This window comes from Mytilus californianus, unplaced genomic scaffold (genome assembly GCF_021869535.1).
Source record: "Mytilus californianus isolate M0D057914Y unplaced genomic scaffold, xbMytCali1.0.p SCAF_15, whole genome shotgun sequence".
Classification (NCBI taxonomy): Eukaryota; Metazoa; Mollusca; class Bivalvia; order Mytilida; family Mytilidae; genus Mytilus; species Mytilus californianus.
Window position 1 is genome coordinate 6,949,896 of NW_026262637.1, and position 68,884 is coordinate 7,018,779.

The following is a 68,884-nucleotide window of genomic DNA, read 5'->3' on the forward strand; positions in this document are numbered from 1 at the left end:
TTTTTACTTAAATAAACTGTGATTGAAACAATTCCACAAAAAATTTCTGTTTTAAGAATACACATTTCCACAAAACTAAAGAAAGTACATTGATGTTTTTTTTTTAAATAAGGTCACAACACTAGCATCAAACTTGCAGTAAAGTTTGATCATAATCCTCTTTTAGGTAAAATATCAGATTGAACCTTATGGTGGCTAAACTCAAATTCTTCTGAAGCAGAAATTCCCTTTTTACTTCCAAACTTAATTTTTATAAAAGCTGCACCAGACATTCACAAAAATTAGCATGCAAGATTTTTAGAGCCTCATACTCAATATATGAATACATTGTTCGACTGAGAGATAACAACAAACGGTGTATTTAACAAAATGTAATAAGTAAAGCACTATTATTATAACATTTATTAAACGACAATAACAATAATATAGATATCTGTCAATAAAAACAATAAATTAACAATAAAGCCCTAATAAGTAAAATTATATTTAAAAAAAATGCTGTAATAAATAAACATGAGTATGGATGGAGGGAAATATTCTCACTTTCTAATATGTTTTTGGTTTGAACGTTTTTAGTTTAGTGTCAGTAAGAATAAAAATACCAGAAGACTTATGACAGGCTGCATTTTTTTGGTCATGTAACTTGACTACTTTTCCCAATTTTCTCCAATTTTTCCATATTTTTTAATGCTATGATATTGTGTGGTTCAATTTTTAATACTTCTTCGTAATACCTTACTGCAAGTTGAAAATCTCCCTGCAAGTAGAATCAAATGAATGATCAATCGAATGCATTTAAATCTATCTTACCTCCTATACACATCTAGGAATATCATTGGTTAAAAGCGAACACGTGGGGACCATGTATATTTAATATCAGGTCAGTTGACGTGTTATTTTCATACAGTTAATTGTTTATCGTCGATGTTAGATCGTCAGACACACTTAACTTCGATATCGAATATCACAGTGACATTTTAAATGACTTTGTTTCAGTAGTTATCAAACTAGCATAATATGTAATCGATCTGATGAGTTAAGCCTTTTTCAACTGATTTTTATAGTTTGTTCATATGTTGAACTGTTTCACCACTGTCCCAGGTAAGGGGAGGGATGAGCGATCACAAAATTATTTAACCACGCCACATTCTTTATGTGCCTGTCCCAAGTCAGGAGCCTGTAGTTCAGTGGTTGTTGTTGGTTCATGTCTGTCATGTTTGTTCTTTGTAAATTGTTTTATTATAAATTAGGCCGTTAGTTTTCTCAATTGAATTGTTTCTTTATATCATGTAGAGGTCTTTTATAGTTGATGTGTTTCCCTCGGTTTTAGTTTGTTACCCGGATTTGATTTTACTTAATCGAATTATGACTATTGAACAGCGGTATACTACTGTTGCCTTTATTTATAGCCGTCAATGCGGTATGGGTTTTTCTCATTGATGAAGGCCGTACGGATACCTATAACTGCTTACACTCAATTCATTTTAACATTGTTGAATAGTTGTCTCATTGGCAACCTACCACATCGACTTATTTTTATACGGAAAATGAAAGTTTAAATTTTTTTTTATTCAATGAGTGAAAATTCTTGAGAAAATATACAATACATAATGCGAACTGGATTAACGCTTTATACAACTGTTAGATGACCTTCCTGCCATAATAAGATCATACTAGAAAAAAAGACTGAACTAAGTCATGAGTTAATCTCATTTTCAACTTGATTTGAATTTCTACTGTGACAAAACTATGACGTTAAGTGTGTTCGAAATTGAAAAAAGTTTTATAACATGGTACAATTTGAATTTTATTCACGTTTTTAAAAGGGGAGCCAATTTACCCTGTATTTTTTTCTATCACATGGTTAAAATCTAAAAGTTGTCATAGCCTGCTGGAATCAGAATATTAAAAGAGTTGATATCATATATTTGAAACATTTTTCAACAATTGTGCTTATCTCTTTAAAATCAAAATGCCACTCGATGCTACCTATTGCTGTTTCTGAAAACATTTTGATACAAATTACAAATTTTAAAATGTTCTTGTAGAATTTGACTTTGAATGAAATCTGTTTTAAAACTGAATAATTTGTATCCGAAAGAAAATACATACCTTTACTTTTAGGAGAGTTTTGAATTTGGTTCAGAAGGTCTTGCTTGGAATGTTCTATGTTGTGTTTTGTGTACTGTTGTTTGTCTTTTGGTCTTTGTTTTTTCCATGACGCTGTCAGTTTGTTTTCGACTATTGAGTTTAAATGTCTTTTTGGTATCTTTCGCCTCTCTTTTGTAAATGGTTTAAATAAATACTCAAAATTAGACAAGATCTTCAAATGGAGGTTTAGGACTGTTTTCAGACATCAGGTCAGCAAGTAAGCCATACTATTATTAGAACCGCAAGGTACGCAAATGGAGCTGTGATTTGAAGTCAAGAATGAAAGACCTTTGACCAGGTCCTGTTGTGAAATAAAATCAGGGGACATTTGCCTTTCCTTTTTACAATATGAAACTGCATTTTGCAATATACTCAATTTCTTACCTTTAAGTGAAATATAGCACCTAGATTTAAAAGAGCCTTCGTTTTATTTGGATTGAGCTTAATTGTTTTCTGGTAACTCTGAAATATAAAAATAATTAAAATATGAAATAAATATATTGATAATGCGATAAATCGGTTTAATTTTGCTCAGAAGTGACTACAAAAGGAACACTTAACATGATATTGAATTAAATTTGACGCTGTACAAGGATTTTCATAGAGCTAGTGGTATCCTTGTAGTCCAAGAGCACGGCTTTGACCAAGTAATGGTCATACACAAATAATAACATGATACCGTTTTTTATTTGATGGTAACATACGCGTTATAACAAAAACTTGAAGTTTTTAGGAACCTATCGGGCCAAGGGTTTCAAGTGGTGAATGTGAAGTCATCCCTTTGAGTTTTACGTACGCAATCTCGAGTTGGTTGACCGTACACTGTATTGAATATATGTGTCAAAGATTACTACAGATGTACTTCTATTGTCGTAACAACAAACCTGTGCTCGACTGTGACATCACCGAATGAATCTCATCACCGGATTTGTATCTGGATAAGCAACACGATGGATACCACATGTGAATCAGGAACTGCTTACCCTTCTGGATCACCTGAGTTCACCTCCGGTTTCTGTAGGTTCGTGTTGTTCAATCTGTACTTTTCTATGTAGTGTTTTTGGATTTATTTGTCTTTTTGTCTTTTTTTGCCATGACGTTGTCAGTTTTCCTTCGACTGATGAGTTTAAATGTTTCTTTGGAATCTTTCACCTCTTTTTCCATTAAAATTAACTGTTTTCTTATCTTCACAATCAAAATAAACACTAAAATGTAGAAAACGAATAGGACAATCTTGACTTTATACGACATGAAAAGAGCTGACACAGATGGACAGATAATTTTGAAAAAATATTTTACTCACAACAAGTGCTTTGTTATATTGTTTTAGATCTTTCAGATGATTGCCATGCTGAAAATACATGTTTTCCAGTTCGCCATTGTCCCCTGAATATTCTTGTAATGTAATAGCTTGTTCCAAATGTACAAGTGCCTTAAAGATACCAATAATTGTAATAGACACATCTTACATAAATACAATGAAAATTACTACATTATAATTTCATATATCATTTCAACCAATCTGAATACTCTCCTTTCTAATTGATTAATTATAGTTATAATTTACTGATATAGTTCTATGTAAAAAAGTAACTGATTCAAATGATATCAATATGTTCATACAATTTGTTTTTTCTAATAAAAAATTCAATTAAACATTCGGAGAAAAAAATATCTGTTCTTTAATTTCATTAAATATCTTTCCAACTTTTTATGTCTTTCTAGTTAAAGGGAAGATCATTACCTCTTCGTGTCGCTGCATTTGCCCAAGAATGTTAGATAGAAAGTGTAAAGCTTCTGTATGATTCGGATTGCGATGTAAAACGTCATGAAGCATATGCTCAGCCTTGTTGACGTCGCCGTTGTTTGCTACAACTTGTGCCTGTGTGACATATATATCTATACGTTAAAAGTAACATGTTAGGACATAAACAAGAGTTCGACAGTAACAGATTCGTTCATTTGATGTACATACATAACTTAAAAAATAAATGAGGAGTATGTTAAATACCTAGTTTTGTGAATCTGCAGATGAGATATGAGATTCATAGAAAACTTATCATACAAATCCATTTATCTTTTATTGCAAGCTGTATTAGAAGCAATAGCTTTGGCTTAAACCAAAAAAATCATTTTTTTCTTAACATTTTTAGTTCATAAAATTAGGTAATTTCCTTGAATTTAATGATGCAACCCCTCTGACAAAATTTACTGTAGTCGGTTATAGCTGTTCGTTTTTTGGCATTTTATAGTTTTATATTTTTCTAATATTTTTCCGGACCGTATCTAATGAATGTTCATCTAGAAACACTTGTTGTTCGCATAGACATCATAATACTTATTTCATAGATGGATAAATATAAGCATTCTCAAAATAGAAATGTTTAAATCATAAATACAGTATTGCGTTAAAATGTACACAGCAACCAACTCCTTCACGAATATACAATTACTATAGACAGAATGGACAGAACTTACAGAACTTACATAATGTGTCATTACATCTGTATTGTTTGGATTAACTCCAAGGATTTCCTCAAATACACGGACAGATTCCGAATACCTTCCCATTTGATAGTAAACGAGTCCTAACATATCAAGCGCTTCGGAACTTCTACCCAAAAGTAATGCCCTGTAAAACAACAAAAGTTTCGCTGAAAAGTTACTGTCTATAGTAAAAAAGTTGTTATTATTATTTAAGGAATGACTGTAATATTTTTTCTGTCTATGAAGAAATAACATCAAAAATGTGGTGCACACTGAATAACCCGCGTAGCGGGTTATTTTAAAGTGTGCACCACATTTTTTATGTTATTTCGAATAGACAGAAAAAATATTACAGTCATTTCTTATAATTTAATTCTTAATTCCATTTTAAACCGGAGTAAATCATGAAAAAACGTTGATGACGTCAAGGTCACATGACAAAATTATGTCTATGAGCTGATAAACAAAACAACGTCAGCCAATCGGAAGACGCGTTACATCCAAATTAAATTATTAACAGATACATGTAATGCAATAACAAATAGTATAACTTTTAACATGCACAATTGTCTATAAAATTACATATTTCTACTTGAATTTTGCGAATACAGTAATTCAACAAAGGGTATAATCGATACACTTAGATACTGGTATGTTTATAACACTATTGAAACCCTTCTAAACGTATGCAAGGAATCTAGGATTATGATGACACGAGCGTAACATCTAGTTGAAAAGTAATTTGTCTTAGGAAAACAGATACCGTTTATGCAACGCGAAGTTAATAATAGTTATTTCGGCATTCTGCTCAGTCTTTAGTTGTCTATGTTGTGTTTTGTATTCTATTGTTTGTCTTTTGGTCATTTTGTGTTTTTACCATAGCGTTGTCAGTTTGTTTTCGACTTATGAGTTTGAATGTCACTTCGTTATCTTTCGTCTCTCTTTTGAAAGAATCATGTCAAATAATATTCAGTATTTAATATTTAAATATTGAATCAAGTAATTTCTGCAGGTAATAAAGGTGCCCTAGATTATAACATTGTAAACAATGAGAGCAGTTTTTGTTTTTATCTTGATTTGTATCATCATAGGATGAAATGTCTTTTCACTTATACATTTTATTATTGTTGTTGCATTTTATTTCTGTATGTTTGACAGCATACACTTACTGATCAAGAATTGACACTGCCTCATTTAACCTTCCTATCTGACGTAAACCTCTTGCTGCATTCACCATAGAAACAGAAAGTTGAGAGTCCAGTGAATAAGCTAGTTGATAGTAATGAACTGCCTCTTCAATATCACCTACACATATATCAATTCAAATACTATATTATTCAGTGAAATATGACATCATGTTATATTTAGTATATTGTGAAAAATATAGTTTGCACTTATGTTATTTAGACGTTGTAGACTTTATCATATCTTCCTTAACCTTAAGAGGCAGACTTCATACAAAAGCTTCTCAAGAAAAAATGAAAAGAAGCATTCACCTTTAACTTCACTTTCCGCTATATAGATGATGTCTTTTTCACTGAATGATTCAAAGTTTGGTGACATTTTTGACTGCATCTATCTCAAATGAACGTAAATACAGGCGACAGTAGTATAGGTGGCACGGTAGTATTTCCTGGCCCATAAGGGATAATGATAGCCTTTTTAGAAATTTCACCACTTACTAACACTGCTAAAAATTCTACATTCACAGTTTACTGAAGTACTTTCATTATACTATTCAGAAATGAATTTGAATATGTATCATGACCGTTTACTTTTTTTGCTATCTTTAAGAACCTAAGGCCACTAGTGCTTTTAGGTCTTTTATCGTGCAGTGAATACACAATTTAAAAAAATTCTCAAAAATTCATTTTCATCTGTATGTAAAATTATTTCTGATTTTTCTACACCTGATTAATCCCTCAGTTTGGGAAAGTATGTTCAGTTGATACTGTATTTTTAGTCCAATCATAATGTTCAGATACATTGACTTAAGTAGGGTACACAAAAGAGCAACCTAAATTCTGGAATGCAAATACTACCGTGCTACCTTAACCAAGACATTTCAAACTTGAAATCAGTCATGACACCTATGATGCATAGCCTTCTTACTATGTAACATATTACAATAAAGAATACTAGTCTGCACTCATTCCTTACCAAAAAAAATGAAAGATTACACCCCTACCCCAGCTGGCAGATTTTCATTTTTTTTCATCTTACCATTTTTACTTAAGGAGTGAACAAAATCCAAATATATGATGTTTCAAATCAACACAGAAGTCAAACATGGTGATTCAGGAGGAATTATTGGATTGCCAACTCTATTTATAGTTAATCTGACTGAAAGAAACAGTTTAAGCACCAAATCATGAAAAATGATATTAAAGTCCATTCCACATTTTACAGCATGCCTTACATTACTTTAAGCATTTCCAGATTATGAAGGCAACACAACAAGATTCTTTAGATGGCAGTTAACTATCATTCTGAAATCTTTTTGACAATATATGTACTAGAATATATCTCTAAGTTGACTGTTTGTCTATTTCTCATGTATGCATTAAGTTAAATTATGTCCCCTTACATAATCATTTTACCTTTATTGTGCTTTTCATTGTCAGAAAATCAAAACAATTAATGACATTTGCATGGAAAATGAATAAACTATTTAATCTTGCTGATAAACAGTCATAATTACATTCTTTGTCAAAAAAAATGTCTTGTCAGTGTAAAGAAACCCCTATTGCTATCTCTTTTTCAGTCAAATATGAGGGCTAAATGAATAAGTAAGGACCCCTTAACCACTTGCTGGTTCCAAAAAAGCTCATACTGGTGTCATGTTACCACAAAACTACAAATTAAACCTAAAGAAAACTAGTAAAGCTGTACTTGTGTGGAAAAAAATAAGAAATTATGCAATTTATTTATTTCGGTGAAAATAATAGGATGTACAGGCAAATAAAATATGTCGCGTCTCAAATTCCAGTAGTTGCACATGTGTCAGACACTGCGAAAAGTTAAAGTGAGCATTTATAATTAAAAATGTATTGCAAGTTACATAAAAATAATGAAGTTCTACTTTCTAGGTAAATTTTTACTTTATTACCCACAGATCAGGCAAAATTTGCTGAATCAGCAATTTTCACTCCCAGGGGTGGAATTTAAGGGCTGTTTTTATCATAGTTGCCCTTAATCAACTTTTTATTGATAAACTTACAAATTGCATAGGTAAAAAAAAATCCTTCATTGATTTAGTGTAAACATGTATATCCCCCTTAAGGTGGCACGGTAGTATTTCCTGGCCCATAAGGGATAATGATAGCCTTTTTAGAATTTTCACCACTTACTAACACTGCTAAAAATTCTACATTCACAGTTTACTGAAGTACTTTCATTATACTATTCAGAAATGAATTTGAATATGTATCATGACCGTTTACTTTTTTTGCTATCTTTAAGAACCTAAGGCCACTAGTGCTTTTAGGTCTTTTATCGTGCAGTGAATACACAATTTAAAAAAATTCTCAAAAATTCATTTTCATCTGTATGTAAAATTATTTCTGATTTTTCTACACCTGATTAATCCCTCAGTTTGGGAAAGTATGTTCAGTTGATACTGTATTTTTAGTCCAATCATAATGTTCAGATACATTGACTTAAGTAGGGTACACAAAAGAGCAACCTAAATTCTGGAATGCAAATACTACCGTGCTACCTATACCGCTGTTCGAAACTCATAAATCGTAAATTTAAAACAAATCCGGGTTACAAACTAAAACTGAGGGAAACGCATCAAATATAAGAGGAGAACAACGACACAACAAAAACACAACATTAAAATGTAACACACACAGAAACGAACTATAATATAACAATGGCCATTTTCCTGACTTGGTACAGGACATTTTAAGAATGGTGGGTTGAACCAGGTTTTGTGGCATGCCAAACCTCCTGCTTTTATGGCAACGTCAAACACAACACCAAAACGACAACATCACATGACAGGACCACAATACAAATAAATGGGAGAACATATAGGACAAAGAAACACACGAATAATAGCTAACAAAAGGTACTAGGCTTAAAATTCAATACGCCAGACGTGCGTCTCGTCCACACAAGACCGTAAAATAAAGGATATCACATTTAAAATATAGTTCATATCTTGACTCGTAGCTAAAAATTGACGATGATGGTTTGTTGAGATAGTATCCTCCAAGAAGAAAATTTAATTTATTCCATTGTAAACTTTCCATTTCCTTGTAGCAGCATTCCCGCAGCGATTGTATATCGTGTACGATTCTCCCAGTTGAAAAGATATTCCAGTTATTGTGTTTTCTATAGTGATTTTCTAGATAGAGGTTAACTGCTTACTAGAAAGCTATTGTATCAAAGGTTTCAATTGATAAAACTGAGATCACCCTACAACAGTTTTACGGACGTCATCATGATTTGTTGACCGATATAAAATACATGTGTTACACACGACCTCGTAACCACATTCTAGGTATCTACCCTTCGATCGGGACATAGCCGAATGTGACTTATCACCATAGTTTTACTTGCAATGAGCATGATGAGTAAAACGAATGTCGCTACTAATGGAGTAGGACCTCCTTACCTATCCGGAGCACTAGAGTTCACCAACATTTTTTGGTTTATATTGCTCAATTTTTGGTTTCTTAGTAGTGTTTATTATTGTTGTTAGTCTTTTAGTCGTTTTTTTTTCTTTTGGTCATGGTGTTGTCTGTTTTAATTGTTCCCCTCTTGGTATCTTTTCTCTTTTTTTGACACCTAGCCTTACTCCTTCAATGTAGTATGTTTTGTTTCTATTTATTATACTTTGAATTGACAAAATAAGTAATTTGGTATTTCGGTCATAAGCTATATGAATATATTTCTGTTAATCCATCCCTTTTCTCGTGCAATTAAATTTCAAAATTTGTACCTTTCAAATGCAGATATGTTCCATAATTATGATAAACTTCAGCAAAATCTGGCTTTTCCGTCATCGCTTTGCTGTAAAGATGTTCTGCTTCTTTCCATCTGTTGAGTTCAGCCATCATACTTCCCAATGTCATTAAAGCCTCTATATTATGTGGGTCTATTTCAACAGCTTGATGTAACATACTAACACCTTCTTCTTTATTACCAAGCTTACTAGAACAATATGAAAGATATTTAAATATAATGAAATAGGAAAATGATATTGAATATTTTTGCAATTTATGCATTGAAAAAAATTATCAATTAGATACCTATATATATATATCATTTCCTATAATTAAACAAATCCAATAGTATGAGCCGAAGAATGATGTTGTGGCTAAACGAAGACACAAAGAAAACAGACAATAGATATAAGAAGATGTGGTATGAGTGCCAATGAGACAACTCTCTATCCAAGTCACAATTTGTAAAAGTAAACCATTATAGGTCAAAGTACACCTTCAACACGGAGCCTTGGCTCACACCGACCAGCAAGCTATAAAGGGCCCCAAAAAAGACTAGTGTAAAAACATTCAAGCAGGAAAACCAACGGTCTAATCTATATAAAAAATGAGAAACGAGAAACACTTATGAACCACAGCAACAAAAAAGACAAAACCATAATCAACAAAATCTTAAACAGAAAACTTAATAATGAGCAAAACTCTTTTTTTTTTCACCAAAATTATTTTAAACCCATTCTGTTGGAGTAAAAATCATATAACTCGTATAATCCTTTCTTTTGTAAGTATTTTTTTATTGTGTTAGTAGTAGTAGAAAAAAAATGAAAATATTACTATATAAATTGTATGCGTCCGCACCGCTTTTCTGGATTTGCCTTCATCGGGAACGCTCAAAGCCGAATATTTTGAAACACAAGGATATACATGAAGCGAGACAGTGGATGACCAAAAATGGACCTAACAATAATAGCAAAATCCAGCTAGGTCAACTTTACTTGAAGGAGTTATTTGGAACCTTAGTTTCTTGATAATTTTTCAATTTATAAACGGACAATTTATGAAAGTTATGCTATAAATTATGTCACTACCAAAGTACTGACTACTGAGCTGATTATAACCTCGGGGAGTGACAGTCCACCAGCAGCGGTATCGACCGAGTGCTATAAAAATGAAAATAACACTATATATATATAAATATACTCCTGTCGTGCAAATAACGAAACACGCGTCAGAATACAGATGTTCAACAAGTAAATATAGGAAGAATAAAAGGAAAACTAAGGCCACACATAAATACGTTCCAATAAATTTGACTGATCATAAAAACAAACACACCAAAGATACCAGGTTTAAAATTTATTCGCCTTACGCACGTTTCGTCTACATAAGTTTATCATCAAATCAGATGATAGGCCAAATCAAACCAAATTGAAAAGCACTGAAACCAAAAACTTTTGGGACTGGTTATACCCTCGGAAACGAAGCGTCCACCAGCATTGGTATGCACCCAGTGGTTGTTAAAATTCATAAATGACATCTGATGTTATAACAGAGGAGTATCGACCATTGGACTGGTAATACCATCGGGAACAAAACGTCCACCAACATTGGTATGGGCCCAGTGGATGTAAAAATTCATCAAATATACCTAGCGTATAATTTGGTACGCCAGATGACATTTCATCAAGTATACCTAGCGTATAATTCGGTACGCCAGATGACATTTCATCAAATATACCTAGCGTATAATTCGGTACGCTAGATGACATTTCATCAACATAAGACTCATCACTGATTTTATAAAAAACATATAATTTATAACGTTTTACAACTGGTCCGATGGGGAGCTTGAAATATTGTATTGACACCTTCCAGTCTCTTGTTGAAGAGTCCGACTGTATGTTCACCTCATACTGTATTCTGGTTATTTTTGTCATTTGTTTATTGACTCATTAACGTATACCATACATTTCCTTTCATTCATATCTAAACGTAGGACAGAATTTGTTTACTTACAATTTACGTGCTCCGAGGTTAATAAGTGCTCCCTGGTGACCTGGGATAATCTTCAATGCTTTCTCAAAATGATATGTGGCTTCAGTTGTATTGTTTAGTATTGTACCGAGATTGTTATGTGAACTGGCATGCTCTGGATATAATCTGTAAATGTATTTTTAACGTTTATTAGAGTATATCAGGGAGTTTTTTTACGGCACGTAAATGATAAAACTAAAAAATAAGTTTCTAAATTTTGTTGTTAACTATTTCTATTTTTATTTAGAAAAGTATAAGAAAATAACTAAAAAAATAATTTTCTTTAAAAAACTTATATATCATAATTTATAAATGCATGAAAAAATCAAAGCTCTTTATAAAAAAAACTCCTCAAAGATACCAGGCTTATAATTGTGTACGCAAGACGCTCGTTTCGTTTAAAGAAAAACTCATCAGTGAATCTTGAATCAAAAAAGTTCAAGACCAAATAAAGAACGAAATCGAAGAGCATAGGGAACACAAAATTCCAAAAGGTTTTGCCAACGTACACCTAAAGTAATCTAATCCTGGAGTAGAAAATTCTTAGTATTTCGAACAATTTCTAGTTTTGTAAACAGTTAATTTATAAATATAGCAAATATCAGAACCTAATTGCAGACTACTGGGTTGATGATACCTTCGGGGTATCAAACCGACTGAATTAAAAAAAATATAAATACCTAATAGCCACCTGATATTCCTGAATGGCATCTTCTATGTGTCCGTTATCTTTCAACAGATTTGCGTAATTGTAATGAACTTTGGCATTATTTGGCAGTTTTCTCACACCCGATCTACAAATAAAAAGTGTATACAGTATGTATGCATGTTGTACAAAAAGAAGATAAGATATAGCGCGCAACAATTGTACATTGAAATTCTCACAGAATAGTATTCATCTGTAGATTTTAATGAAGGGAACAAAAAAGTTAGCACACAATATTTCTCCAAAAACAAACATTTGAGCAGTTTTACCTTCAAAAGATGCTAATAGGTATAGCGCGGGTATCACTTGGTAACCTGTTGTAAATTTTGATACTAATGCATTTTCGTTGCTTTTTCATTTACGGTTGCAAAGAATATATAATATTAAAATTGTGGAGCCTTCTTTTTGTAATTTCTTTCCCCTGAGCAAAATTTCCATTTCACATACAATTTGTTGCTCTCAACCAAGTCTTAAATGTTTAACTCAACTAATTAGCAAAACGAATGCGAATGCAACGTGTTTCTTGGAAGTCTGACTTCTCATTAGAAAATCATGTTTGGGGACCAGTTAAACCTATTGAAATCGATAACAAGTGTACGTTTTATAAGAACAATTGACCCTTTTAAAAGATTTTTTAAAGCCTTTCTTCTGTTTTGATAGATTTTTAAAAATAAAAGAACGGTATGTTTTTCGGAGGTAGAGATCCTCAGGATTTTACTGGTTTTTTTTCTCTCGATATTTTGCTTAAAGTCGTGAATATTGATACCATCGTCGACTGGAATTCGGAGGCTCGGCAAGGAAGTATTTCAGTGGTCATCACCGATTTACGTCCTTTCGTTTATCATAAAATAACATAAGTATATGCGAACAATTATAAACAAGTAACAAAATATGTATTACCAAAATTTTTTCAAAAACTTACTTAAAAAGAGTTTCTCTAGAATTCCAGACTTTGTTCTGTGTCCACGTTTTGCACAATAACAATATGAGAAGAAATAAGATAACTGCTATGATGAAATGGCGATATTTAATAAATCTGTCAACTAACAAACATATCCCATGAGCTACCAGTATACAATAACCAGTACTGAAAATATACACAACTAGATATACAACAACATCAACCTAATTATGTGATTAAATAAATTTTCTTACAACATTTTCTGAAATATTTGGTTTGAAAAACGAATGTATACGCAAGAAACTAATCACAAGAATACAAAAGTGATCATTAAAGAAATTTGTCATGACGATTTATAAAACTTTGTGAACAAGAATACAAACACTCTCACGATAATCATGCAATAGAATGTTGAATTCCTTAAAGAAATAAATGAAAAGTTGTTTCATTGTATATGGTTTAGATACATAATATTAATAATAAGTCAAAACTGAGATATAATATATTAGTGTTTAGAAGGTACATAAATGATGTGTTGTTAGCTTTAAAATAAGTATAAACTTAACACAGGAAAAACAATTGTTAGTGTAAGGTTTCTACCATGAAAAGGTAACAAACTTTTCACATTTATTTTCAATTAATCAAGTGATACCTGATTCTATGTAATTTTCTACTGACAGCGTAGATAATATCATATTCAATAAGGTTACAATGTATCATTCAGATATCTAATAACTACAACATAGGAAGAAAATTACCATGTCAAATGAATACTACCTGATGGTATTAATCAATTTAGGTGTTTACAAAAGCTCAGCTATGAAATTAACAACGCCATGGGTATCCATTATCATTGACGTTTAGAAAATAATTTATTTTTATCAGAGCATACTGAAATTTCATCATTAGTAAGCAGCCGAAAATGTTTGAACAAGTGTCAGACTATACTGGAATCAATCAAACAGTATCAGCTATTTGTAGGGTTGCTAACTCAATGACGTATACCCCTACATATCATTTTATTGGTATTGGAAATTTTGGTAAATATCTGATTTCTTGCTTAACACATTATCCGGAATCGAAACTTTTCAAAAATTTCATTCATCTCATAGTCGCTGTGACCTTCAATTTTAATCTTCTGACCAAAAAATCAAAAGCATCTTGTTCTTTCCAAGGGGCATTTTCAAACAAAGTATCATGCTTGAAGTTGTAAAGATGTAAACAAATGGTTTATAGGATATCACACCGATTCAATTATGTTGCTCCAATTCCAATTTGTCTATTGCTTCTATATCCTTGGCCTAGTGACAATAACCACGGGGTTAATACTAAATCAATGTAAAAATAAGTTAATATCTTATGGCTGCTTAAAACATTGGTTTTTACTTAGCAAATATTGTCCAGAACATAAATGGTGACGTGCGAACGACCTGAAGCATTCTATTTGCAACGCCAACATAAAAATAAGACGACGTGGTATGATTGCAAATGAGACAACTCGATCACTACCAGAGAAAAAATGACGTAGAAGTTAGCAACTATAGGTCACCGTACGGCCTTCAACAATGAAGAAAACCATACCGCATAGCAAGCTAAAAATGCCGCAAAATGGCAAATGTAGAACAATTCAAACAAGAAAACTAACGGCCTGATTTATGTACAAAACAATAAACAAGCTCATTTACATTTATATATAGCAGATAGTATCACCTGACCACCAACATGACTTATAAAACTGTGTCTGCACATTTTTCCTCTTTGTTTACAACTTGTTTTCAAATCGATTCAAAATTGCTGAATGTAATTGAGTTATCTCATATCAAGGACGACATTAAGTTGTCTGATATCACGGAAAGAAATCCAGCTATCTATATATATATCATTACGGAAGTAAATAATTATACTTTAAGTACAAGATGTTTTTACGTTTATAAATATGTGTCCCGGCAACTTTGCAAATAAATCTTCACAATGAAAATCATCTCAAGTTATGTTGGACTTTAAATCTACTAGTAACTAAAATATTTGTTGTTTTTTTTTCTTCATTTTAAAGAGTCTTATATATTGTACTATTTACAAAAGTACAGAACAAAATGTTTAAAATATCTGGTTTTGTTAAAACATTATTCAAAATTGTATCCTACATAGATAAAAATATTTTAAAATTCGTTGATTATTTATTAAAAAAAAAAAGGTTAATACGAATATCACCACAGGAACAATTTCTTTTAATTATGTATTAACCATTCGAGATACATAAAGAGAAAAAAGAGCACGTTTGTAAATCTGATTCAGATAGATACAGTCAACACCACGACGACAGGACAAACATGAATAACAAAACATTGCACGAAACCTAAAGACAGATCCATACGAACCCCACCAAAAGCCAGTTGTGGCTGCTACAATAAAAATTGAGAATGGAAATAGGGAATATGTCAAAGAGACAATATGTTAAGACCACGAAAAACTGTATATCGCATTTTACATTGCTGGCTGCTATTTTTTTTTTTATAAAACCATGTACGTTTTACTTTGATCTGACTTCACCACTTACCTTGGTATATATAAAGTTCTCTCTGCTATCACAAATCCTACTCTGAATACGATGTTAGAGGCTGGTAAAAATGGCAAGACGGAGAAAAGAAAAACAATGAAAATTACATCTGTACGCTGGCAAGAGTCATATTTCTGAAAAAGACCAAAAGATGCTTGCACTCAAAGGTCAAATATAATACAATCCTTATTTCTCATCATTTTTATCTTTATTTTACTTTTGTATTTATCAAAACCAATAAGTAGTTCGAAAATTAAACTTATTCAGGACAACTTGTAAGATATTTAAAAAAAAGAATAGCATTAGTATAGATATCCAACAACAGAATTTCATCGCAAACATGTTTAAAGATCGCTGCCAAAAAACGGTGCAGTTATATATTTTGTAGGATGAAAAGATATCAACAAGTTACAACACACTGCAGAAACAAATGAAAGAAAATGTTTAGTTATTTGGATCCCAATGAAGATCAAAGAATACCATCTGGAATACAGAGCTTAACACCTAGTTCTGCACTAGTGGTGTCCGTCATGTTAACAAAAAAGTGAAAAAGAGAGGCGAAAGATACCAAAGGGACATTCAAACTCATAAGTCGAAAATAAACTGACAACGCCATGGCTAAAAAAAGAAAAAGACCAACAGACAAACAATAATACACAAAACACAACATAGAAAACTGAAGACTGAGCAACACAAACCCCACCAAAAACTAGGGGTGATCTCAGATGCTCCGGATGGGTAAGCAGATCCTGTTCTACATGTGACACCTGTCGTGTTGCTCATGTTACTACAAACCCGGTAATAAGTCTAATTCGGTAGGTCACATTCAGGAAAAGTGGACGGGATTGTAGTTACGACATTATGAACATATCCACTATTATCTGTGTAACGGATATTCCGTAATGGTCAACCAACTCGTGATTGCGTCCGTAAAATTTACGAACGGATGATTTTAACCTCACCACTTGGAACTCTTGGTTTAATAGCTTCATTGTGAGCAGCAACCCTCTATCAAGGAAATCATGATAGGAAATACAAGCCCTGGAGTATCGTATCACCTGGGAGATATATACTCCGTATGCAGGCGCTGCTGGAATGTTGCTACAGAAAAATGGAAAGTTCACAATTGGGAAGCTGAAAGAATCTCTTTTGTCATAAAGCTTTGTTTTCAACCGACCCTTATTGTCAATTTCTAGATGTAACTCAAGATATGAGGCAGACTTAACTGTATCTGTTGTATCCTTTACCTCAAGTTCGGTGGGATAGATGCGTTCAACATTGTCACCAAATTTGAATTATTTAGTGAAAGAACATCATCTATGTAGCGGAAAGTAAAGTTAAAGGATACTGCTAAATTCCTTTCTTTCTTCCTAAGAAGTTCCTATATGAAGTCAGTCTCATAAAATGCGATGATAAATTATGAACGAGGAGATGGATTGCGATAGCTACTAGCATGTTATATCACAGATATTCGCAGTCAACTGCAACTATGGAATTGTAAATGGCCGAAAGATTCTCAATGAAGGCCAAAAATTGACTTGATGTGATGATTTATCATTTACTATTAAAGTCAATACCAAACAAAGTTTTAAGATATGTAGTTGAAGATGCGGATACGGTCACTCATTTCATATGTGTTATTAGAAAAAATCTTAACATCTTTGTTTATGGTTTCGTCCTAAGAACTGGGTTACACTGTACTGATAACAACAAACATTTCTTTCAATCAAAATCAACAAACAGTCAATGCTTTACCTTATAATTAGATATCCATTTTAAAGTAAAAAGCGTCGATACATTTAACAAAAACAATGTTGCTAAGTTTCTATGGTCCAAAATAGTTTCGACCAATGGAATGCTTCCTACTTGCCAATCGTAGCATAACGTGGATGGTAACAGCAAAATGAAAATGTTGTAAAACCATATATATGGATAACTGAGACATCTGAAAATAGATTTGTAAATATCTACCAATTCATAACAAAATGCATAAGATTCAATAAGAAGAATATGAAATGCCAAGACAGCTAGATATAATATAAATAATGATACTACTCCATTACTCTACTTTTATGAGTGTTTTACATGTGAAACCGCTTTACACAGTCAAGCATACATGCATGCAACTTCGTTTTGACCTTGCCTTTACTGAAGCATTATGCAATACAAAATTCACTTGAAAAGACAGGTGCCACATATGGGGCAGGATATTGGATCACCCCCGGTTTTTGGTGGGGTTTCTATTGCCCAGTCTTTAGTTTTCTATGTTGTGTTTTGAAGGCAGTTGTTTGTCTTTTGACCGTTTTTCGTTTTTTTTTTGTCATGGCGTTGTCATTTGTCTTCGACTTATGAGTTCTAATATCCCTTTAATGAAACGTAGAGATCAAAACGAATAAGAAACGCAATAACACGTTAACAACATTGTATATATGCATGATAAAGCTGTCGTTGGAATAGATCTAATAAAAAAAATGAAAAACAAAAGTTTTTAAGGAGTACCATACTGTTACATTCATAACATTTCTGTGAAAGTACCCTTATGTAAAATATTTATCTGTTGTGAAAAGTTTCGCTGTGTTGTTATATTATTCCAATGCTGTATTCAAATGAAATAAATTAATCGGGACATAAAAACATAATTAAATGAAAATAAAATACAGTATAATTGTTAACGATCAATAAAAATCCAATTTACTTTACAAATGAAACCATTTGCAGAAACATGACTTGTCTTAATTCAAAAGCAAAATAAAAGATTCAAATAATTATCACCAATCCTTGAAAATAGTGAATTTTAAATACAGGGTATTAATTTGCATAATTTGTGGTTTTATTGTTTTGTTTTATTGTTCAATGTTCTCTACCTACAAACAAGCATTACTCATCACCTTTCAGGTAAAGTCTTTAAATACCTAAGATATAAGATACTATCGTTAAGAGACGTTATTTGTGTGATGTAAAGGGTTATGGCAGTCCATTAACAGTCAGTTTACTTAAGTGGGAAACTATAATAGCCTCGGGATATTGTATACAGTACAACAGATATGGTCACTTTTATTACTGAATTTGAAGTCAACATAAAATTAGGCCAGTTTAATTTTTCAATGATTAAATTGTCCCTCAGACAGAGAAGAGTTTTCAATGTAGACTGACATGTCATTTGGTTGTGATTCCTGTGAATTTTATATATATATTTGGTCTTAGAATTACCAATATGAAGGGTATTCCAAAACGAACAAAAACTGTCATACCCATTGTAATCGGCTGCATTAGGGATTTGTATATCTAAATTTAGATTAACAATTCCTTTGTGGAATGCTTTTTTGTAATGATGGGTGTAGTAATGCTAAAATATCTATTATAAAATCAAATTAGTAAAACTTTGGTCCTTTACTTTTTCATATTTTACTGCAACTCTTTTACCCCTGTAAGTAAATCACAAGATACACCTACATGTCTTGTAATTCTAGATGATCTTTAGAACCCCCATCTTGATTAAATAGTGACATCCAAATATAATTGTAAATAAATGCAATACAGACGGTACTATAAATTTTATGACCCTTCTAAAAAAGGCAATAAAATATGAATTTTATCTATATTAAAATTCAAATGCAGGGATAATATATATAAAAATGGTATTAAGTATGGAAATATGAGCTGTTAGATGCAAAAGAAATTTGAAGTTTATTTGAATTCGAATAAAAAAGTTTTTGCGAACTTTCAGAATTTAAATTTACATTAGTATTGTAATAATACCTGTTGGTGATAAAACATCAAAATTCGTCAAATAAGGAGTCCGATTCTCTACATAAATCAATACAAGGAAAATACTTCAATATTTCATTGTGAATAAAAAATCTTAATACAATTTTTTCCTGATATTACGGCGATGCACATCACCTATCTTGCATTTTGACAAGCTTTACTCTGGCTTTGAGCATTACATGCATAAATGGATAAACGTATTTCTTTTAATCGAATGAAGAAAATCCACAAAAAACGTAAATAAATATATATTTTTTTAGACAAGCGTAAATTTTCCTTTCTTCATAATTTCAAGCCGAAATTGTTCTAGTAATTATCTGAAACTAACATATAAAATAAGGATATGTGATTTGATTGCAAATGAGACAACTATCTAACAGTCCAAATATACTTGATTTAAGTAATTGTCCATTATTACACAAAATACAAGTTGCATCTATTATAAGGGTCAAGCAAAACAACTAATTTATTATGAAGTAATGTATGTGCACTTACACTTCTATGCTGTGTTACTTTATGGAGTTTTTTGCTTGTAATGTTGAATGCAGTTTATTATTTTCGTTTTAAATACACGCAAGCATAATTTGCTGTTCGCACAGTACATTGAATCAATTTGTAATTTTATAATCTCGAACAAAAGAGAAGGTGTATATAGTTGCGATGAAAGCATTAACTGTACAGCCTATGTCATAAACGCAACCTTACCTTATAAAAAGATCATATATCATAAAAATTATAAAATTAAATTTATGGTAAAATACAGTAAAGTATTATATTGTTATATGCACCATGTCACATCATCTAATAACTTTACTAGTAAAGAAAAATCCTGTGTCTCACTGATTGTGTGACAAACTCATACCAAAATGAAAATTAAATCTAAAAAGTCAGTAAATAGGACCATCCTCAGATTTCTCCGATCCGGCAATAAAAGCTCTGGATAAAGTAGGGCGAATTGGAACTTTTCATACGATTCCTCATGTAGTGCAAGTCCAACGCTCTCTGCACTTTGAAGAACCCGTGTTACAACTCTCTAAAAGTCCGTATATTTATTTACCCTTTATCCCGTTCGGCATACCTCACAGAACATACAGATAGTATTAATTGTTGGTTCATTCTCGCACGAATATGCATGAAATTGTTTGCCTCTAGAGGTTAAGCAATCAAGTCTCATTTCACGGAACAGTGACGTCACGCATATGAATTCTAACCAACATATGCGAAAAAAGGTGTGTAAATGTTACGTATTTTACTAATTTCATTAACCGACAGAATTTTAGTGTTCTATTTTTTATTTGAACTGAAAGCAATGGAAATTATTTGGTACGGAAATTGTTGATGTGTAAACTCGACATTTCACTTACAGAATTTTAAGTCCTAAGTTCAGTTTGTGAGGAAGCTGGCTGCATTTACACAACAATAAACTTTAATTTACTATTTTTTAATTTCAATAGGTGGGATATTGAATAAAATGCAAGAGACTTATAATAAAAGGTCTGAGACATATAATAAAAGGTCAAGAGGCATATAATAAAAGGTCAAGAGACATATGTCAGGAGCCTCTGGCCTTTGTTAGTCTTGTATGATTTTTAATTTTAGTTTCTTTTTTATATATTTCGGAGTTTAGAATGACGTCTATTATCACTGAACTAGTACATATTTTTGTTAAGGGGCCAGCTGAAGCACGCCACCGGGTGCGGGATTTCTCGCTGTATTGAAGACCCATTGGTGGCCTTCGGCTGTTTTCTGCTCTTTGGTCGGGTTGTTGTCTCTTTGACACATTCCCACATTTCCAATCTCAATTCTATAGGACATATAATAAAAGTTCAAGAGACATATAATAAAAGGTCTCAGACATTAGTAAAAAAAAAGTCAAGACAAATAGAATTTAAAGTTTAAATTATTGAAAAAAATCATTATCATGATTATTATTTTATATATATAGGCCATTTGATACAAAATAATTCTGATTAGTTTACATATCGTTAAATTACCTTTGTAATATATGAACTATTTCCATAGCTGATGTAAAAATCAAGATCGTTAAATTACCAATAAAAACAAATTCAACTAAATGTTTGAATTCCTTCATCAAAAGTATATAAACACTCATTTAAGCTTTATATGATTGGTGCTCGTTCAATCAAACTTCTAAAAATGGTACAATCCCTTTATTTTCATGTTTCTTTTAAGGCTGTTAAATGTATACAAAAATCGTAAATATCAGGAAAATTCGCTTTGCACTTAAAAATGAATGCAAAATTGCGATGTGGTTCAAAGTGAAGTAACATATTTTCAGCAAGTAAAAATAACAGCGTCGCTTTCTTAACCGCTTTAAACTTGCAAAATGAATTGAATTTTCGTATTTTGTATACAATCCAAATAAAACCGCCTCATATACCATTAATTAAATATGTTTATAATATAAAAGCCATATTTGGACCAAGGAATTGCCTAACAGTGTCGACTGGGACTTGATATATATTGATTTTCATACGATATGAAAGTTTGTTACAAAATCTTACGGCAAATGGTTTAGCCACATAAATGTATAAATCGAATGACGTAACGATTTGCACAATATCAAGGCACAGAAATTTATTTATCAAAAAAGAGTACTTTTACATTCAGAAAGAAAAACAAAATGGTGCATTTTAATGTCTACCATACATGATATATTATCAATATAATGTTATACTTGAAATACCAAATCTCAACAATGCATCTAACTGAAATTACCTGGACAACCTTATTCCTCACGTTCATATCTTTTGTGATATTGCTTAAATTAACAATTCAAAAGCAAATATATATTATGTAATTTTGTTTTACAAGAATGTACTATACGTATTTAAAGCAATAATTAATTTAAGTAAAATATATTGACAATGATTACCTTGTGACTAGATAAGGTGAAAACGAGGCTGGATTATCTTGATGTTGAAATAATGGTAGCTGCCCATTCATAATCCACCATCTAAACAATAACAAGCAAAATATCTACAACAAAAAAAATAATACTATGTCCCTATACATAACAGTTTGAAGTTTTAAGGAGAGGGGAGTTAAAGTCTGAAACTTTTATTCCAGAAGGCAGAAAACGATAATGGTAAAAAAATAGCTGCGCGTCACAACTCATAAGGAACCAAAAACCATGGGATAAATCATGTGTTCTAGAAGGCAACTCTTAAGGTTACTAAATACTTTACAATAAAATATAGTTTAAAATAAGTTCCAATTCGTGATATACAGTCATCAAGATATTATTTATTGGCCTTAAAAAAATTGTTTAATAACAATACTCGAAGTCTTAACGATGAACGATGCGGCGAAAGGGCGGAATATTAGTATACTTATGTTGTGCTGTTACACCACTGTCCCAGGTAAGGGGGAGGGTTGGGATTCTGCTAACTTGTTTAACCCTGCCACATTCTTTATGTGCCTGTCCCAAGTCAGGATCCTGTAGTTCAGTGGTTGTCGTTGGTACATGTCTGTTATATTTGTCTTTCGTTAATTTTTTTGTTATAAATTAGGCCGTTAGTTTTCTCTATTGAATTGTTTCATATTTTTCATGTCGGGGCCTATTAAAGCCGACTATACGGTATGGGTTTTTCTCATTGTTGAAGGCCGTACAGTTGCCTATAATTGCTCACATTCACTTTATTTGAACTTTGGCGGATAGTTGTCTCATTGGCAATCATACCTCATCTCCTTATTTTTATTATCAATAAAGCCCGTGTTGAAAAAAGTGTCTACTAAATAAAACTAAAATGTTATCAATATACGACTTAAACTAGTAAGTTTCTGTCTTCGCGAACAAAACATATTTGTCCTGAACAATTTACATATACATTGTAAAAGAAAAGAAAGCAAAAAACGAAATAAAAAAAAAATCCAAAAAACAAACTTAGATTTAAACAAATGTTTTGTAGATGTTACATATTTGTATTGTTTATTGTTTATTTGTTTTATTTAGTATCAATCCTTTTATTAAATTGTATACTAATAAATATCTTATACCTCATATCTTATATCTTATGTACATATTCAGGCAAAAACTACACTTTACACAATAGGTAGCTTATGCTACGTAGGTCAACCGAAATGAAGGATAGGACTTTAAATTCCCACTGGAATATGAGGGTGGAGAAATTTGGCTTTCCACTAGGCCAGCTTTGGATCCTTCTAAGAGTTAGTGCAAGGGTGTAACGTTCACAGAGAGTTGCAATACATTTACCCGGGCATCGGATTCAAATAGGATGGGGCTAAGTATTTATACATCCCATACAGCCCAGCGGACGTTTCTTTACCAAGCGTTTAACTGGGGGAGGGGAGAAGTCCAGGGATGACTATATTTCTATACACAGTGTCATACCTTGTGGTTCTAAACAATTGTGCCTATACTTAGTATCATTTTAAGACACACAAATTCTGTAATTCCTGTAGTTAGGGAATCTACAGTAGATATAGAATTTGATTTGCTGATCAATTTCCCTGTTTGTTCTGCAAACTAACCGTACGGGGATGCCAAGTCAAATGCTGTAGACATGGTAATTTTTGTAACAGCATATAGTGCACTAAACTTGTTTTACAGAGAGAAAAAAGACAAACGAAGCTATCTATAAAAATGATTTATGGGGCTTCATATTTTGATAATATCATTTGCCATTTCCCAAAAATCACCAAACTATTTTCCAAACAGGTTAAGAATTTTTTAACATCATTGATTTTGGAGAAAATCCAGATCTGGCAAGGAACAATATGATTTTCAATAAAGTAATGCTGATGAACTAGAGAATTAAACTATCTCCTTTAATGCGAACAGTTCGTAATATTTTAATTGCATTTCTTTGTATTAACAAAGGGGTGTATTAAGCTAAGTGGTATCCTATATGCTAACTCTAATAATCAAATTTTGCCTTAGTGAGCATCATCCTTGGTTTTAACACAATTATCTATTATGTATAAACTTTTTTTTACATAAAGGCGGATCATTTGTCTCGAAGCATTGATCTCTCGAGTAAACCAGCAGCATTATCGGAAAACAGACACCTTTAATAATGATTATAAGACGCAAGACAGAATTGTTTTACAAAATATTCTTTATCACGTATGATGGTCTGGATGGAAAGTCCTCCATTTTTTTATTCCTCAATTTTTTTTTATACCATTCCTATTTTATCTCTATGTTGCCCATTATTCTCTATTCTTCATATTTTAACACCGCAATATCCTCTATTGTTTATTTTTGTGCCTATTTTTTTCTCTATCCTGTATTTTTATTGCGCTTTATTCTGCACGTTCTGCCCATTATTCTCTATTCTGTCAACCCCATCCAGAGCCTCGCGAACGCTCTTGATGTAAAAGTTTGAGATAAACTTATATACAATATTTCTAAGCACTATAACATAACAATTACAAGCCAAATCCGTCGAATGCCATCTTTGTAAATGAACCAATTTGTTTCGCATCACGTGATATACACAACCAGAGGTCCATTTTAAACGTCTGCCTTTTCCTAATTTCTCCATTCAGATATAGGTGCGTTCTTCTAATTTTATCGCACCGCCGGTAAATTATCACGTTGTGATTGGTTTAACACCGTCACGTGGTGACCCCCTATGGATCCGTAGGGGGTTAGTAAATTTCATAGGGGGTTCATGACGTCACGTCTACTTTTAATAGTGACGTCATCTATTAATGTTGTTGTGTTTTATTGTTTATTTCTCTACAAAACATAGCGGAAAAAAGTCTCGCGGGCGATAAATTCGTTATACGGTTAACTACCGACCCCCTACGAACCATAGAGGGTGAATAAAATCCATAGGAGATTCGGCCTTCGGCCTCACCCCCTATGGATTTTACTAACCCTCTATGGATCCGTAGGGGGTCAGTAGCGAACCATATAACTTATAATATTATACTTACAATTAACGTAGTGACTAACAAACGTTTTACTAATGGAAGACAATCTTTGCACAGTTTCTTATTTCTGAGACATCTGTAAAATTAAACGTGAAAGAAAGAAACATTCTATAATGATACTTTTCGCTATAAATATGTACAGTTGGTGTTTTTGATTCTGTTGTGAAATAAAACATTTCATGATGAGTTAACGAAATAACTGTTTCGTCTGATTAATTTCATCATGTTTCTAAACCAAGTATAACAAGAATGTGTCCATAGTACACGGATGCCTCGCTCGCACTATCATTTTCTATGTTCAGTGGACCGTGAAATTGGGGTCAAACCTAGAAAGATCATATCAAAGGGAAGATGTGCACTAAGTTTCAAGTTGATTGGACTTCAACTTCATCAAAAACTACCTTGATTAAAAACTTTAGCCTGAAAAACTTTAACCTGAAGCGGGACAGACGGACGAACGGACGGACGATCGAACGAATGCACAGACCGAAAAACATAATGAGGCAAACAAAATAACTATTTTAGGTAAGATATCTTATTGTCGATAATCGTATACAAGTATTAATAGGCATGATATTGAATACAAAAGAAAACAAACAAAAAACGGTGAGGTATGTCGGAAATATTTATAAGTAACTTTGGCTAGATGCTTATTTATATATTTTCGTATCTAAACCTAATTATTATTCAACCAAATCAAATAGTTAGGTTATACGCTATCTTTTTATTGCTTGGTACATTGGGCCCGAAATTTTCCTATCTTTAGGTATTGGATAAAACTAAAGTCTTTGAAAGCATTGGAACCATTGCTTTCAATCTGGCGCTAACTGCAATACGTTAAAAATAACCAAAACATGTCTATACACGACAACAAATTACAACTGTGCAGAAAATTCGTATCAAAACACTGGCCTAACATTTCAACAGAATAATTATGTGATCAACATTCAAATAACATATTATAAAGAATTTACATGTATCCTAATATATAATATGACTTTATACTTACTGTATTACGCCTGGTTTACAACAAATAAATACATCGTACAACATACAAACAGGTAGAATCATAATACCCTGTTCTTTACACAGCATGGCAAGGATACCACATACTATGCTGACCAGAAATATAAGAACACTTTCTGCATGGGCAAAGTGTTCAAACTTACGAATGCGTAGATTTCTGAAATGATATGTGTATGCAGACGTTGTATAAATTCAATAAAAATTATACATATATTCAAGATATATATTACATTGAACAGAGCTCGGAATGCTTTAGAAAAGAGTTAGCTTTAGAGAGTTAGAATGAAATGTGTCAGCATGCGAGGGTCATGAGATCAATAACTAGTTGGCGACATTTAGCATCTTCTCTAAATGGAAAACATCTACTGTACTCCACTATAAGTATTTGGTGTACGGGAAGTTGATTGGCGATGGGTGTGGAAACAAGGTGTATCTTGCTCAAATGGAATGCTACAAAATGTCAAGGTGCTCTGAAAAAAATCGATAGATAGTTCATTCATTTCCATTAGGAGTTAGAATATATATATATATATATATATATATAAGTGTTCGGTAAATATGAAGCTCACGAGTGATGAATGTTAAAAACTAATCACACCACGTGATACATGTAACATGCGCACATGAAGCTTGATACCCAATCCAAGGAAGCTCTTGATTCGTAGTTCTTAGAGAATTGTGACGAAAAATTTATTTGACGGACGGATGGACGGACCTAAGGACACATGGATGGACCGGCGGAAGAACAGAAACAGGTTAAGCAGTATATCCCTCTTTTTGAGCGCGTTTTCATTAGTACACTTCAATTGTATATACGATGTCTATCAAAATCAAGATAACAATGATCTAATTGTATTCGTAAAATCTGATTTGATTTTTTAATAAGATAACATTCATAATAAGGATGTTTTTGTAATCATATCACGGCTGAAAAAAAGATTATATAATTACATCTCGCACTGACACCACCTTTAAGGTTATTGTTAAACTAGTTAATTCAGTTTTCAGTCTGATAATTAACTTTTACCTTTGTCATTATATTGAACAGCTACTACTGTTTATTATAACTCTAATTCAGATCTAGTGACATTTCTGTACATACAAGTGACACTTCTGTACATACAAGTGACATAAAATATAACTATAATACAGATCTAGTGACATTTCTGTACATAAAAGTGACATAAAATATCACACAGTTTTATTTTTAATTCGGTGGTTCAACTGATCGAAAACAAATTAGGTCTGAATTTTTAAAGAAAAACAAATATATATATAGCTTGTGATGACATTTTCACAATAGATATGACATTTTATACCAAGTGTCATTTTTTATATTTATGATGCAGACAGTTTAAAAGAATGTATAAGAACAATGCATGGTTTTTATAGATAAAGAATGCTACCTATTATTTGAAGTATAAAATATATACAAATATAATTCCAATATTGTATGTAACCGAAATGATTGACTGGAGTGTAAAAATAGGATCATCCTCAGATTTCTCCGATCCGGCAATAAAAGCTCTGGATAAAGTAGGGCGAATTGAAACTTTTCATACGATTCCTCATGTAGTGCAAGTCCAACGCTCTCTGCACTTTGAAGAACCCGTGTTACAACTCTCTAAAAGTCCGTATATTTATTTACCCTTTATCCCGTTCGGCATACCTCACAGAACATACAGATAGTATTAACTGTTGGTTCATTCTCGCACGAATATGCATGAAATTGTTTGCCTCTAGAGGTTAAGCAATCAGTTCTCATTTCACGGAACAGTGACGTCACGTATATGAATTCTAACCAACATATGCGAAAAAAGGTCTGTAAATGTTACGTATTTTACTAATTTCATTAACCGGACAGAATTTTAGTGTTCTATTTTTTATTTGAACTGAAAGCAATGGAAATTATTTGGTACGGAAATTGTTGATGTGTAAACTCGACCTTTCACTAACAGAATTTTAAGTCCTAAGTTCAGTTTGTGAGGAAGCTGGCTGCATTTTCACAACAATTAACTTTTTTAAAATAACCCTATGCAATAAAGAGAACTTACTTGGCATACAACATAAAAGAAAACATAAAGAGTAAAGCTGATAGGACTTCTGCTCTGCCAACTAATCCCGTCACCTAAATAAATATAAATATACATTATTTATACAACATTTCTGGGTCAAAGAAACAGAAACCACCTGAAAAAAAAGAAAAATGAAAAACTATTACTGACGAGGTCTTAAATTAAACAGCAACAAAGACCAAAGCACCTTACTCCGGACAAAGAGACACCAACAAAGACCAAAGCACCTTACTCCGGACAAAGAGACACCAACAAAGACCAAATCACCTTACTCCGGACAAAGAGACAACAACCTCGACCAGAGCACCTGACTCCGGACAAAGAGACAACAACAACAACCAAAGCACCTGACTCCGGACAAAGAGACAACAACAACGACCAGAGCACCTGACTCCTTACAAAGAGACAACAACAACGACCAAAGCACCTCACTCCGGGCAAATAGACAACAACAACGACCAAAGCACCTCACTCCGGACAAAGAGACAACAACAACGACCAAAGCACCTTACTCCGGACAAAGAGACAACAAGGACCAAAGCACATCACTCCGAACAAAGAGACAGCAACAACCAAAGCATCTGACTCCGGACAAAGAGACAACAACAACGACCAGAGCACCTTACTCCGGACAAAGAGACAACAACAACGACCAGAGCACCTGACTCCGGACAAAGAGACAACAACAACGACCAAAGCAACGGACTCCTGATAAAGAGACAACAACCTCGATCAGAGCACCTGACTCCGGACAAAGAGACAACAACAACGACCAAAGCACCTGACTCCGGACAAAGAGACAACAACAACGACCAAAGCACCTGACTTCGGACAAAGAGACAACAACAACGACCAGAGCACCTGACTCCGGACAAAGAGATAACAATAACGACCAAAGCACCTGACTCCGGACACAGATGTATCATGGGCTAATGGGACAATTTTTTTTAAGCGGAATAGACACATGATGAATTACAAATCAGTTGTGGAACATTCATTGAAATTCAAGTTTAGTTTTACTTTCTACATACATTAATTTGTTATATGAAATTGGATTCTCAAAGATGAACAAGGTTTTTTTAAGATGCACATTACCCCCTCGTCTTAAGCATACATCTATTTCTCGACCCGAAAGTTTATAAATTTAGTAGATTCTGAATTTAAATAATACAACCTGGTGATTTTTACCTACAGATCAAAATTGAAATTTGGTTTCTACCTTAGCAAGTATCTATTTTCTTATCTGTGTGACATCGTTCTGTATGTCAATGCTTGTCACGTAGAGAAATTATTAATATCACATAAATTTTCACCACCTTTTAACCTTCAAATGAAATATATGAATATTAATTTTAAAGCCCAGCTGAGTTTATGAATGAAATTTCAAATTTGGTATAAACTCATTTCTTGACAAGCATTAAAGTATACATTTAGTATTCTATACATAATATAGCGAATTGAATTTTAAATTTAAGCACGCAAATGAACGATGAAGATGGACCTCGTAATCTATAAAAGTAAAAAAATCTATTAGTTAATTTCCCTGATTAACTTCAAAGCTGGCCTAATAAGACTTTAATCTTCAATAGTTAATTGTCAAATAAAAGAAGCAAAACAGGGTAATTAAAAAGAAAACCAATTAAGTAAGCTCTCATCATTTTCATTTCTTCCTGTGTGTTCATTGATCTGAAGCTTTAACATGTGTTATATCATGCTTTGTTACTGGAAAAAATCGGAACACAGCTGAGAACAAGATTTTCTCCTATACATCACGTAACTTTTAAAAATAGTAATATACAGAAAGGTAATATTTTTTTGCGTGAACCTGGGGGGTTCACGCTTATATATTGGCGAGTTTTGGAAGTGTCTATGGGCCACTCGATATCCTCGGAATCACGATTGATCGCATGCCTAAATTTTATATTGTTGTTGCTTTTTTATGTAGTCTGATAGGATGTTGCACTTACAGATGCACACGTAAGTGTCTGCTCTATCAAAAATAGGCACCCTTTCAATATCAAAACATTAAAACCCTGTTATTAAAGATTCATACAGTCTACGAAAACCCCATTCAAAGGGAAAAAACTCTCCTTTTAACAAAAATAAAATCTGTGTTTCAAGCTCCTATTAGGAAAATTTACACGATTAAAAAGTATTTGATTTCTATAAAGGAGACGATGCCCTATGGTCTCTATTTAGAAACTCTACGCTCCTGCATGTTCACACTATACCGAATTCATTTGCAGGAAAGTGCATTTTTTCAATTGTTCCAAAAGAGTAATAATGACTTACGATACAAATCGATATAAGTCACAAATCTCCAGATTATCAGTGAATGTATTTTGGAATAAACTGTAATACATATACGTTATATCATCTGGGCAATAAACTATAATACATATACGATATATCAGCTGGTCAATAAACTATAATACATATATACGGTATATCAGGATATCCTTGATGATTACCATGGTAAAAGTCAGAATTTATTCTTACAGACTAACATCACACAACCATCTTAAGTACAAAATATACTACTATACTAGATAACTAGATAGCTAGCGTTCAATTAGTTTATATTTTCACAAAATCAAATATCGTTATTTACTAAGTGTAAACACTGTGCACAGAAAACCTGTATTTGCTTTGAATTTTCTGTAATTGATATCTTAGTGTTATTCTCTATCTGAAATCGTTAACGTACATCACTTGTTACATCTTAAAATGTAATGAAGTTTATAAAATGAGTTTTTAATATGGATAAAGCTTTCAAGTAGAGCTATTGAAGGATAAGAGTTCAATATTACAGTCTATTATATTTACAAGTGTATTCATGAGCATTTAATTTAATCTAGCTCTGTTTGATGATTTATTCTGAATGGCTAATCAGCATTAAACAGCATTCAAACTGATAACTTTCCAATGAATTTATATTTGTTCATTTAACTACAAATGTAAAAGTTGAATCGTAATGGCGAGTGTCATCAAAAACCAGTCCCCATTTTAAATAAGAAAAAAGTAAAAGGAAAAATTAACATAAAATATCAAAATCACCAGCGTTAGATATTCAAATGTATTCATCCAATACATGGATCAGTGGATTAAATTTTAGGTCAAATATGTACAATGACTTTTTGGACAAATAACTTATCATTTTCCAGTCAAGATTCACTTTAGAGAATATAAAACCAATTTGTCTACTATTCGTAATAAAGAGGAGGATTACAAAATACCATGCATCAGTTGAATGACATTACGTAGAGAGAATCTCATTCAAGGTATCAAATTAAAAACTTTACAAGGAGTCCGTTTCATACAGGACAATGGTTTCAAGTGTATAAATACATGTCAACAGATGTTCAATGAACATTTGAATACTTTGTAACAGTAAGGTTGTATTAGTCGAAAGAGGACAACAAAAACAAAAACAAAAATAACCAAAACAATTATAGTTGATAACAATATATTTCTAAAGAATGGGCATTGTTGATGTGTAGATTTTAATATTTTGTGTCTGTTTTTTTTGTCTTTTTTGATAAGTTGAACCATTGGACATTCATATTGTACCATATCTCCTGATTTTTGTATTAATATGACTTGCACATTTGTATTCTACACTTATGTTGCAGGAACTGTTTAACCTTCCGTGTCACCGGAGTTAATCAACATCCAACACATATCATTATTTTGACAACACTATATTGAATTCTGAAATAAATTGGCCTTAAGCTATTCCATCTATGCTAACATTGATTTTTAAAAATTTCAACATCAACTTGAATATGATTATATTTGGTACCGGTTATTTTTAAGCAGATTTATTTAGCAAAATAAATTACGTGACTTACTGCTTCTACGTGAACAGGGTGAACAGCGAACAACAGTCCTGCTAGCAGTGAGCACTGAGGAGACAGGTACAAAACATACTGACATGTCCATGTAAATAAACTGGAAACTAGCGCATGGAGAACTACGTTAACTAGATGGAAATAAAATGGTTCATGGCCATTCACAAAGTAGTTTAATCTAAAATTTAAAAAAAAACAGCAAATAATTAAGCAAGTCACTTATTAAAACATCTAACATTACAACAATTTCCATAATAATATTTTTTTATAGACATTCAATGAATGCATTAATGTCTTATTTTTTTCAAAATGCAGGTTTAAAATTCTAAGTACTTAATTTTCCTAATAAAAAACAAAAGACAAATCGCATCAGACATCACTCAAAGGTTCATTCAAATGAAATAATCATTAATGATACAGGGACAGTATTTAGATCTATTTTTAAAGACTAACTGAACATTTGAGATTCCTGTTATCACGTTGGATGTATTATTTAAGTTGAAAGGAGGTCTACCAAGATAGGTACTTACATTATGACATGATAAATGAGCTACATAATTTATTATTTGACATTCTAGAGAGAAGTACTTTTCCTTCTTTCGTTTGTTATTAAAAACTAATTTCCTATCATTTAAACAACTTTTAATTTACAAATAATAACTAATTTACACTTACTTGTCACCGAACACAAATTAACAAAATGTAATTTGACACAGAATTTTGTTCATGCATTTAAATTAAATATTTAGAATGAACATAAAAAATGGATTAAGGATGACACTGTAATTTTGATGATAAATTTAAGAATTCCGTTGACACTTGGTCACAATTGCAGAAAACTTCACCCAATGCATTACGTTTTTGTTTTAATGCCTTTTGTTATATACACAAAATACTTCAAAGGCAATATAATAATAAACAATCGTGACCAATGCATCTTAAAGAAATCTAGTCTTTGAAAATACGATTCATACGTTTTCTTTACTGCATTCATTTGCCTTATTTGGTATCTCCGTTTACATGGAAACAAGAAGAATAAGGGAAGGATAATGGTAAACCTGATAACTGTAGTATCAATAAAAACAATATTTGATACATTCCTAATTTTATTTACATATATGCTTGATGTTTTATAATTCAAATTTTGTTTGTAGGCTATCAACTGATGTTTCTGTATGAGATCAGACTCCAAGCCTTCCCTACAGACATATTACTACTATGCATTGTGTATACATTGTTCCTGATACGGGCACACCTGTAAATATGTTGCCAAATATGAATCTAAGTGGAATTATTAAACTAAAACATACAAGGAAAGTTTTTTAAAACAGTAATCGGATTACGTTTAAATTTAAATTTCAAATGTAAATATTTACGATCCAAATGGACTAAAACCATGTTGATTTTTATATAGACTTTTTAATCTCTCAAATATTATGCGAATACATATCATAATACAAAATTGAAGAAAAACATTATGGTGCTGCAGGGTTTTACAAGTACATCACAATCCATGTAGACTCTAGACATAAAAAAATATTGTACTTTAAATGTTTTGTCATTCTCTACTAGACATAAACTTGTTATGAGCTATTCAATAGCTATATTTTGAAGTAATGGTAAACATTACAATCATACAATTACAATAAATTAAAATAATGTATGCTGCGGTTAGGTGTTTTTAAGTGCGTCACTGAAGAAAACAAACCATTAATGTTCACACGTCTTTAGATGATGCTTGTGTTAATGTAGTTTAGTTTGGAAGCATAGGTATCAAATAATAAAATATATATAAAGCTATAAATGTCTCTATTATGTGTTTTGTATATTGTACAATGCAAATTATCCGTATTGAACAATTATAACAGATTAATTTTAAATAACTGATTGAAATGATAATGCTCTCGATCCTATACATGTGAAGACCCTTGAGTGTATACTAAGTTTGTTGCTGAAGCTGGGAAAGTCTTATTATTATAACGTAAACTTAGAGCGTAAGCTTATTTGGCTCCACTGAGACTTCAATAATGGAAGAACAGAGGAGAACCGCACAAATTAATTTTATCATAAATTTCAAATTAGATTTTTTCCACCTTGGTCTAATTGATGCAATAGGAATTGTAGTTCTTAATTTTGTAACTATGTTTTTATCAAAATACTGGCGATAACAATGCCATATCAAAACTCTGACGATAACAAAGTTATATTAGTTGTACTAATGCCATATCAAAATAATGACTGTAAAAATGCTACACTGACTGTAACAATGCTATATTAATTGTACCGATGTCATATCAAAACATTGACTTTGTCATCTTAATGATAACAATGCTATATTAAAACAAATGACTGTGTCCTCTTTTAAATGATAGCAATTGTATATTAAAACAATAGTTTGTTTACCTGAATGATAAGATGGTTAAAGGTCTGTATGATTTATGGCTGGTATTGTCCGACATTGATTTGCCCCAGAAATCATTGCAAAACGAATTAAAAATTGGATTGTGTCCTGTCACATCAGCATTATGTTTAATTGCAAATATATCATCGTGTAAAAAATCTCCATGAAGACCATTAATAAAAGATACACACGCCACAAGTAACGTAATAACTTCATTCACATATTTCTTACTTTGATCCAATCCGATAAATCTATAATTTACATGATTTTTAATGTAATTATTATTAACTTCCATTATGTTTGTACAAGGAAATATTAAAAAGACAAGATGTCGTTATCCTTCAAACCTGTCATAATATCGTTTTACCTGTGAAATGAACAAATTAAAATTCTACCGCTACTTATGGTGATGATCTTTAAAAGTCACATGATCGCAATGTGATTTTATTCATGTGTGTCTAGAAGATGAATAGAAAAGAAAGTCAAATTTTGCAGAGAAATACAAAATGACCATTTATTAATTTTCCAGAAACCTTTCTAAATAAATTACGACCAGAGACAGTCGGTGTTGCCGTTCATGTCTCAACTTCTATTATTTTATATGTTAGCAAGTGGACAAAATTAGTTCTAACCTGACAAAATCTAACCTGACAAAGTAAGTTCTAATCTGACACTCAAGATAAACTATAACTTCTTATTTATATCACTTTAAAAAGAAGAATGAAAAAGAAAGCTTTTTTTGGCATGACCGGAGTAAAAAAATTCGAAACGTCCTCACATTTGACATGTTCTGCAATTGTTAAAGAAAAAATGTGCTTCATGCTGTAACAGTTTATATAACTAAAATTAAGTTAACTTTATTAAAATTTGCCATTCTACTAAGAAAGTTCTCATTTTTTAAAACTGATACATTTATTAATACTGTTTTACAAATGTATATATGGGACGCAAAAACCACTTTAAGTAGATCATTATAGATTTACGGTCGTTCATTCTAGCATTGAACGGGTGAAAGTTGAATTAAAAATGTTGTTTTTTAATTGCTAAATTCTCAAACAAATACTTAATTGTCACTAAATATCGTCTTTAAAAGTTATCTGTACAATGTACATGTAGTTGACTCCAATTTGATTTTCACTTTTTCTCTCCTTGTTTGTTTTTAAAGACGACCACACAAGTTGCAGCAAAATATGCCCAAAGTACATTTTATTATTTGATAAAGAAAACGTAAAGTATTTGTAAACAAATTAGTTGAAGAGAACTTAAAGTTAATGGTGTTCCACACATTTGTTGAGATATAGGTAAACACATAAATTTTGTCTTTTACGTTGAAATTTAGTGCTTTAGTTCGACATATATACCTAGTATACACGAAACCACAAACAAAAAATAAGTTCGTTTACCAATTTAGAGATTACATAAAATATTCTGTTCTTACTTCCATGCGCATGTAAATCTATTTAACTTCGTGCACAGAAATTTTGAAAGAGGATTATCTGTTTAAAGCGTCCTTTGATATAAATGAAAAAGCCCCGTGTGATAATCTGTAATAAATAAAACACATTAAAATTCGTTCATACGTTGTTATACCTGAATTATTGTGTGGCAGGTAATTGGTATGAAATGTTTATTCGTGACTCTTAAGGTTATGATTTTTCTTCTTACTGCTTGACTATATGACTTACACCCCATGCAGAAAATTCTTTGCAATGAGGTTTGTATTAATCGTTCATCTGTCTGTTTTTGTCAGCATCAAGTTGACTTAGTCGCGTATTTATAGATTTCCGATTTATAATTTTGTAAATTAATGTTTTCTTTCGTTTCAGCTCAGGGTGTAGTGAAATACTTTAAGAAAGAGAAACTTCTCCTCAGCCATTGTTGTTCTTTGTATAACGTGCACATGGTATGACATTTTCCAACAAATTCCTAACTAAGTCCGGGCATGAAGTATATCTATCCATATAGCCAAATGAATCCCTCTTGGCAACACCATTTTTAATAGTTCAACATGATACAGCGAATATATGATATACTTTTAAAAACGGAACATGAGACGCTTTCTTAAATCATTAAATCACATCCTGAGCTGAAAAAACGAAATATTCTTTGAAAAATTTCACAATTTAAATGTATTTAATCTAATTACAATTAAGACACCGATCATACGATCAGTATATATCATACTTCGTGCTATTTTTAGAGGTAACCTTGAAGCAAAAAATGTAGACTTTTTAACAATTGTTAATAACACGTTTAAATGCGGAAATATTATTTTTAGATTTCACATAGATAATTTGCTACTTTAGCAGACCGCTCGTTTAAGGCTGTTTTATTTAAATAGTTGTCACCCAGTTAACATTTAAGGTATAATTAAGATACATTTTCTGATAATTTTATAGATACAAATCTAATATTACAGTCCTCTTTAAGCTTTTAAGGTTGAGAAAATGAAAATATTAAACATATTTTGCTTTAAGATATTAGTATTTTATGAGAATGAGAAGCAATTGTAGATACACTCAAGAATTCATGACATTGAAAATAAATTTAGATCACTGAATCTAAGCTCGAAGCACATATTAGTAGAATACTTATTGTCTATAGCTTTATATAAACTTTAAACACATCCAGTATAATCTTTCATAATTATCAGTGGAGGCAAAGTAACAAGTTAAATACTGAAATATTGAATTCTGTAAAAGAAAAGAATTGCAACATTACAATTGACTTGTTGCGAAGAGAAGTTTTCCGAGCACATGATAGTGCAGAGAGCTTGCCGTTCTGCAAACATGTACATAAAGTTTACATCCACGATTAGACTGTATGCAACTGTGTATTTTTTTTATCCATCCAGAACAATAAGAGAGTCTTTTCTCCTCAGCCAGAGGGGTTTAACGTGCACAAGGTATGACATTTTCCAACCAAATCCCGAATAAGTCCGGAAATGACTTAATTTATCCATACAGTCAAATGAATCACTCTTGGCAACACCTTCTGTAATGGTTCTCTACGGCACAGAGAATATATGATATACTTTGAAAACGGAACATAAGACGCACCGTGTTCATTCTTTATCCTGCAGAAATGACGTTACTGTGTGTTTACACATTCCATACACATTCAGCAAGAGTTACTACTTGTGTTGTGTCAGTTATCTTAAAGATAGGCATTCTATCAACGCGACTATACGCGTTTCGTTCACAATCAGACATGACTGTAACACAATACCACAGCAAGCATTTAAAGTTTAACTAGTAAAAAGGCCTATATCAGGCAAATACGTACCTTCCCCACCCGCAGTATCTAAAATAAGGAATTTGACTCAACGTGTTTAGTCATAAAATTTTATATTCCGACAATAGTAAAACATATAAATTTTCCAATTAACATGAGCACACCACATGTGTCTGAAACAACCTTTACGAAAACTATCTATGCTAGCACAAAAATCAATAGTGAGTTAACAGATCAGCCAACACCGTCTTAAGTAAACTTGGCCTGGTGGAAATTCAACAAAATCACAAGCTACCCATTGAACAGGGAAGATGGCAATATATCCAACGTAAAAATAGAATTTACACATTATGCGACTTGAATGAAATTAGGGACCAATTTCATTATATAATGTCATGCAGGAAATTTGCCAAAATACGAAATTTATTAATTCCAGAAAATTTTTCAAATCGTCCAAATACACTTAAATTCGGAGGTCTTAAAAGAAAATCGATACATTCGAAACTGCAAATTTATCAAAATTATAAATAAAGGATTGTTTGATCTAGGCTGACATCCGTCTCAAATATGTTAATTTGTTACTAATATTTTGTTCTCTGTACCATTCCACTGAATATGGTTTGTTGAGAAATAAAGATATATTATGTGCCTCGTGAAAAAAACCCTTAATACTGGTAAAAGTTTAAGTTTTGTGAACTGAAACATCACTTATTAAAAGTATAAAGCAAATCATGACAGTACCTAGGCAATGGGTACTTAACGGACAGTACTCTCGAAATAAACGGTACCAATCTATGATACATTTAGTAAGAAATTGGATAATGAAGATTTCCATAGGCATAACACAAGTTTCTGAATCATCCTTCACTAGTTTCGCTCTAGACCATGAGCTTGGATCTATATCTATATCTTTAACGGGAAGCTTAATACCAAAATTTATGATAAAAGAGATGATTTTTCATTTCCTATTGTTAATCATCCATTTTTAGATGGTGACGTTCCCTTGTCAACATCTTATGGTGTTTATATATCTCAACTTGTTCGATTCGCTCGTGTATGTAACAACGTATTTGATTTCAACGAATGAAACCTCTGTATTACTGAAAAATTATTACACCATGGTTTTCAATATCACAAACTAGTCAAAATATTTACAAATTTTATCATCGGTACAAGGACATCATTCGTAAATATAAATCAACAAGCAGACATCTTATTCGTTTAGGTATTTCACATCCAATCTTTTATCGTAATATTCTATACAAAGCACAAATTTGTAAACATTCACCTCAAAAGCTAACCAAACCTTTAAACAGACTTATTCTGTAGGGATTTAGTTACGATACTGTTGTCAGATCATTACAGATGGCATATTTTGGTATTAATATTGATTCACTCATAGGGTCTTTGCATCGAAAATAAACACATTTATTCTAAAATCAGTTGTTGGCATGATACGGGTTATGTTCTTCTCATATATTTTATGATGCATGGTATGATACTAGACCCCTATCTGGAGGGATTGTGATTGATTTTCATATGATGAAGACATAATCTTTCAATCAGTTTAATTGATGTCTGGAACAAGCATTTCATTAACTGCTAGTAGTCCCTTGTTAATTTATGTATTATTGTCATTTTGCTTAGTTTCTTTTTTTACCTATTCTGACATCGGACTCGGACTTCTTTTAAACTGAGGTTTACTGTGCGTACTGCTGTGTGTTTTTTATTCTACATTGGCTAGAGGTATAGGGGGAGGGTTTAGATCTCACAAAACATGTTTAACTCCGCCGCATTTTTGCACCTGTCCCAAGTCAGGAGCCTCTAGCCTTTGTTAGTCTTGTATGTTTTTTAATTTTAGTTCATTTATATGTTTTGGAGTTTAGTCTGACGTCCATTTTCATTGAACTAGTACACATGTTTGTTTAGGGGCCAGCTGAAACCCGCTTCCGGGTGCGGGATTTTCTCGTTGTGTTGAAGACACATTGATGGTCTTAGGCTGTTTTCTGTTCTTTGGTTGGGTTGTTGTCTTTTGATACATTCCCCATTTTCATTCTCAATTTTAAAAATATCAAACGGTTTAGAGCATAACAATGATAAAAACAGAACAGCAGAACAGACAAACCTGATCGAGGCAAATTTTCAACAATTTTCCTTCATACGTGCCTAAATTAATGTTAAGAAAGTCTGCAGTTATACATGTAAAACTTAGCAAATCATTTGAAAGCCAGGAATGTATTTCCTTCATGCTTAGATTTCTTGCCCGAGGTGTTTTTCTTTTATTCTTTTTTAAGTGTAAAAGAGAGGCGAAAGATATACCAAAGGGACGGCGATGTAGAAACATTATTTATCGAAATGCGCATCAGATGCACTTTTATTTGAACCGTTAAATATCTCTATTACCACTGAGTCTATACCTTTTCTTTTGTTAGTCCCCAAGGGTATCACCATCCTAGAAGACCAGATCTACGGTACTAGCATTTTAAAATATATTTGAATAATGCAATGATAAAACCTTGGAAATTTGGAATGTAATTTCTTCATGCACAGCTTTGGCCCTTTTCACATGTTTCAGTTATATCCTTTTTTAAACTTTTATATAAGGTTTTGGTTTTCCAAATATTGTGTTTGACATTTTATGAAGTATGGTTCAACCGTTTTTCTACAGATCACAACAAATGGAAATTTATCTTGTATTGGCATGAAATACAATAAAACGACCTTTTCTATAAATATACTATTCACAAATATTAAAACCATTGAAACACTTAAGTTTTACTACCCCTGCCTCCTCCTAGTCGTACACAGACGACCTTAATCATATTTGCCCCAACTTTTCATATTTTGTTCAATTTTCTTCAAGCTTCGCTACTGATTTTGATTATAACACCAATGGTGAGTCTTATGTAAACGATACGCGCGTATGTCGTGCTAAATTATAAGCCTGGTACCTTTGACGACTTTTTATTAATGTAAAATTGAGAAAGGAAACGGGGAATGCGTCAAAGAGACAACAACCCGACCAAAGAGCAAAAAAAAAAAACCAGTAGTATTCTAAATGAAGTATGTTTTGTCCTAGATGAAACACTGTCCTGTATAACCTTTTTATTTTTGACAAGTTTTTTTCAATGTTTATATTTGGTTTAAAAATTGAGTATATTTAATCCATACTTATACTGAATTAACAATTAAAACATGATATGCAACATACATATCTCATACAAAAAGTGTACACAAAACTGATCAAAATTACTACTGTGGATTCATTTATTTTCGTGGGTACCAATTTTCGTGGATTGAAGTATTGTATTTTCGTGTTTATTTGATTTCGTGGTTTTGCCAAAGTCTGCACACAAGCCTATAGCAAATTTGTACTTCGTTGAAATTTTAATTCGTGGTTGACCATTACCCACGAAATCAACGAAAATTGATATCAACGAATAATACTGAGTTCACAGTGTTTGAAAATTTGTAACCTTAAACTCATTTCAGGTAACTAAATACATCTGTAATATAAGCTGACATCGCCAGTATATTTATATTTGTATTGGCTTGTTTTTTTTATGTTTATAACATTATACGATGCTCTCGTTTTCAATCAATTTTTATAACGTGGTTTTCAAAGGTTGAGTGAGAACAATTGTCAAGTCTCTTTTTTAAGACGCTTTTAAAACGCAGGATGTCACGTTTAGAGAGTGCGGAAAGGAACTATCTATGATATTTAGAAGAGGTGATTCCAATGTTTTAACCCCATCTAGTACTGAAAGAGAAAGACATCAATGTTTTATACTTAACTACCGCAATGGGAAGCAATTGACCGGCTGAGATTTGTTTTGAATATTGTATTTTCTACGTGATACATACTCTTTTTTTCCGATTTTAGTCTCTACTTAAAGTATGTTTAAATGGGCATTATTTGTCAAAATCTTGTTCAGCGATTTGGCTCAAATTCTCACATTTTATTTATAAAATGCTAAAATGCATCTCCAAATTACAAAAAGTCTTGAGTAAACAACTAAATACTCGATAGTATGTATCAGCATTTCTTGTGTATTTTAGTCTAGAAGCCACCTAATTTACCATTGCTATGACCTCAGAAGACTTCCGACGGTCATATAACCCGATATAAACTTAAATATACATATAAATAGATAGCGAGCACGTGCAATTGGAATTTTCTAGGTCTGTTTGATTTCATTTTATAGGTTAAAAATATGTAAATCATCGTTTTTACCTGTATAAGAAGGATTTTTTTGTGGATCGAATCAGTCAACCAATGCTTCACCTTTTCGTTGTGACATTCTCTTGCTTTTAATAGCTGAATATGCCTAGTAAATGCGTACCTTATCTTCAGCTTAGGGGTTACATTGAAGGTCACATTAATACAGATATAATGAGCAATGTTGTTGAGCTTATTTTAGGGCCAAACCGACTGTTTTTGACGAAATATTATTTCAAATTTCCGCTTTTATTAATACTTGTAACACGATGAAACGTGATCTAATTGTTTGTCAAAATCGTATATATTGCCCCTTTAAGTGTTCTAAATATTGTTGACGTAGTGACGTCAGACAAAAATATAGATATTTATCTTACGGTAATAAAAATGTTATAAATCTTCTTTTTAATGCAAATGCACATGTTTAATGCCGTTTTCTTTTCTTAATTATTGTTTCTTTTTTTATGTTTGAATATTATTTTTACTCCATGAACATAAGATGGTATCAGAATCATAAAATGCAAAACTTATCACCAACTAACCATAAATTTTAGTGTCAATATAATACAAACAATTGTAATTGTGTCCTACTCTTTATCGTGGCATAATTGACTTATTTGCATATGTCGGGGATTCATGTATAGCAGAAGCGTGATCTTTGTTTAAAGTTCATATAATTCCATCAAAATGTTTTCCTAGTTCGTAAATCATAAATGGATTTAAGGATTAAGAACGCTGGTAAAAAATTGCCTTTTTTTGTCTGCACCTTCATATTCTAATGTTATGGATATGACTCAGTATAATAAAGTTTTCTTACATATCATGGACTCAGCTATAACCAGACAGATTACAAACAAAATGAATAGCATACATTGAGATCACATGTGTTGACAGCCTACACATCTACTGTTATATAAAAAATGTCAAATGCTGGAGCATGACAAAAATAAGGTACTTACAATATAATATCAGATTTCAAAAATAGTGTAACAAAACTAAACTTTCAAAACATGGCTCACACTGCAATTTGTTTAATTCCCCCACCCCCTAAAAAATGAATAAGCAGGATTTTCTGGTACCAAAAGATAAACATTCTTTTGGAATTCAGTAATAGTAGCTAACCAACCCGTACGAAATTATAAGGCGTATTACGCCTGGAAATCTGGCGTAAACCAGGCGTAAGTGGTAATTACGTGTCCAGATTCAGGCGTAAGGGAACAGGAAACGTAAATTTGTAGTCTTTACGGGCGTAGAAAATATGGTAAACCTGGCGTAAATTGAAATAAGCAAGACGTAAATTTTCCTACGAGCGTAAAACTGTTGGTATGGCGTAAATCATAATACACATAATGCTTTGTTTAAAGGATCATGGGATTTTTTTTTCAAAATTTGACTCTTTGGTATTATTTTGCAAGAGTTGGACTTATGGGAGCTTTATATATTCAGGGATAATTAAGCTTGTTTTGAGCTTTTTGGAAGAATTTGAAATTGGAATTATGGAATCAAATTGATTAATGAAAATTGTGAAATAAAAGGAAAGTAATATACATGGTAAAAGATAATTATGTGAGTAACTAAGTTTTTTTTTTAACAGTAATTTTGAATTCTGAAAACCTTCATCCTTGGATGATAACATTAAAATCTTTCACATTAAGTTAAATTGCAGTATTATCATTGATATTTTGGTTCAAATGACATTAATTTTCAAAAAAACTTAGTCAAAATGCTGGTTTTATTTCAGGAAGAAATAATTGTCATAGTTCTAATTTAAACTTAAACTTATTTGAGCCAGTGTCTGTCTAATATGTATTTATTTATATAGCTTCTTCAATTAATGGTTAATATTTCAAGTTTCATGTCAAACAATGAGAAATTTAAGCAATAGTACAGAAGTTTGTATCAAATACACAAAAGTACACAGCTAGGGTAATACACTGATTTATTAAAATAAGTGTAGTATTATGTAAGGATATTACGCCTGGTTTTTTTATTGACCAGGCGTACTCATTTGCATATAACGCCTGGTTTTCTGTGGACCAGGCGTACTCATTTAAATATTACGCCTAATTTTACGCCTGGTTTCCGCCTCAGTTACGCTTGGTTTCCGCCTGGTTTACGCCTGGTTGACGCCTGGACATGCATTCCGTAAACACTACAATGACGCCCTGATAGAGTATGATTTCTACGCCTGGTTTCCGTGTCATTTACGGGCGTCCCATTTCGTACAGGTATGTTCAAATCTCATTAATCAATTTAGAAGACAGATCAAAGTGACAAACAACGACTGAGGGAATCGCATGTACTTGAAAAGAATCTAGACCGGGTGTGTCGACATAACAAAGCTTCTCCTGCTATGCTTGCATTACTTGCCGTGTGAATCCACACTCAGTCAAAATGTCACAATCGGCAATAGGACACTTATACAGATTATATGACTATTCTGGTATCTGAAAATATAAAACTGCGAAAACGTATCGCAAGTGATCATGAGTTGAGACACAACCTATGTAGTGCTGACTTTAGGCGTTCTTGTTGGAGCAGTTTTTGTATAAGGAGCACACCACTTTTAATGAATTCCGTAAAGTGTGAAAATGTACGAGTGTAACGAAGTAAACCAATATATAACCTTAAAAATAGATTAATTAGTTTTCTGTATGTCATTTGACTCAAAACTCAATAAAATACAATGCGAATGGCGAAGCGTAAACAAGATAAACCGTTTGACTTTTCACGATATACCGAAGACGAAAAACGCAAAATTGATTGCATCCAGCCACCATTTAATTGGGTATTTATGGGAATGTTGATACGGTACTGAAATGAAAAGTTTCAGTCCTGCGTGGATTTTAGTATTATGAATACTGTGATGCTTTCATAAATGTATCCATAAAATGATAAAAGAGAGGTAAAAGATATCAAAGAGACATTCAAACTTTTAAGTCAAAGACAAACAAACAATGCCATGGTAAAAAAAAGGAAAAATGACGAGGAGACGAAGAACAGCACACAAAACACAACAGTGATAACTAAAAACTGAGCAACACGAATCCCACCAAAAAAACGGGAGTGATCTCAGGTGCTCCAGAATGGTAAGCAGATTCTGCTCCACATGTGAAACCCGTCGTATTGTTCATGAAGTACAAATCAAGTGCCAAGTCTAATTCGGTTGGTCACATTCGAGGAAAAGAGGACGGGATTGTGGTTACGACGATTGGAAAATATCCGTCGTCATCTTTGAAACAGATAGTTAAAAACGGTCAACCAACTGGTGATGGTGTCCGTAAAATTTTAGAAAGGATGATCTAAACTTGGAACTCTTGGTTCAATAGCTTCCTTGTAATCAGCAACCGTCTACCAAGGAAAATGCAAGCTATGGAATAAATCATAATATAATTTACGATACAAATTGTTTGCACCAGATGTGCATCTCGATTATATACGTCTCTCCAGTGATGCTCGAGGACAAAATATTTGAAAAACTGAAACTTAAAAATGTATACAAACTTTGAAGATCTCCTTATTGATATAATAATTGAACAGCACGAACCCTACCAAAAGCTCTGAATTGGTACATTCTACGATTAAATGTAAATTGTATATATTTTAGCAAACCATTGCAGTATGTAGATTTATATTTGAATTTGTATGCATTCACATTGAAGAGGATTATTTTGAAATCCTAAATACGCTAAAGGAAATATTTAAGTCAAAGTGTCAACAAAATGAGTCAAGTTCTTTGTTAGGGAAATAATTATACATACTAAAAGTAATGTTGTATAATTTAGTAAGTTTAAAAGATTAACTGAAATTGTAAACCATAATTATTTGCTTAATCCGATACATGGCTTTAATTTCCCTTTAAATCAGTTACACAAATTACAAAAAGTCAAATAATTTTCATATTTTATCTGTCTTTATTCATAAGGTTTAAAATGAACACCTAGGGCTCATGCAATAAATAAACTTAAAATGTCACAATCAGGGGATAGGACACAATCAGTGCAAATTTCACGACTATTCTGGTCTCTAAAGATCTAAATCTGCAAAAACATGTCGCTAGTGATCATGAGTTGAGTCGCAACCTATGTAGTGTCGACTTTAGTCGTTCTTCTTCATAACTCTGTTGGATCAGTTTTTATGTAAGGTACACAGCCCTAATAATGAATTCCTTATAGTGTGAACATGAACGATTATAACAAAATTAACCAGAAGATAACCTTAAGAAATAGATTACTTAGGTTTTTCTGTATATCATTTGGCTCACAATTCAATAAAAAAACAATTGAAACTCTAAAGGCGAATGCAAATGGCGAAGTGTAAACAAGATAACGCAAAATGAAAATTATGACGACTTTTCACATTTTTTACAATAGCGAAATTGCAAAATTGCATCCAGTCATCATTTGATTGCGTATTTATGAAAATGTCGGTACGCTACTAAAAAAAAGGAAAAGTTTCAGTCTTGCGTGGATTGTAGTACGATGGATAATGTGATGCTTTTATAAATATTTCCAATCAACTTGCAAAATATAATAAAATAATTTAATTTTGGATGTAAGACGTTTTCTGATTGGCTGAACGTTTTTTGTCTATCAGCTCATAGACAAAATTTTGTCATGTGACCGTGACGACATCAACGTTTTTTCATTATTTACTTCTTTAAAAATGGAATTTAAAATTAAATTATAAGGAATCAGGTGCTCCGAAAGGGTAAGCAGATCTGGCTCTACTTGTGACACCAATCGTGTTGCTCATGTTAGTACAAATCCCTTGATTAGAACAATTTGGTATGTCACATTCGAGGAAAAGAGGAAGGGATTGTGGTTACGACAATTGGAAATATTCGTCGTCATCTTAAAACAGATATTCCATAACGGTCAACCAACTCGTGATAGCGTGCGTAACATTTTCGAAGGGATCATTTCAATTTCTGATAGATTCCTTGTAAGCAGAACCCTCTATCAAGGAAATGATAGAAAATGCAAGTTCTTGAATATGATAATATCATTTACAATACAAAGTTCCGCTCCAGATGTGCATTTCGATACTTGTTGTTTCTCCAGTGATGTTCGAGGCCAGAATATTTGAAAAACTTAAACCACAAATTTATACAAACGCTGAAGATCTCCTTTTTATATAATGATCGTACAGCACGAAACCTACCAAAACATGTTACGATTACATGTAAATTGTATACATTTTAACAAACCATGCAATATATATATCTATATATTTAAAATCCTAAACACGCTAATTGAAATATTTTGAGTCCAAGAGTCAACAAATTCATTTAAGCTTTTTGTTAGCCAGATAATTACACATAATAAAAATAATGTTGTATAATTGAGGAAGATTAAAAGATCAACTGAAATTGTAAACCATAATTATTTGCTTGATGTAGTATTTCGGTTTTAATGTCCTTTTAAATCAGTTACACGAATTACAAAAAGTCAAATTATCACTAATTTAATCTGTCTTTATTCATAAGGTTTAAAATAAACACCTAGGGTTTATGCAATTAACAGACATTTGTTTAAAATTGATTGTTGTTAATAGAATTTGTTAAATGTCTGAATTGAAAAGAGAATGGTACGGATTCTTCCACAATTACTACCAAACAGTTATCTACCTTCGAAGTGGTATAGATTTAAACTTTATTTCGTGCTCAAGACAACTTGATGTTTTGTTGCTAACGTATTCCGATTTGAAATTTAAAGTGTGGTAAATCCTAAATATATAAACATTATCGAAAGGAGAAAATAGAAAATCGACATACAGAAAAATAAAGATTTTGTCAGAAAAATAGTAAAGAAGGGCCGCCGGATGATAAATTTTCTAATTTTTGAGATATATATATTTTAACTTGAATTCGTTTGCCAGTAAACGTGAGGTTTCCATAAGGATTCCTACGATATCCAGGGAAACAAAAGATGAAGGCTTAAAGGTTTACTGACTGTTTTCATATAACTGAACCATAGCTCTATGAAATCGGTATTATAATGATTGGACACCAAATAATACCTGATTTGAAAATATGCGATTGGTAAATGTTACACCTGATCATCACTTCTACGTTTTATGAAATAATTTACCAAACACCATGATAACATTTATTATAAAAACTAACTTGCTCATTTTGGATTTTATTTCCGTAGTTTGGATTGCAGTATCGGCATATGACAATCGTGTATCCCGACGTTGTTTCTTTATTTCTTTTTAATAACTATGCGTTGGTTTGAATAAAAAATGGTGAAATTGAAGAGAAATACAGATTAATAAACTACACATATAGATAATGCATCAATATAAGTAGATGATTGCACTATCGACACACACAGTTTTGTTCCTTTAAGAGTTCACGAAAACATACCACAGATCACAAAACACAACATAGATAACTAAAGACTTGGTAACACTAACCCCACCAGCAACCGGGGGTGATCTGATCAGGTGCTCCGAAAGGGTAAGCAGATCCGGCTCTACTTGTGACACCAATCGTGTTGCTCATGTTAGTACAAATCACTTGATTAATACAATTTGGTATGTCGAATTCGAGGAAAAGAGGAAGGGATTGTGGTTACGACAATTGGAAATATCCGTCGTCATCTTAAAACAGATATTCCATAACGGTCAACCAACTCGTGATAGCGTCCGTAACATTTTCGAAGGGATAATTTCAATTTCTGATAGATTCCTTGTAAGCAGAACCCTCTATCAAGGGAATGATAGAAAATGCAAGTTCTTGAATATGATAATATCATTTACGATACAAAGTTCCGCTCCAGATGTGCATTTCGATACTTGTTGTTTCTCCAGTGATGTTCGAGGCCAGAATATTTGAAAAACTTAAACCACAAATTTATACAAACGCTGAAGATCTCCTTTTTATATAATGATCGTACAGCACGAAACGTACCAAAACATGTTACGATTACATGTAAATTGTATACATTTTAACAAACCATGCAATACATATATATCTATATATATTTAATATCCTAAACACGCTAATTGAAATATTTTGAGTCAAAGAGTCAACAAATTCATTTAAGCTCTTTGTTAGCAAGATAATTACACATAATAAAAATAATGTTGTATAATTGAGGAAGATTAAAAGATCAACTGAAATTGTAAACCATAATTATTTGCTTGATGTAGTATTTCGGTTTTAATGTCCTTTTAAATCAGTTGCACGAATTACAAAAAGTCAAATTATCACTAATTTAATCTGTCTTTATTCATAAGGTTTAAAATTAACACCTAGGGTTTATGCAATTAACAGACATTTGTTTAAAATTGATTGTTGTTAATAGAATTTGTTAAATGTCTGATTTGAAAAGAGAATGGTACGGATTCTTCCACAATTACTACCAAACAGTTATCTACCTTCGAAGTGGTATAGATTTAAACTTTATTTCGTGCTCAAGACAACTTGATTTTTTGTTGCTAACGTATTCCGATTTGAAATTTAAAGTGTGGTAAATCCTAAATATATAAACATTCACGAAAGGAGAAAATAGAAAATCGACATACAGAAAAATAAAGATTTTGTCAGAAAAATAGTAAAGAAAGGCCGCCGGATGATAAATTTTCTAATTTTTGAGATATATATATTTTAACTTGAATTCGTTTGCCAGTAAACGTGTGGATTCCATAAGGATTCCTACGATATCCAGGGAAACAAAAGATAAAGGCTTAAAGGTTTACTGACTGTTTTCATATAACTGAACCATAGCTCTATGAAATCGGTATTATAATGATTGGACACCAAATAATACCTGATTTGAAAATATGCGATTGGTAAATGTTACACCTGATCATCACTTCTACGTTTTATGAAATAATTTACCAAACACCATGATAACATTTATTCTAAAAACTAACTTGCTCATTTTGGATTTTATTTCCGTAGTTTGGATTGCAGTATCGGCATATGACAATCGTGTATCCCGACGTTGTTTCTTTATTTCTTTTTAATAACTAGGCTTTGGTTTGAATAAAAAATGGTGAAATTGAAGAGAAATACAGATTAATAAACTACACATATAGATAATGCATTCATATAAGTAGATGATTGCACTATCGACACACACAGTTTTGTTCCTTTAAGAGTTCATGTGATGTCATCAGTTTTTTGTTTGCCTTGTTTGTATGTATTAATGGATTTATGAGATTTGAACATCGGTAAACTAATATTGCCTCTAATATATAATGCCGGTTGTTGTGTAGTAACACAGTTTCTCAACAACTATATACCGTCTGTCGGAAAGTGTTATAAAGTAGTGACAAGGATGACAGAGTTATCTCCCATCTATCCACAAGGAGAAAAAATGTAATGCAATAAATCCCCGACAAATGATTGAAATGGATCAAATTCGTTTATAATTACATGATTAACAAAGTTCCGCTTGTGGTATCTTTGATGAGTTTTTTTTTATCTAAGAAACACTAGTTCTTAAAACTACTTATATATATATTTTTATGTGTGTGTAATTTATGGTGCGTTATCTTGTACGTTTGGACATCAATCAGTAAGCTGATATTGCCTATAAGAACAAATCAAATATCATCCGTTATAAAAGGGGCTATGCATTTTACTGTAAAGGAAAGGATAAATACATTCTGGAAATGAACCCCATAAAAAACAATAACAAACAAATAAAAATATCCATAAAAAAAACTTTTCTAATCTTTTATTTATTCTTTCCTGAACAATTGAAATACTTTTCATTTCCAAAAAGATGGCTCAACGGCTTGTCAATTCTGTGTAGCAGAAACCAACATCCTTGTGAGAGGACATGCATGAGATCAAAGTAGTTTTACGGCATTATTAATTATTTCAATATATCGACGGCAGATAAAATCGAACAACCCTATCGACATCAAACGTGTTCTTCTAATATGAGAGTAAAGTTTACATCAGCTGAGGTTACAGTTTTAAATTTCACTTGTAGCAACAGAACATATTTTGAAATAAACAGTTTACATCAACTGGCATCCAGCAGGAGCTGTTAACCAAATCAGCGATACTTGATTGTAATAATGCTGATTTTAAAATAAGAAATTCCCAAAACAAGATAAGATAATAAAAAAAACCAAAACTTTCTAGTTTTTTTTTAAACATTCTTTTCTAAATAATTGAAAGAAATAGAAAAACAAAGATTATGGGGTATCCATCCATGACACAAAATCAGTTCAGATAGACTTGATAAGATGTAACACAATCAAACCGGGCCTGGTCGAGAATAAAATACTGGAAAGTAGTGCGTATTTAAAACAGAATAGTTCCTACGCATTCCAAAAAAAAAGATGGCTTAACTCTGTGTCACTCCTGTGTGGCAGAAACAGAAACGAGTATCCTTATGATAGGATATACAGAATATCAAAGTAGTTTTACGGCATTATTAATTAATGTATTATATCGACGGCGGGTGAAGTCCAACAACCCTACCGACACTAAACGTGTTTTACTTGTCCGAGAGTAAAGTTTATATCAGCTGAGGTTACAGTTTAAAATTTCACTTGTAGCAACAGAACATATTTTAAAATAAACTGACCACTTATCGATAGTTTTATAATCAAGGAAATGCGTTCTGGTATTGTCGAAATAAGTGGAATCATGATAGTTTATCAATTGAATGTGGAACAAAATGAACAAGCTTTTTGGGATTCATTATTTCATTTGACTGTTTCCGTTGCATACTAGATTGAAATTCTACCTTCGATTCTATGAATACCAAACCAAGCTTTGTTTTCATATCTACGTTTTATCAACGGAGAGATTTGTCTCTTTATAAGCACAATTGTGTTGATGTTGATGCTGTTTACTATGCCTGTCAGTAAGGCCACGAAGAAAAGATCGTTCGCTGCATTCCAAATTCTTAAGACATATCGGTGAACTAGGTTGTTGCAGGACCACCTGTCCTTCTTCGCTAACATTGTAATACGTCCATAGATACCACAGTATTGTGTGTTAATTTGCACTAGTAAAGTACCTTGTGAAAGACTTTAGATACTGCTTTTTATTTTTAAGATTTTGACTTATAGCTTTGTGCTTTAGTCAAACAGAACTCTTCCTTACATTAACATGAGGGACCTCTACAAAAGTAGAGATCCCTGAAAATGATATGTCAATATTGACACAGACGGACGACTTCAAACTAAAATCAATGTCAAACGTGATGATGTCAACTTTAAGACGTTTATCTTACAATTTCTCAGCGTATACATACATTGTATATAGAAATGAAAACAACACTTTTTAAATTTCATGCGTCCAAAGCGCATTTCTGGATTTACCGTCATCAGGAACACTCAAAGCCGATTCATGATGGTAACAGTAAAACCAATGGGTCGAAAGTTCCACTAAATGTACTATTAAAATATGAACACTATTCCCAATTAACGTCGTGTCCAAATTAAAGATTCAAATGATATGTCTCATCTTTTTTTTTAAATAATTCAAATAAAGCAAAAGTAAATGATCCGATTCTGCTCTAATGACACAGGAAACTGGAACATCATATGAAATAAAGATATGCAAAGTATTACAGAAAAAACGTGGACAGATACACAAAAGAAATAACTAAAAGTGGTATCATGTAATGTGACTATGACACGGAAAAACAAATGCTTCAATGATCGTAAATTAATTTTCAATTGAAGGAAACGATATTTGACATATTAGATTTATCAGTCTATTCTGAAATTGAATTGAATGAAAAGCAGATCGTCAACTTTTAAAAGAACGAATTATGATAATGAAACTTTCGTGTTTCCAGCTTCAATTATTACATGCATTTTGACGAGAAAACTCCTGTCAATGCTATATGACTATGAATATAAAAATAAGAACATGTGAGATGATTGTCAATAAGATAACTATCCACCTTAGACAAAATGACGTAGCAACTATATGTCATCATATGGCCTTCAACAATTAGCCAAACCCACACCGTATAGTAAGCTATAAAAGGCCCTGAAACAACAATATGTAATATAACAACTCAAATGAGAAAACCAAATGACTGTTTCAAAAACGATAACGAAAAACCAATATGAAAGACAGCAAACAATGACAACCGCTGAATTACTGGCGCCTCACATGCCACGTACAGAATATAGAGGCGTTAAATATGCGAGTGCTCAACCCTCCCCTAACCGTGCTTGTTACAAGAAAATCTAAAACACTGAGTCGGATTTATAATGTGCTATTTCAAAGGTAAGGGTCCATAGGAAGATATGTCGCTCTACCCGGACACACAGCTGACCAGTGTTTGCTATTACTCCAAAATCCCACGTGCTAAGCGGAGAAGCAGCAAATACCAATTTCAAGTATTTAGTTAGACACGGCTGAGGATGAAACATACGGCCATCCACACTCAAGGCGAGAACGCAACCACGATACCACCCAAGCGGTTACGAATCGAATGCTTAGACAAGGAACTTCTTAGATATTTCACAATACTGAAATTTTAAATAGGCGAGTTTAGTTTGATGGAATATAGAAATATTGATTTCGCTTTATCACTGACATTAGAATAATGCAGTAATGAAGTTTTTCATAGGACCATTTCCATGGAGTAATTATTTTCATATATGAAAATTTTGGTTTGAAAGTTAAGCTGTACTTGAGGAAATCTTAAAACAACTTGAAAATGGCATTATAATCATTGGAGTGGTTTTGTTTATAGATCTCGTAAATAAAGGCACCATCCATATAAGCTTATTGTTCCTTTGAATAAACTACTAGTAATTCTTAAAGAATATCAATTGAGCATTGTTGTAACATCTTTGAAGATTGTCTTTCTTGGTACTTACATTGATTCTGTCTTAAATAGTTTAATACAATCCTAGTCATAAATGCTGTCGATACTTATATTTATGCATAGCGCAAGTAGTGTTTTTTTATCACAATTCGTATGACGTCAAAATCCTAAATCCGTGAACTGATTGTTATTTTAGTCTCGGAAAAATATGGTTGAATTCTAAGCTGAAACTGGATTTTAAACTATGTGTACTCTTAGATCCGTACGTTGTATCTTTTGTCTTTTTGTTATTTGTTTTTGTTCATATTACTGTTCTGAATAATAAAGTCCATTCCAACTGATTTTCACAGCGTGTTCGTATGTAAAGGAGTGTTTTTAAGTGTTTGTTGTCGGCTGCTGTCTATCATATTGTTTTTCGGTGTTTCTTAATGGCTACTGTCTATCATACTTGTTTTTCAGTGTTTGTTGTTGGCTGCTGTTTATCATACTTGTTTCTCATTCTGTGTTGTAGTATAAATCCGGTATTTGGTTTTCCGTTTTCGATTGTTTCATATTTCTTCATACGGGACTTCTAACAGCATTGATGAATGCCGTACGGTGACTTTCAATTGCGTTATAATCTGTTTCCTTGGAACATATCCGTCGTCATCTATAAAACAGATATTTCATAACTCTCAACCAACTCTTGGATAGCTGCCTTGTAAGCAGGAACCCTATATCAAGTATCATGACAGGATATGCAAGCTCAGCAATATTGTATCAACTGGGAGATATATACTTCTCCATATGCGGGCGCTGCTGGAAAGTTGCTACATAAAAATGGAAAGTTTACTATGTGGAAGCTGACAACTTACATTATCAGCATGCAATGGCAATTTCATACAGCGTATATAAATGGTTTGATAACGATAAGTATATTCATTGAATTTTATCAATTTCGGATCAAATGAGTAAATCTTCGGCTTGGCAAATACAGAACAAGTTGCTCATTGAACATGCAGAATTTTTGTTTTCGATAACAAATCTGAAAAAGTATTCTTAGGCGGCTGTCTCGTAGATTTTTGCGTAAAATCGCATTTGTGTGGTGATGAAATCATATTAAGATACATTTATTTTTTTACAATACAAAACGTGTCAATTTGCATGTTTCATTTTACCCACAGATATTTTTCAAGAAACAAATTATTTTTCATTTCAGTTTTTAGCTTTGTTATCAAACGATAGCTGACATATCTCGTCCAATATGATTTTTATAACTTGTGTAAATGATTAATCAAAAAAAAATATCAGGCTTCGTTTATGCAAACATAACCGGAAATGTTTACAAAATCCGGACCATTTGAGTGCATTTATAGCACAAGGACGTCTACGCAAGGATGTATTTACTATTAATTAAATAATAAAAGTATGTTTTATAGGACAGCATAATCTCCGTGTTTACCAGTTTACAGTGTTATTTGAATCGTACTGACTTTTCTTACAGGATTGTTTGCGAATGGTTCCGTCTTACCTTGTGGATTGATATCATTACAGTTTTGACGGATTGAGGTTCTTGGAAGTATTATGATTTCTAACGATATGCTTTTAAACGGATCCTTATTAATGGATCATATCCGTATTTTTCACAAAAGAGAAAAATCATCAATTGTTTATATAAATGAAAGAACCTTAGTGAGCGCGCTCACATACCCCACGTCCCCACATTGTCATTGGAGAAATAAAATAAGTGTAAGAAAAAAAAATTGTATCAGAAAAAAAAATTGAATCATAATTTCCTGTCAATATGCACATCTACATAGTATGTCCTTATTATCTACACAGTTTCATGAAATTCTGTTGTGTGGTTTGAGAGGAGTTGCAATGACAAAAGGTTGCAGTAGTATATTGGGCAAATAAGTTCAAAGGAGCGTAACTCCTGGGAAAAAAATTGAATCGTAATTTCCTGTCGATATGCACATCTACGTAGTATGTCCTTATTATCTGAAAAGGTTTCATGAAATTCTGTTGTGTGGTTTGAGAGGAGTTGCGATGACAAAAGGTTGCAGTAGTATATTGGGCAAATAAGTTCAAAGGGGTGTAATTCCGGGAAAAAAAATTGAATCGTAATTTCCTGTCGATATGCACATCTACGTAGTATGTCCTTATTATCTGAAAAGGTTTCATGAAATTCTGTTGTGTGGTTTGAGAGGAGTTGCGATGACAAAAGGTTGTAGTAGTATATTGGGCAAATAAGTTCAAAGGGGCGTAACTTCGGGAAAAAAAATTGAATCGTAATTTCCTGTCGATATGCACATCTACGTAGTATGTCCTTATTATCTGGAAAGGTTTCATGAAATTCTGTTGTGTGGTTTGAGAGGAGTTGCGATGACAAACTGTTGCAGTAGTACATTAAAGTAAATAAGTTCAAAGGGGCGTAACTCCTAGAAAAAAAATTGAATCGTAATTTCCTGTCGATATGCACAACTACATAGTATGTCCTTATTATCTAAAAAGGTTTCGTGAAATTCTGTTGTGTGGTTTGAGAGGAGTTGCGATGACAAGAAATAGGACTGACGGACGGACAGACAGACAGACGGACGGACGGACAGACGGACGGGTCAAAAACATTATACCCTCCGCAACTCGTTGCGTGGGGTATAATAAATGACTATTATCATAACAATCTGTTTTATAATAGTTATACGAAATGCACCGAAGGGTATAGAAAGCACTTTTGTAATTACAATCATGATTTGCAGGTGGATGTATGATGTGCTAATTTTCGTTACTTTACACTTTATCAGGATTTTAGACAAAGACAGTTTCCATCTGTTTGTGTACTGTAATGGACATTTATACAACGAATTCATTTCTTATCCTGCTTGTAGCATTCAATATTTCAGAATCTTCCATGCATTTCCAGCAATGTTTTTTGACAATTCTAAATTTACAATTGCCGTAATTGTGGCTTTTAAATTTAGAATTAATACCACCGTTGTTTTTCCCCTATTAGTGTTTGTTAAATTGGCATTTTTCAAAAACATTTGCAGAATTCACCGGTTGTTTAAAATAAAGAAATACTTGGCATCAGCAAAGTTTATCCTTTTCAGTACTACAGTGAAATGTCACATAGCATTTCATTACATATAAGATAAAAACCATCATCGGGAGTAAACAAATCAAATTTTTACCCCTTTTTTCTTGTTAACAAACTTTAGTAACCATGTCACCTCAATTTTCCAAAACATTTTATAGAAACGACAAATAAAAAAGAATGGTGCTTTGAAATACCCAAAATTTATGTTTATGACTCAGAATTTTTTTCTGCAATGAAATGCAGGGTTAATTTCCTACAACTGTTAAATTCGAGGGAATACTTTTTTCCGACCTTTTTTGTTATGAAACCGGATGTGACGTACTATGATTTTGTGGTATTACACCTTTATTACGGAGCTGTTTCCTTTATGGAGTCGATTTCATGTGACATTAAAACACACAAACATAGCTCATCTACTGTCAACATTAGCGGCATGTTTGCTACGGATTCCTTTCATAGCAGTGAGGAATTTTCCACCTGTATATAAATCAGATATCTGCGTTGACATAATAGATTAAAATCACATTCCGGTGCATGTGTGAATGTTGGCGGTTGATATTTCCGTATATTGTCGTAACATAATTATAATATATAAACCTGGCGCCAGTATACATCATCAGAAGCACTACAGAAAAGAAATTTCGCACAATGGCCCATGGTACTTGTTTTTGGTTTGGGACCTGTGAACTAACTTACAAAGAAGGAAAATTCACAAAAAATAAATCTATATCCATATCAACGAGTTGAAAGAATCTTAACTACATCTTGCATAGAGAAATTACACAGAAATTCAACAGAGCAAATAGAAGAGCAAACATATTTTTCATAGAATGCCCCTACTACTTCTAATCTTAATGTAAAGAATTTCAAGGTAAACCATTATCATCATCGGAAACTGAAAATTTTGATAAACAACAAGATACAGAACTAGAATATATTATCAATTATTACAACCAACAACTGAAATTACGTAATACAGAAAACTCCGGTCATACTCCAAAATCTAGTAAAGACTAGATCATTTCCTGTAAAAAGGGACGTACGGGCAAAACGGAAAATAAAGTAAATTACAACCTACTATACGACGGAGTTCATAAAAAAATCTTTTGGTTAGACTCTGGGTTTAGACATTTACAAAATTTGCAAGATAAAGACGCACCTGAATGTGAATTAGGAAAACCTTGTTCCTTTAAACAATATTGTTTTTTCTCTTGTGTGAATTAGGGAAGCCCTGTTCACAAATATAATGTTGCTAACTACCTCGCGTGAATAAGGGAAGCCCTGTTCAGAAAAACAATTTGCTATCTCTCTCGATATAACAGAATAATTGACTCGTATCAACAATTAACATCAATATGGCACTGAGTAGAGTAAGTAATCCTAACGTCAACAACGAGGGAACAGGTATTTTGATGTCAAATATATCTACTGACCAGAAAATATCAGAAAACAACAGACTTCCTAAGCGGAATTAATCCAACTGAACGTAGAAAATCGGTTGAACGAAAGATCCTAGCTGCAAAGAGAATCAGAAATTAGGTATACAAATACACAGGAGGTGGCTTAGTTATCGAAGCTTATGTAGTTACATATGAACTTTTCAAAATAGCAACCTTCAATATTATAACACCTACCCAACCGAACAAAGGTCTGTTCGGTTAAATAACTCCACTGATAGTACAGCGAAAATACAGTTCATGTGACATTAAGGGTTAATTGTCAATACACAATCAATATGTACCATACCAATTCTACCATGCTCGTCAATGGAAAAAACATCAATAAATTTATCCATGAATAAGCTGATACAAGATGCTCTGAAAAAGATATGATGATGTAGATATTAAATCACTGAATGATTTATGTATGACACAACTAGAGAAGCTGCTCTCTCATTCCGTAGTGAATAAGGGAAGCCCTGTTCACAATCGAAATGAAAAAGCAGTGACGAAAATTATTGATAGCAAAGACCTACCCAATGACATTACCTGCATAATATGTAAAAGACCATGTAAAACAAAAGCAGCACTATGTGACTTTGGTTATCATTGGATTCATTACAATTGTGAAAAGCTTACTAATGATGTAATCCAGATTTTAGAAAGCGATCCCACAGCTGTACATCACTGTAAAATATGTAAGAACAGCCACAATAATCCCACAATATGTAACTAAGGCAATACAGTATGATGCTGTTAACCTTGCAATTGACCTTCTTGAAGTAGAAACCCAATTAGACATAAATAATAGAGGAGATGATATGGATGCATGTGAATCTTGCCAAACTATTTATGACAAAATAGCCCTACAATATGAGGATAGTACTCCATTATGTTACGGTTGTATTGGTACAAGAGACCAACATGAAAAGGAAACACCCCTCAAAACTACTGTAACAAACAGAAATGTAGAGGAAACATCAGCAAAAGTAATAGACTCCTATAATACAAATGTAGAACACATACCAATACCTATAGCGGTGAATACTTGCCGAGTAAACGACATATCACAAAAGCTCTATCAAGAGATCTAAAATTTCCCAGAATGAGAATAATCCTAGAATAACTGATCATCGACAAAAGAGACAAAACTTAGAAAATTGGAAGAACTAAAAATTAAAGAGAAAGCCATGAAAGACAACAATGGAAGCTTGAAACATATATAACGAGATTAGAAAATGAAATGAATGAATATGAATATACTATTAGAACCTTGAAACGCAAAGTGATACAACTAGAAGATTCACAGAAAATCTCTAAAGAACTTATAAACATCAGCGAATGCACAAATGAGAAATCACAGAGAGACAAACTTGTTAACAGCATACAGAGTAACAATTACATTCTCAAGCAAGTTGATTTGTACATTCAAAGAATTGAAAACATAGAGTGTACACAAGGGTCTAGTACTCATCCCCAGACTGCCCACACAAGCAGTGTATCTGGAGTGAATAAGAGAAGCCCTGTTCACCAAAATCAAGAAGAGCATTCGGAACCACATACATACTATAAACCCATCAACCCATCACACACTCAACCTGTTTTTAATACAAGGACAACAAAATGCAAACCGCGTCATACCAACGTATACATCGCATATGCAATACTCCCATGAAAAAGAAATGCACAGAAAGAGTAACCATTCTCAAAGTGTGAATAAGGGAAGCCCTATTCATGGTCCAAGCTCTTTGAGTACCTCGCAACAGCACCATCACAAGTTAGGCGAAACCACCCAACATCTAACAAATCGCCTCAGTCAACCATATGTCACAGTACCACTTCACTCACTTCCATGTCATCTCGCAAGACAAAACTTAATCAAAGTACCATTGCAAAACCAACATCATGCAAACAGTAGATATGGAAAATCATCATATAATAGGCACATTGAACAGAAACATAGCTCCCGTAGTCTTCGGAATGGCCCACTGCCTATTAAAACACCACAAGGAAAACAACAGTTATAGAGATATGTTTTTAGGGGAGTGCCTGTTCCAACGAGACCTGAAATAGCTACTTACCAAACCACCATAGTAGCTACTGACCAAACGATCGTTGTAGTTGCTTACAACTGTTACGAATGTCAAAACAGCTGTACCCCTTATCAACAGGCTATTTGAAAAAAACCAAGATAATTCTTATTCAGGAACACTGGTTATTTCACTTTCAATTAAACCTGCTGGGAGAAATATCTACATAAAATTGAGAATGGAAATGGAGAATGTGTCAAAGAGACAACAACCCGACCAAAGAGCAGAAAACAGCCCACCAATGGGTCTTCAACACAGCGAGAAAATCCCGCACCCGGTGGCTGACTTGGGACTGGCGCAAAAATGCGGCGGGGTTAAATATGTTTTGTGAGATCTCAACCCTCCCCCTATACCTCTAGCCAATGTAGAATAAACAAACACACAGTAATACGCACAGTAAAACTCAGTTTAAAAGAAGTCCGAGTCCGATGTCAGAATAGGTAACAGAAAAACCTAAGCAAAATGACAATGATACACAAATTAACAAAGGACTACTAGCAGGTACTGACATGCCAACTCCAGACCTCAATTAAACTGATTGAAAGATTATGTCTTTATCATATGAAAATCAAGCACAATCCCTCCCGTTAGGGGTTTTTAGTATCATACCATCATAAAATATATGAGAAGAACATAACCCGTATCATGCCAACAACTGGTTTTAGAATAAATGTGTTTGTTTCCGATGCAAAGACACTATGCACATGTTTTGAAGGTAAAGCAGTCGATACATACAATATACAACCTGCACAAATTCCTCGCATACTTTGGAAAAAAGAAATTAACCATCTTATTAACACAACACAAGACGAAAATGAACGAATCCAATGTGTGAAACTACTAGATAAAAATCAGAAGTGGTATCTGTGTTGACATATGACGAAGTCAATACACCGCTGACTTGTGATTGTCAAACAAAAACACCGGTACCAGCTCTTCCAAAAAAAAAACTTGATCTCACTAAATTCATATTATATTGGCAAAAGTAATTGTAAAAGTTCAACTGCCTCAAAGGCTTCAACAGTTCAAAGTTTAGAGCTCTTAGCTCCAAAAACTAGCCACTACGTTCATTTTAAGGACACAATTAAGCTACGATTCACGCATACGTTACGATTTCTGTCATTGTATAGTAGTTACCAATGTTATTAGTCTTGTCTCCCTTTGCATCGATCCAATTTGTATACAAATATTACAGAGGGCCGGGAAATTCAATGTCCATTGAAACACGAACGACGGTGCTTTGAATCATGAATTGTTTTTATATACACTGTACCAGTACATTAATTGAAACTGAAATAAGAAAAAAAATAACACTGGCTGTATTCTTAAATATCTATTGAATATATATTTGCACCGCGCTTGAAAATGTTACTTCAAAATAGAAAGATTTTAATTGAACAAGAGTGCACACGCTGAAATGTCTCATCGATCATGATTGAATTGATATTGATTCTTTAAGGTGGTACCCAACACCTTGACTAATATTAATTTGGCTCGTTTAATTTTCATAAAATTTTGACAAAATGTTTACTTTGACCCATTGACAAAAATATAAAAATTTCAAAAAATTTGAACCAACCACTTTATCAGAAAAATTTCATTGGTTATATAGCAGTTTGACAAACACTAATTTTGATCATTGAGAAGCTTAATATTTCCTTAACAATACAACGTGATTAAAACGTTTAGCTGATTTTTACAGAGTTATCTCCCTGTAGTGTTATGTACCACCTTAATATGAAGGTTTTAATAAAAATATCACGTAAATTAAACATTATCAATGATTCATGTTAATGAATTCAAAGTCAGATAAACCCTATCAGACAAACATGTACACCTTTCAATTATTCCATGCATCAAATACAGTTGTTTCTAGTATCTAGGAAGCAGACATAATCACACACAAGAGCGCACACGCTGAAGTTTCTCATCTGATTTACTTATTAGGATTAAACTTATATTGAAATAAAATTGAGAATGAAAATGGGGAATGTGTCAAAGAGACAACAACCCGACCAAAGAGCAGAAAACAGCTGAAGGCCACCAATGGGTCTTCCAACACAGCGAGAAAATCCCGCACCCGAAGGCGGGCTTCAGCTGGCCCCTAAACAAAAATGTGTACTAGTTCAATGAAAATGGACGTCACACTAAACTCCAAAACATATAAATGAACTAAAATTAAATAACATACAAGACTTAAAAAAGGCCAGAGGCTCCTTACTTGGGACAGGCGCAAAAATGCGGCGGGGTTAAACATGTTTTGTGAGATCTCAACCCTCCCCCTATACCTCTAGCCAATATAGAATAAACAAACATACAGTAATACGCACAGTAAAACTCAGTTTAAAAGAAGTCCGAGTCCGATGTCAGAAAAGGTAACTAAAATAGTATATAATATGAAGGTTTTAGTTCAAGTATCACAAACTTAACATTATAAATGATCCATATAAATGAGGTCAATGTCAGATGAACCCTACCAGACAGACATGTACACTGTATAAAATAAAATACAATACATCACACATAGACACGGCCGTCACTCGGCTAACCGAGAGATTGGTCGGTTAATCTATATTGAGTATGCGGCTATATCGGCGGTTGGTCTGTTAATTGGGTTGGCTAAAGTCTGTTAATCAGGTGTTATCGAGAAAATACTTGCAAGTTCAGTATGTTTCATTGTATAACTTTTTAAATATATTTTTTATCATAAAAATTATTCATGTCTGACAAAACAATTCAATGTACTGAATCCAGTGGTGTAATTATTTTTTTTCTAGCTTCGATAAACAATCAATAAAATGAAAAGGCGGGTTACTCATCAATAAATTTATACACATTTTACACACACAAAATGTACACAAAATGACAACTTGGCTGAATTTACTTGCATGCAATATTTTGAACATCGAAAAAAGACAGGCATTATGTTTGTTAACCATATTAATATCATTGTGTGAAAAATCTACACGAAAATCTGTATTTTGGTGATATTAATCAATTTTTATTAAAAACCTGGTCTGTTAATGGGTCGGATGTATAAAACCCGGTCTGTTATTTGGTCTGTTAAGAGTTATGAATGGCAATGAAAATATAATTTGATTGCTTTATGGGGAGTTATCGGATTAAATGGGTAGGCTCAAGACGACTGGCTAAAATATACGGAAACAACACATGAACAATGAAACATTTTTAATATATAAATAAGTCCGTTAGTTTTCTCGTTTGAATTGTTTTACATTGTCATTTCGGGGCCTTTTATAGCTGACTATGCGGTATGGGCTTTGCTCATTGTTGAAGGCCGTACGGTGACCTTTAGTTGTTAATTTCTGTGTCATTTTGGTCTCTTGTTAAGAGTTGTATCATTGGCAATTATACCACATCTGCTTTTTTATATCAGAGATAAACGTCGTAATGTAACTAAACATCAGTAAGTAAAATATATTGGGATGCTTAAATATAAAGAATAGAGAAAGAATAATGAGAAAAATAAATAAAATGTAGAGAAAAGTGACATAACAATTTAAAGAATACAGAAATAAACAACACCCCCAATCCGGACCCTCATGGTATACACGAGAATCTGGATGGAGACGCAGAATATAGAATAATAGATAAGGACAGTAGAGAGTGATGCATTGCTAAAAAAGAGAGAAAAATAACAATTGTTTAAGAATACAGACATGAAACACCCCTTTTTACTATTTAGACCCTCCAGGATGATTGTTAAAACAATTTTGGCATTTATTCCACATCTCCTTATTTTTAAATTAATAGTATAGACAACGATATCTATATAGATGCTTTGCAATTTTTTTTACTGCATATCACTTTATGTTATTTGAGACTGGAGTCCGATAAACATTGGCCTCCTGTCAACCGCTGAATCTGATAGCTCAGTAATTAAATATTGTAAAGTGCAAACAAAACAAAATTTCAGGGGGAGGGGGTGGTTGAAACAGTAACGGATTGCGATGTACTCAAATTGGTGACAAATGCTAGAATTTTACAAGCGCACAACTGCAGTTCTCCTCTGCACTTATGTAGAAAGGAACTAAACGGAATAAAATGAATTAAAAATTAAGATAATCAAATGTAGCTGCATTCGCTTCTTTCCATTTACTAGTACTTCTTTAGAATGTTTTGTAAACAACATATGATTAAGTAATAGAACAAAAGAACCAATTGGATGATGCTGACGAATTAGGGTTTAACGTCCAGTGGCAAATATCATGTCCATATGAGAACGACAACACGTTATATGTACCCGGTGTTGTATAAGACAGACACTTTCAGTCGGATTTTTGAACGTGCTTCTTTGAACAGACACAAAAATCAAGGCTGATTGAAAACGTTAATAATAAATTCATGCATATTCCAGCGGCCAATCCATATCACGCTATATTGCAGTGACACACCTTTCAATAAAATGCAAAGAAAATCAAAATAAAAATGCTCTTACTACAAGGATACTGTTGCACCGTATTGTCATTTTTTTTTACTCAAGTACATCTCATTCTTAACTTTTTTAATGGGAAATCATGAAGGTAGCAAAACTATTGTCGTGGCTAAATAACTCTTAACTGACACAATTTTAATTGTCCAACCCATTAACAGACTTTATTCCCCTAATAGTCACTAAAACGTGGTATTACTCACGTTATATTACAATTATGAAATATTTACTAATGTCAATTTATTATTTAGAACCAAAGTACTATTTTGTGTCCTTTAAATGATATCTAAAATTGTTTGTTTCGCCGTTTATTAAAACAATTGCTATGCGTATAAGCATAAATACCACATACTTGCGCGACGCCATTTAGTTTTACTGAAGTTTGCGCAGACTGTGAAATGTTTTTACAGGTGGAAAATGTTCTGATAGATATCATTTTGACAGACACTTTTCTTTTTTTTATTTGGTTCTTATAATATGCCAAAAATCTGTATATTTAACAGAGTTGAACATTTAAATTGTGCGTTTTACTCTTAACAGACGTATAAGGGGACGACCATTTGATATTCTGGGGGGGGGGGGGGGGGGGGGGGGGGCAGGAGGATTTGTATTGGATCGGTTATTTATTTTTGTGAAATTAAAGGACAGATTATTTATTTTCTGCACTGTTGAAGCATGATTTTTCATTTTCATTAAAACAAGGGACTGATTATTTATTTTCACAATTATATTTTAATATTATATTTGAAAACACACAATTTTTAAATTCATTTTTTTATTCTTAAATATATATTACATGTATAGTCAAGTCATTATGTACCACCAGATAATCAGTGTTAATCATCATCCTCTGGAAGTGAATCTTCTGAATTCCAAACTGCATACATTGCATACGTACAATGTATTAATTTTGCTGTAACTATAGTTTTCTTTAAAAGTAATGACAAAGAAATTCGAAAGAAGAACAAATTTCGGCAAAGGGTTTGGGTTGCCGCAAGAAGCTATAGAAAAAATGATACCAAATACTGCATTTTGCGCATTTCCCAGACCCTTTCTTAATCTGAAACGCAAGTTCTGCGTTCTTTCCTTTTTCGACAATATTTTGGTCTCAAAGCAAAATATATAGATTCAGTGTAAGACTTTTAGATTTTAGGTATACAATCTAAAGACTAATATGTAGGATAAAGCAAAAATGTAATTCACATAGTAAAGTATGTGGCTGCTGGTTTTTTTTTCTTTTTTTTTTGTGTTTCTGCTTACAGAAAATCTTTTATTCCTGTCAATTATGTGGGTTTTTTTTTCAAATTAAGTTAAGAGGGGGCTGATTATCATTGATATAACTATGTCAAGTAAGTTTTTATAACACATTTCAATTACAACTTGATGTAGTTCCTTACTGGGATACAATTTAAAGTAGTTTGTAAAATTAGATAAAAAGTCCTTCAAATTAATAAAATTTAGATTTTAAACAAAAATTACTATATTACCGATGGGATGCAACACTAAGAGAATAAAGAAGGGCAATCAATGAACAAAGACAAATCCGGGAACAGATAAAACACAAAGCGACAAACAATAGACAACTAACACTGAAAACTAAAAATAAATGAGAAACATTGATCCTGAAAAACGGGGGCTACGTCAGAGGGTGAACAGACCTTGCTTCTTGCAAGACACTCGCCGTGAAAACAATCTGATATGAAGACAAGCTTTTGTTTTTAAAATTTCCAACATGAGGCATTTGCCTCAACGTAGTTACGTCCCTGTAATAAAAGTGGGGTAAATGTTCTTGAGACAATATACCTCAAGTTAAATGAAACCCATTTTCAGACATTTCAAGTACATTAATATTCATGATATTTATACATTGTATTATTAAAAGATTTGGGAAGTTTTCCGGAAAAAATTTGAAAAAAAGATGAATTTTGGAAGAATCTGGTGCCATCTCATACTTTAGAAAAGCATTTATAAAATGGCTTAAAAGACCTGCCGAGTTATCCATTTTCAATACGTTGTAAGACAGGTTATTTATTTTCAAACTACCTCAGACCAAACCATTCATTTTTGTTATTATCAAGGCTGAGTTATTTATTTTCAAAATCCTCCTGCCCCCCCCCCCCCCCAGAATATCAAATGGTCGTCCCCTAACCGACCCGATTAACAGACCAACCGCCCATATAGCCGCATACTCAATATAGATTAACCGACCAATCTCTCGGTTAGCCGAGTGTCGGCCGTGATAGATAGCATGTTGCTTAAGGCAACTGATAAACATATTTTCGAAACTAAACATTGCCCAATGAACCATAAAACTACTAATTGTATCTGATAAACTGACATAACCATGAAAACTTATCATAAACCATGCACCATCAAAACGATGTCAAGGCCATATGAAACCTGCTCAACAGACATGTACACCTTTCAATCATTCCTGGAATCCATTCACCGAATATAGTGTCCTTATTGCTTAGTTAAAGTATCTTAAAAAATTGAACAATCCACAAAAACTGATCATTCAATTTGTTCAATGAACCATGAAAAAGGTCATTTTCAGATGAAACCTGTCAGACATGTGAACCTTACAATCATGCCATACACCAAAAACAGCTGATTTATTATTGCTTATAGTACCTGCGAAACAGATCAAACTATCAAAACTTACATTGATTAATGAATCATGAAAATGAGGTCAAGGTCAGATGAAAACCTGCAAGTCGGACATGTACACCTCAAAATCATTCCATACACCATATATAGTTGACCTTTTCTTTATAGTATATGAGATACTGACTTGAATACAAAAATTTAACCTTGATCACTGATCCATGAAATGAGGTTGAAGTCAGGTGGACCCCTGTCTGACGGACATGTAGACCTTGCAAGGATCCCATATACCAAACATAATTATCCTATGTCTCATAATAAGTGAGTATTTCACATTACAAAAAAAATGACCAATGAACCAAGAAAATGAGATAAAGGTCAGATGAATCCTGCCAGACAGACATGTACACCTTTGTACAACAATTTTATACATCAATTATAGTTGATCTTCTGCTTATAGTGTCAGAGAAACTGATCTGTAAACCTTGCAAGGATCCGGTCCAGCAAGAGGCAACCTGAGAAGAACGATAAAACAATTTAACAAAAACAAAAAACAATACAGAGGGAAAGCGTTATCGGATTCTTTTCTTTGCTGGTGGCTTTACGTCCAGTGACAAATATTTCATAAACACTCAGGAAGAGATCACATAAAAAAAAATAAAAGTTACTCTGCAAAGAAAGTGGACCTGAAGGAAGGGAATGTAGATTGCTACTTTAAAAGAGGGTATTTTGGATATGGGGAAAAATTGTCTTGCAACTGACCAATTTAGGACCCGCAAAGAGTTGTTACAGTGTTTTTTTACAAGCAGAGTATGTGGCACTCTTCTTACTCGAGGCATAGGATGTAACATCTGATTTTACTGGACATGAGTGTACATGTATACATCCTGCACAACCAAAAAGACCCCCTCTTTAGCCTGGATTTTACTGATAGATTGGAGATGTCCAGTGGACAGATTGCTGTACCCAAAACAAACCTCATGTCTATTGATTGACTGATAGAATGACACACATTCATATCAATAATTTTCAATAATTTACAATACATAGATATAAGAAGATGTGGTATGAGTGCCAATGAGACAACTCTCCATCCAAGTAAAAAGTATATGTCATTATATAAGTAATACATAGCTGAGAGGGTGATAGAGCCGATTGTTA

General features: G+C 32.6%; 1 protein-coding gene across 1 annotated transcript; it reads right to left on the minus strand.

The window, feature by feature from the left end:
- Positions 1 to 356: 356 nt before the first annotated feature.
- On the minus strand, positions 357 to 35,216 carry LOC127725296 (protein O-mannosyl-transferase TMTC1-like). Its single transcript, XM_052232224.1, has 18 exons — positions 34,840 to 35,216; positions 32,437 to 32,614; positions 28,565 to 28,638; positions 26,494 to 26,667; positions 25,488 to 25,560; positions 22,456 to 22,559; positions 17,547 to 17,736; positions 15,792 to 15,925; positions 13,256 to 13,420; positions 12,308 to 12,421; positions 11,610 to 11,753; positions 9,590 to 9,801; positions 5,808 to 5,943; positions 4,639 to 4,783; positions 3,896 to 4,033; positions 3,455 to 3,583; positions 2,536 to 2,613; positions 357 to 757 (listed from the first exon to the last, which is right to left on the minus strand). Exons 1-18 carry the CDS (start codon positions 35,130 to 35,132, stop codon positions 635 to 637), a joined length of 2,604 nt encoding a protein of 867 aa, XP_052088184.1. The 5' UTR covers positions 35,133 to 35,216; the 3' UTR covers positions 357 to 634.
- Between the last annotated feature and the right edge of the window lie 33,668 nt (positions 35,217 to 68,884).

Excerpts from the sequence above, each read along its gene's own strand:
- LOC127725296 (XM_052232224.1), bottom strand. The coding sequence starts at position 35,132 with ATGGAAGTTAATAATAATTACATTAAAAATCATGTAAATTATAGATTT. Across the intron at positions 17,737-22,455 it reads TCACCTTATCTAGTCACAAG|ATGTCTCAGTTATCCATATA; the intron begins GTAATCATTGTC and ends ATCTATTTTCAG. Across the intron at positions 9,802-11,609 it reads AACCTCGGAGCACGTAAATT|TAAGCTTGGTAATAAAGAAG; the intron begins GTAAGTAAACAA and ends ATATTGTTCTAG.